This window comes from Parus major, chromosome Z (genome assembly GCF_001522545.3).
Source record: "Parus major isolate Abel chromosome Z, Parus_major1.1, whole genome shotgun sequence".
Taxonomy (NCBI): domain Eukaryota; kingdom Metazoa; phylum Chordata; class Aves; order Passeriformes; family Paridae; genus Parus; species Parus major.
The window spans coordinates 25,863,696-25,935,784 of NC_031799.1; the positions used below are offsets into that span (position 1 = coordinate 25,863,696).

A 72,089-nucleotide genomic window follows, 5' to 3' on the forward strand; every position below is an offset into this window, starting at 1 on the left:
TTGCTTTCTTCCCTGAACTGATTCTCTTCTTCAGTTCTCCCTGGCCCACACCTCTGTGAATTAAGACCTTACAGTTTTCTGAAAAAGGAATGAGTTATGTCACTGAACGGACTGTCTCCTCGCCAGGAGACATTCTTGAGGCACTTGACTCTATCCCAGCTGCTTTACCCCCGTGTTAACAAAAGCAGGGATGGATAAAGGCCCTGCTCAGCTCAGCTACTTGACTGTGGAGGAGCTTACTTGTCTTATACATGTCTTCTAAACATACACTAGGGTCTGTAAGTGTCTGAAGGTGGTGACAAGTCCAGGTCTTCTGTGGCATGACACTCAGCATGAAATAATACTAATACAGTAATACTTGCATGAAATAATAGGCCATAGCACACCTATGAAAGGGGCTGTATTAACTGAGGCTGGTTTTACAGAGCTGTATAGCTCTGTAAAATGTGTAAAATTCAATTTTTTTGATTCTAAAATCAACAAATGGACATATTTTTTTATGGAAAACCTTGTCCTAGAAGCAGGTGATTTCACAGGAAATCAAGATGTGGTGCTGCAGTGTTCTCTTCAGCAGAAACCATGTGTGGAAGGCAATTCCTAAGATTTGATATAGAACATCATTGAGTTTGGATAAAAACTGTAATTAAGAACACCATAGTTAATGCTAGTAAAATAATGAGTGAAGAAGTGGATTATAATCTTTATACGTGGGGCTGAGTGACACTGTCTAAACTAGCATCTGAAATTTTTTAACTTGGCTGTAAAAAAAGTCTAATTAAAAAATTAAAATTAAGAAATCTAAATGCCAGAAAGGATCAGAATTATATTGCTGATGTTTTCATAAAATCATATACTACTCTACAGGTTCAGTGGATAAGGCAAATTACTTTACCTGGACTTCAATTCTTGTTCTTTTTCAGCATCTGTCTGGATACTTTGCTGTAAGAGTCAAAAAATCTGATCACTTCGTATTGTTGTCAATGCAACTGAGTGAAATGCATGGTTCATCTTTAATTTATTAGCAAACATAGCCCTAATTTTGAATCAGTTTAATTTTCAAGTAAAAATGCTTTGTAGTCATGTCTGTTCAACTTCCTCTGAGCTGATATCAAACTATTGTTACTTCAAACTAGTTCTGGTTTTGTGCTCGCTTTTTGTACTTTAGACCATCATCTACTTTTTTGTCTATGTTGGAAATTTCAAGGGGCTCTCCTGTTTTGATCTTAGTATGTTATCTGACACTGCATTGCACAATCTGCTCTCTGAGGCAAAAAAATCCCCTTGTTTACTTTTCTAGAAGTGTTTTCAATCTTATATGGATAATCAGATGACCTCCCTGACTTTTTCCAGTGCTCTAAATAATATGTCATAGTATAATGAAAGAATAAATATTCTTTACAGTTTTTTTTATTTGCTGTACTGGTTTAATTGATGAAGCAGGGTGGATGTCTGCTTCTACATTGAATTTGTGCAGCCTTTACTGTCTCAAACCATAATGTGGATAATGTGGGACAATGCCATATTTTAAGTAATTTTCCAGATGCCTACATGGACTGAGATGTAATTCAGATGAATCCTCTGCTATTATATCCCTCCATATATGTGTTTTATGAAAGATCTTTAGTACATTATCAGTAGATAAAACAATTCAGAAATTTTCAATAGGATTCATATTTAGTGTCACAAATAATTTCTTTTTTTTTTCTTTTGTCTCACGAGTTAATGATTTTATTATCCTCTCAGTTAAATGCCAAAATACCCCCCAGAAACAAGCCAGTTTAGCTTCCTTATGCAAATGTGTTCAAACCTCCTTAAATCTGGAAAAAAGCTCCAAGATCTGATATAAGTGAGGTCTTTGGTTCATTTTTTGAGACATAATTCAGGAGGTTCACAGATGCACAATGCTGGGAAAAAAGAATACTCAAAGAGCAAGACTATTTCATTTTGGGGCAGAGGTTCAGGTCAGAGCCCATTCCAACCAAAGTACTTCACCTCTGGCCTATGCACAAATAGGAGTGGTTTTGGGAGAAATTATTACCTCTCTCACTGACGATGTGCTGGGGCAGGAGGAAACCCAGGTGCATGTGACTGATGATACTTATGGCTTGTTTTCAGTGATGTCACTGCTTGCTCTGTGCACGAGTAGCAGGATTCTGTTGTGCAGATGTACTGAGTGTTCTCTTACTGCAAGGGAAACCAAACAGCCCCTTTACCTGCTGCTGCATGCTACTGTCCCTTTGCAGTCCTGGGCTAGTTTTGGCTCTGTATTAGAAATTCCTAATGACCAAAATTTCATGCTGGTTCAAGAACATGTTTGCATACATTTTTGCCTCTGTCTACCATATTGTAGGAGCTGATTTAGCACAAAGGTAGTCCTGAAAAGATCTGTTTTACTGCTGGCTGAACTGTGTATCTGCTTTTTATCTTTAGGACTTGGGACATGTGGAAGTTCTGCTTTGTGCCTCCATTTCCCAAAGCATATTCTGTCCAGGTGTGTGTAGAGTACAACATTCTCATAGCAGAGTAAGATTCTTACAGTATTGTTGAATGTGGTCACAGAAAATAGAACTCCAGTCTTACTTAAAGGGCTGCTATATAAGCTTTAATACTAATAATAATCCCTTCCATTTTCAGACATGGTAATATTAGTTATGGGGTTCTGAGGACAGCCTTTTCATTACTGTGCAAAAAGAATGGTGGCAGTAATGGATGGGAAAGGTAGGGTAGGGTAGCCCACACTGTGCAAAATAATTCAGATGAAAAACATCTGAGCGCTTCCCTACCGCCAGGAAGGATGCAACCTGAGATAGGAACATATGTGCGCTGATTTAGAATAACATTTCCTTCCTATGTTAGTCTCTATGAAAATGCAAACAGGTGTTACTAAGCTAGTGTTACATTCTGACAAAATCCCTTTCAACAGCAGGCCTGGGCTTGCCCCAGCTCAGACGAAGGAGCCAGGAGAGATGGAAAATAACAAGTAAGCTCCTCCTAGAGGTGCAGTGCAGCTCACTCGGGTTTTAGGGATCCTTGTCCTCCCCTGCTTCGCTCCTCTCCCCTCCATCCCTTGGGTAATGCTACATGTCAGCAACATCTGATCACAGGGAATGGAATGAGGCTTTGGGGTGTGTCAAGGGCTGGAAGCATGTGTGGTGGTGAAGCAGAGACAACAGGCTGGGGCTGTCAGCCTGACCCTGCTGCCAAGAAGAGATGCCAGGGAGTTCTCCCTTGGTTCATTTACCACCCACAGGGCCCAACCTTGAGAGTTTGGGGCTGCCTTTTGTAATGCTCTTGCATCAGCCATTGAAGGAGAGAGGAAGAGAAGAGGGGCAGCTCTTTGGGCTTGTCCAGCTGTGCATGGCCAAGAAGGAGAGGCAGCAGCTCAGCAGATGTTTGGCCTGTCAGGCTGGTTTTGCCTTGCATCAGGGTGGACCTCTGTGCTCCATGGGGAACAGGCATGTGTGGCTCCAGACTTTCAGGTGTACGTATTTTTCAGGAGAACATGCTGTCAAGAAGTAGAATATAATCCACCTGCCTGCTTTCCTAAGTCTTATTTATGTAGAACAACAATACACAGCCACAAATGCATGATAAATACCCAAAATTTAGCCTGTAAGTCTAGTTTTTAAAATTTTTGCCTTTTGTTGCATGTTAGTTGGCTCTCAACTACAACAAGGAAAATTCTGTCTGTAGGATTCTGGTCTTCATCTTCACAAAATCAGTGTGGACACAGCCCCAAAAACTGGAATTACTCAACCCAGTAACAACCTGCATCCACAAATTCAATTGGTGAGGATTAAAAATTGGTAAAGGGTGGAAAACATGTTGCCTTGTGCACAAGGGTGGTGGCTGGTCACATAACTACTCTACACCTAGACCACTTGAAATGTTCAAGGCAGCTTAAAGACATCTGCTTCTGAAAAAATATTTCCACTGGAAAATTCTTATTGAGGTTTTTTAATTCTTATTGAGGTATTTTAGGGAAGGAAGAAATAGCATTACTATGCCAGATCTAAGAGTGTAAAAGGACCAAAAAGAGGGCCCCAGTACTGGTGAACATCAGATCCAATGGACTTAATACAGGTCTTTATTTACATAATTCAGCTGAGAACAGAATTTAGCCTTGTTATTACATAAAAACTGACTGGAGTCTTGTATGAATGTCTGAACACTCAAGCCAATTTTCTTCTCATTATCTATGGCAAAATGAAAAGTTAATTAGTGCTTTAACAATTTGATTTGTTTTACTCTAATTGAAACTTTTTTCCTTGTAAGTGGAGAGAGAACAGCTGCCTAATTAGAGTCCACAATAATTCTCACACAGGTGTAATAAAGCAGGAAGATCAATAAAAATCTCTTCTTGCTAAACAGTTGCCACTTTGGAGATAGATTTAAGTGTGCAGAAATAAATCCTTTCCTTGGGAGCACATGATATCACACTCTTGAGAAAAAAACTTACTTATTTAGCTTTTCAGTGGCCATGGTACTAATGAAGAGTATAGGCCAGCTTGTTAGAAAAGAGTTCTGCTGTTACTGGAAGATTGTATGAGTATATACTGAAGGTTTTATTTAAAAGTACATGCTGTAGGAAATTGTTACTTTTCCAAGATCTTCCAGATCTTGGAATCTGTGGAATCTTCCAGATCCACTTTTTATGAAGTGTGTTAAAGAAATTTTATTTTTAATATAGCCATGGAACAACCAGAAATACCTTAAATGTGTCAGACTGTTTGGCCCTGTCCTGAGCAGATGCTGGCTGCTCTGTGAATTTGGCAATTCTTGATGTGCATGGGTAGTGCAATGAGAGACACAGAATTATACCAAATTTGGAGGACCCATGGACTCCCTTGAAGACAGAGAAACCCTTCAAAAAGACCTTGACAAATTAAAGGGCTGAATTTAATTAATCAACAACTGAAAGAAGTGTAGCAATGACAAATACCCAATTCTGCACTGGGGATGGGGCAGCCCTGGATGTGCAGACAGGCTGGGGAATGAGATGCTGGAAAGCAGTGTCACAGAGAGGAACCTGGGGGTCCTCGTTTGGGGCAAGCTGAACATGAGTCAGCAGTGCCCTGGCAGCCAGGAGGGCCACCCATGTCCTGGGGACATCAGGCATAGCATCAGCCAGGCAAGGGAGGGGATTGTCCTGTTCTGCTCTGCTCTGGGGCAGCCTCACCTCCAGTGCTGGGGACAGCTCTGGGTGCCACAATAGCCTAATGTAAAGCTATAGAGTGCCCAAAGGAGGGCCACAAGGATGGTGAGGGGCCTCAAGGGGAAGCCGTGTGAGGAGCAGCTGAGGTCACATAGTCAGTTCAGCCCGGAGGACACTGAGGGAAGACCTCATTGCTGTTACAGCCTCCTTGTGAGGGGAAGAGCAGGGGCAGGCACTGATTTCTTCTGTGGTGACAGTGACAGCACCTGAGGGAATGGTCTGGAGTTGTGTCAGGGCAGGCTTAGGCTGGATATCTGGAAAAGGTTCTTCACCCAGATGGTGGCTGAGCACTGGTAGAGGCTCACCAGAGAAGTGGCCACAGCACTGAGCCTGACAGAGTTCAAGCAGCGTTTAGCCAATGCTCTCAGGCACATGGTGTGATTCTGCACAGGGTATCCTTCCAGGGCCAAGAGCTGGACTTAGTGATTCTTGTGGGTTCCTTCTAATTCAGGATATTCTATCATTATCACAGAATCAAATAATTATTTTGATGGACTATCATCCTTCAGTAATTAACTCAATAAAAAGAGAAGACTCAATTGTATCATCACTTACTGTGCTGGACACCTCAACTGGAGGGCACAGTTAACACAAAAAGATGGCATAGATAATCTCTCAAAGGAGCATAACCGTTACATGTCCTTTCCTTTTAGTATTCTCAGCATGGATCCTTCATTTTTCTACAACAGTAAGGGGAAGAAAGCATAGAAGAAGCAAGTTTAATGAAAGAAAATGTTTGATTAAAAAACAAAGATTAATTTTCATTGGGCCACAGTCTCAGAGGTGGAGGCACTTCTTTTTACAGCCAGTTTTGGTGCCCTACCTACAACAGTGTGTCTTGGATGACATCAGCATAAACACACAGTTCACCATCTGCCAAATCCCTCCATTCCTCATATATCTTCTGAAAGTATCTTCTTTGGAAAGAGCTATAGTATTTCTGGTAATGGCACTACAGTGTCTGAAAATGCAGTTTACCATAATGTTCCAGGTAATAAAGGCTGAGTTATAGTGAAAATCATGGAGAAATGCTATGAAATCCTCTACTCATGGCAAATGTGTTCTTCCTGCTTAATGCACTTACAATAAAGCACCATGATAATTGGGCCTGGAAAATTCCTAATTTTCTCAAAATTTGAAAAGTCCTAAAGTCAAATCCCAGATGATGTTTTGTGGTACCATTTGTTAACATCTTTTCTTCTCTGAAAAGACAACCACAAAAGTGGCAGCAGATTTGAGCTAAGAGGTTAGTATTTCATTAATAAAAACAAACATAATACTGTACATCAAATCCAGAAGTATATTATTATTGAAATTACTTCATGCTATAAATAAGATTCACCCTGCATACAGTGCTGGTATACTTAACATTCTTATATGTCTCATCCAGAAATCCTTATTAACTGCTTCTGTGTCTTTTTGCTTACTATTAGTTATCAACTGGAAAACCATTTAATGCTGCTTTGTTGCTAAAATGAAAGTTGTGGAAACTTCACAGAGGAGGTAATTATCAACCAGATTAAGTTACCTTAAAAGAAAGGAACAGGGAAAAAAAAGAAAGAGGATTCTGGTAGTCTGTACTTCAAGACAAATGAAAGACACATTCTGCAGCTCTGCTTTTTAATGCTTCACTGAAATCCCTAAGCAGTATGCTACTGGCCCTTTTGATGTTTGCTTGTAGATCACAGCAAATAGAAAATGCATGCATAATGAGAATGATCAAGCCTCATTAGAACATTTAAGACTGTTGTAGACAGAGACTGTGGAATACCAGCTTTTGTCTTTGACTACAAGTGTCTCATAAATACTTGAAGAACTGAGTTGCATTGCTAGCACAGAAAAAAAAACCAAGTGCCTGCATTTGGTCCCTTCTTTGCCTTTTTTTCTTTTTCTAGTTATTGCTGCTAGTAATTATTTGTCTGAGAAGGAACATGTGGAGAAGCCAGTGTAAAGGAATTAATGTTTAGGTAATGTCTGTTGTGAGGCAGATGGACTCTTAATCCTTACAATTTATCACCCTTTTTCAGCCAGGCCAGAGACTGTGGAATAATCTGCTCTAATGCTACTGGGTTCTTGGGTTGGTTGGTTGGTTGGTTGGTTTTTTCCATGCTGGATCAGAAGCAGTGGAAACACTGCTGGATCCCCAGCATTGCAAACCCAGTACAATTCACATTGACAAGAATATGAAAAGGTGCTTGCTGCCTTTGTGCTGATGCTAGTTATCTTGTGAGTTCAGCTGGACTTCCACAGAATGAAAAGACAGAAGTAAGCTGTACTTTTTCCTGATGAATCCTATACACGCATTCTAGTCCCGAAATAAAGTGCTCATGTGTTTTGGGAAAGGAGGCCCAAACATCATTTTTCTACCATCACTTGTTAGAACATAATGAAAATGTGCTCATCTTGAGGGGAAATCTCAGAAATTAAAACAACGTAAAGTTTTAGGTGAAGCATTCCAGTTGTAGCCCTATGGCAGAAGAATTTACAGGGATGAATCCTGGTCAACACAGAGTGTTTCTTCCTATTTACAAAGTTTAAGTTTTGAGAATTAACTGTTCAAAGTTAAGGAGAATTTAGGAGTTAAACAGTAGGACTAAAAGGACTTTTTTTTGTACCTCATATTATCTATCTTAATTTTAGTAAAGATTTTTAAGATTCATGTGTTTTATAATATTAGACATGAATAGAAAATGTGATGAGGCTCCATGAACAAAACCCTAGAGAAGAAGGGGTCCTTCTCCAACCTGTGACTTGATTGCTCTGGGTAATGCAAATTAAAGTTGACTGTGAACAGAAATATATCTTATCTGATCTTCTGAGTACTGTGAGGTTGGTTCCTCATTTCTCTTGCAGATGTAAGTGGGTTTGCACTTAAAATTCTGCCTTTCCAGGACAAGCTGCAGTTATCTTCATAGTGAATGTTGTCACTCCAGGTCTGCTGCACCTGGTAGGGATCGGAAAATCCCTTTGAATCCTGCCTAAAGGACAGTCAGTGGACACAGAAAAATGACCTTCTATTGCTGCCCCCTAAGAACTGAGGGGAGAAAACAAGGCCATGTGGCTGAGCTGAAAATATGAAGTTTCTGCAACTTCCCTTTCTCATCTACTACAAACCAGAGTGTCCCCATCCACAGCCCACTGCAACCAGCTCATGTCTGCAAACTCTCTTCAGGTGAGCTCCTTGACCACACCAGCTTTCCTCACTCTCATTTGGCTTATTCTTCTTCACTTCTTTTGATGCCATCCCCAGGTAACCTTGTGGTTTTCAGGAGGTATAGTGTAACACATTTTTTAATTCACTTGGACGAATGCAGAAGAAACGTGCCATTGATGAACCTTTACATGTAGTTAAGTCTGAAAGAACAGTTGATTTGGATCAATATCGCCCATGCAAGTTTGCTGACCACACAAGCCTGTTCGGTGTGGCTGATGCACAAGAGGGCAGGGATGCCACCCCAAGGGGCCTGGACAGCCTGGAGAGGTAGGCCTGTGCAAACTGTTCAGCAAGGCCAAATGGAAGGTCCTGCACCTGGGTCAGGGCAATCCCAGACATGGATACAGGCTGGTCAAAGAATAGATTGAGAGCCATCTGGGTGAGGAGGACTTGGTGTAAAGCTGCACAAGAAGCTCATCATGACCCAGCCATGGGCACTCACAGCTCAGAGAGCCAAACGTGTCCTGGGCTGCATCCAGAGCAGCGTGGGCAGCAGGCCAGGGAGGGGATTCTGCCCCTCTGCTCTGCATCTGCAGTGCTCCATCCAGCTTTGGGGTCACCAAAATAAGAAGGATGTGCTTGATTTGGTCAACAGGAACATCACAAAGATGATCAGTGGGCTGGAGCACCTCCCCAGTGAAGAAGGGCTGAAAGTGTTGTGTTTGTTTAGCCTGAGGAGGCAAAAACTGTGGGAAGACCTTATAGTACTTTCCAGTACCCAAAGGAAGCTACAAGAGAGTTGAAGAAGGACTTTATATATGGGCATGTAGTGACAGGATGAGGGGAAATGGCTTTAAACTGAGAGTAGGTTCAGATTATATATTAGGAAGAAATTCTTTGCTAAGAAGGTGATTAGGAACTGGAACAGGTTGCCCAGAGAAGTTGCTGCCCCATTCCCGGAAGTGTTCACGGCCAGGCTGGATGGAAATTTGAGCAACCAGGTCAAGTGAAAGGTGTCCCCACCCATGGCAGAGGGCTTTGCGCTGGATGTAAAGTCTCTTCCAACTCAAACCATATGATTCTATGATTCCATGATTATTAAACTGATGAACTTGCAGGGAAAACTGCAGTCAAAGCACCATGAGGATAATAGGCTGAACAGAATTTCATTAATGGAATCTGGTATAAGAACTTTCAGTCATATTTTCTTAGACCTTTCCATGTAGGCAGATGCATTATTATTACATGGAACACTACTTAATGTAATGTAATGCCAGTTTGCTGGGTTGTCACCTGTGTACACATAGAGCTCTGTCAGTCAGAGAAGCTGATGTAGTCTCTAGAAATACATGAAGAATTAAGATCAGGTACATGCTTCTTGAGATAAAGGTGAGAGAGAAACATGCTGAGAACAATGGGAACAAAGCCAATACCTTGTGTGATTGTTTTTGCCCTGCTCAGATGAAAAACAAATGGGAAGAATCAGCGAGGAGAAGGTGATACCAGTACTGAAAGGTACATTCAGCTTAGTTGTATTTTATCTGTAGGAAGATAACTAAAACAATTCAGAAACATTCCTAATGCAGGGGCCAGAGTCTGTCTGGCTCTATCACTTGGGCCTGCGACAGGAGTGGGTCACACCCCAGGAGCAGGATGACCCAAGGTGTGACTAGAGCACTTGCTCTACGGCTTTTTGGCTGTCAGTCTGCACTCTGAGGAGACAAGGACGAGAGGGAGGTCTTTTGCATGGGATAACAGAGGATTTATTGCTCTGGGGAATCTTGGGGGCAAAAGACAGAAAATGTGAACGTGCAATAGCTGAAATAGGGAGATGGTTCAAAGGGAGGGTAGAAAGCATCAGCTCATCAGAGATATCCTGGGAAGGGAGAAAGGCAGGGTTCACAAAATCATCATCCAATGAGGGAGGTAGGGGGGAAACTGGGTCACTAATGAAATATTGGGATTTAGGGGATTTCCAACGTGGAATTCCAAGCATGTGGAGGGGATAAGATAGGATTGACAGGGAACTCAGGGTAGATTGACAACATGGGGTGGGAGGGTCTGGGCAGGGCAATCATTTGGACCAAGCCATCAGCTTGGGCAATAACAGAACATTAACAAGAAACACATGCAACACATTCCTTCTCAGGAAAAAAGTGGATCAGGAGAGACTCTTGTCAGAAAGAAGAAACTATGAACTCTTGGGTGCAGGCACCCAAATGCACAACTTGCACTCATAACAAGGCTCAAACATATGGGCTGCCTTTCCTCTGCCTTGGAAGTTAACAAGCTTATAGCATAAACAATCAGCCTCGGCAGAATATATGTTTAAAAGGCTGAAAATTAATAACTTAAATGGTAACACCATAATCTCAGGATTTACCAGAACACCATAAATTAGTGGGATAATTTCACTGCAAAAATTGCAGAATCATTAATGGCACACTTTACTCAGCAAACCAGATGAACAAAAAGTATTAGCCTCAGCTTCTGAAGGAAAAGCCTAAATGATCACTTTTTCAATCACCTTCACTTTGATAGTTTGAGAATGGACTAAAAAAAATTTTATAGAGACAGGCTTCTCAAAAATACTCGGGTATATAGAAGCCTTGTAGGAAACTGAAAATTTGCTTTAGGAGAATTTTTAACTGGTTTCTCCACTAACAGCAGAGAAAAAGTGAACCTCAACCACAACCTTTTTGGCTGTCTAACCATGAGGTGTCATCATCTAGGTAACCTCAAACCACATAGTGTTATTTTGATAGTAGAGAGAGTGAAGTAGGTGTTTCAGGGATGCAGAATGTTCTAGGTAAAGAGTAGAGGGAAAGTAAGTTAATATTGTTAATACATTGCAGAGGTATAGAGCACAAGTCCATACCAAATCAGGTTTATTTCTTTGTTCTACTGAATTTCTTTTAAATGCTATATACTAGGTATCAGAAGCAAAATAACAGTTCCTCAGATGGTGCTCCAGTTGTAAGGCACTATATATAATGTGGAATGTCTGTAGCTTTTAGGCTTTACCAGCACAGGTTTTTCTCACATTGTTATGTGTGAGCAGAAGTTACTATTTCACAATATACTGCCAAGTGTTAACCTTTCTCAGAGTAGAAAAAGCAGTTTTAGGGAAGAATAATTTCTACGGGAAGCTGGGCATGTATCTTTGAGAAAAAAACAACTAATACATGTTTTGTTACACTTATCCAGCTGAGGGGCACAGTTAACCTTGAATACAGGTGATCAAAGGCAAGATATTTCTTGTGGCAATGGTGTTCTCTTTCTCCAGAGGACTGAGTGCTACAGATCCCCATCTCCCAGATCTTTGGAGAAAGAACCCAGCTACAGCCTCTAGTCACTGCTGTCTGCCCTTGCTCTGAAGGAAGCCTGGCAGCCTAAACAGACTCTGAAAAAAAACCTGAACAGCCTGCTAGGTTTATAATTGAGCAGGAATGGTTGGAGGCTTAAGCTTCTGTCTCTCCAAAAATGTCACATGCTTCACGTCATTCTTGTGGAGTGAATAAATCTTTTATTGTCAAGAATTCTGTGTAAGATTTGGATATTCTGACATTCTTTCCTGTTAATTTTCAAGAGCTTTAACATGGTTTGACCATTTCCAACACACAGACAAGCTTCTATATGAGTAACTAGGCTACTTTGCTGAGGCAACAGAGCAATGGCTAACACTTAATACTTCTGGCTGGGCAACCTGGTAGCAAAGAGCTGCACAGATCTAGATGTTCTTTATTTTTGCCAGTTTTATGATGCTCTTGTCATGAAATATCAAACTGCTTTTATTCATGCTTGTAAGATTTAATTTTCAGATACAACTTGCCTGGCTGGGTTAGGTGGTCCAGCTATGGACTTAGATTTGAAGCAGGCTTGGATTAGAGTTTTGAAACTTAACCCAAACTGTGTCTTGAGAGTGACAGGTGGGGACTGGCATTCAGATTCAGTGCTATTTACCAAAGCTACACAAATGTAAGTTCTTCTTTATATCAGGACTAAATACCAATGGTTTTCATATTTTTTTAAGGAGATGGCTTTCTGAAAAGAAATGGTGATGTCAGTACTCTGTTGATATGTGAGGAAACTCAGCACTACATCTTGTGCTCACATCTGGCCTTTCAAGTGTGTACATGCACTATATTCACCCATCTTCATTGATTATTCCAGCCTTTAACATTCCAGCCCCAAAAGAATTCTCAGTCTTTGTTGTGGTGTGTTTTTAATTTAATGGTTTATCTATTATACCCTATGTTAATAGTGTAGTCCCAGTTGTCAATCCACCCTGATACATGTCCCTTGTTCCGGAATGTTCCCTGTCCCTCCTCCCCTCAGATGTCAATCCTCCCTTGTGCCAACCCCCCGCTTGGACAACCTCGTGGGAAATCCCCTAAACCTCCCCGCCCCATTGGTCCATGTGACCTATTCTCCTCCCCATGTCTTCCCCATTGGTTGACATGTGAAACCCCGCCTTATACCCCTCCCCAGGATGACCCTCATTGGTTGAAGAGTTGCATCACCCTTTGAACCTCCCTTTTATATAAGTTGCTGTACCCCCTCTGTCTTTTGTCTTCTGTCCCTGGACCCTCCCTGGAATAAAACCTTCTTTGGAACCCGTACAAAAGGCCTTCTCCTCGTCCTTACCTCCACTTGCACCTGATGACCAAACTGTGCCGTAGAGCATCTAAGGTCACCCTGCTTCTGAGGTGTGTCCCACTCCTGGCATGGTGCTGTGGAAGAGCTAGCTGGCTCCAGCACCACATCAAGTCTTCACTATTTCTGCAAGAAAAAACTGAGTCTGTCCTACCAGTTTTAGAAAGTGCTGTCCCACCTGGCTCTTGAGCCAGAACACCTGAGAATTCAAATTCCTTTAATCTCTTTGCTGTAAATCCCACCCTTTCACTTACAGCTCTGCTCTGCAAAACTCAGGCATGTATACCACTTACAAAATAAGACACAGGAAATAATCTGTCCTAACTTCACTCTTTCTGTCTAGGCAATCAGCACCTGCTAGTAGCTTCCACCATGTCCAACAGAGCCTGTCTCTGATGGCTCTGAAGATGGACATGCTGCTGGCCCAGTTAGAGAGGCTGGTAACACCTCTGTGATGGCATATTTAAGAAGAAAATAAAAATAGTGCAGGCACAGTTTTTTTCTGGGCTGGCGATGAGCCATGGCCACGACATCCCAGTGTGTCCTGCAGTGAGCCTTGCCTGCCTGGCTGCCCCTGGCCAGCCACACCACAGGTGATAAGGGCAGGGCTGGCCCTGGTGGCTTCTCCTTCCTGGCACCCCACATGAAGAGAGGTGTGAAATAGCACCGCCACAGCCACCACTGCCTGTGCAATGGCAAACATGACAGATGGGTCCCCAACGTGGAGATCAACCTCCTGGTACTGCAGGATCATGCAGGAATCTGAATTCATGGACTTTGTAGACAGTGGTACCTACAAGCAGCAGATTTTTCTTCTAATCAGAGAAGAGAAGGAATTGAGGACATGTGAGAGAAAGCAACATGGTGGCATCAGGGTCAGCAGAAAAAAAGAGTGGGAGGAAGTGCTCCAAGCATCAGAGCTGAGATGAGGATTGTGGTGAAACAAACTGTCCCCTGTAATGCATGAAGTCCACAGGGGATGCAGAGATCCACTCGCAGTCCGTGGGAAAAGTGCTCACATCAGAGCGAGTGGATGCTGGAGGGGCTGTGATCCATGGGAGACCTGAACAGAGAGAGAGGACCCCTGCTGCTAGAGAGGGAGAGGGCTCCTGCTTCCAAACTAGAGCAGCCTATCCTTAGAGGACTGCAGTCTCTGGGACCCAAGCAAGCAGTTTTGGGAAGACTGTTTGCCTGTGGGAGAGACCCTAGAGAAAAGATTCCTCTTCCTGAGTGAACAGAAGATCTCGAGTGATGAACTGACCAAAACCCCCGTGCCCTGTTTTCCTGTGCTGTTAGGAAGGAGGGAGGGGCTGGGGGGTGGAAAAAGTGTTTTAAAGGCTTATTTTACTTCTCATTATCTTCCTCTTGAGTCTGATAATAATAAATCCACTTTTTACCTTTAAATTTGAACCTGTTTTTCTCTTGGAGTATTTTTTTTTCTCCCAAGCCTTATCCCAACTCATGAGCCCTTCATTAATGTTTTTTTTTCCCCACCCTCTCCTCCACCCAAATATAACAGAAGAGGGAGAATAAATTACTTTTGTGGCTGTCTGGCATTTGGCCACAACACTAATTCTGAATGGCAGCACTCACCAACTGACAACAGAAAAGCCCTCACGTCTTGCTCATGTGCATTCTTTGTATCCTTAAAAAATGCAGTATCTCCTGAACTTTTAAATAAGAAATGACCTAATTCCTTTTAATGGGGTCATTAAAAACTCTGATGTTCCAGGTATAAATTCCTGTTACTACTGTGCACCTTAATTTACTATTCATATGTGAATCCCTTTGGGTTCCCAATTACTATCCAGCATCAGAACTGACTCCTGAAATTATTCCCACAGGTCTGACTTTGCAAAGGACACTACAGTTTACACCTTAGTTCCCTAATTAAAGACACAATGCTCAATAAACCTTTAACAACTAGTAATTGGAAGTTAAGTTAGTCTCACCAAATCCCTGTTGGGATGGGTTTTGTTGCCTAATACCTGACCACAAGAGGGTAATGTGAGGTGTGCAGAATGAGTATTGAGGTCACATGCTAGTGAGGATGAACCAGCAGGAACTGACTGAAAAACACCCTTGTGTCGACAGTGCCATGACAAACAATTTGTTGCAACCCAGTGCACAACATCTGAAACACTACAGGTTACTGTAATTCCAGCTGCCAGCTGGGACATGAAATATCAGGTGAGATTGGCGGGGGAAGGAGAGATGGGTTTCAAGCAACTTGTCACCCATCTCCCTGTGCTTCTCTACTCCCTGCAAATGCAAATTAGCCATAAAAGAGCTTCTGTCATTTTAATCAAACTCCTGGCCATGATGGTATTCCAAGAGCAGAAATTTGGTTCTAGTTGTTTGGGTTTTTTTCCCTGCAGATTAAGGCTCTTAAAAGAAAAAAGAGCATAACCAGGTTTATAATTTCTTTTATTACAGCAAAGCAAAATGTTTTTATAACAACGCTCATTCTGCCCTGAATTTGTATCATTCTGTTATCAAAGTGTGGGTCTCTGAAAAAAAGATAAAGAGTTTCACAGATGTCCCAGCCAATGACACAAGCACTGTAAGAGTGACAGTAAGAATGGCTGCAGTTAAAAAGCGGTATTGAGCAAAAGTCTCATTTAAGGTTATTGTGCTTTGATGAAATGTGCTCTTCATTCTGTCAAGTAGGAAAAAAAATTCTGTGCAACTGTATCAGAACTGCTATCTTACTTTTACTACTTTGAGCAAGAGTTTTCAAAAACTATTTAATTATTTAATTAGCATTATTAAATTATTAATTTATTAATATTATTTAATTATTTAATTAGCATTGAATGTCAAGGTCAAGGTAAAACAATACTAATTATAAGCCACCTGTAATGTTGATGTTTCACCTATTTTGCATCAATCCCTTTACCTCCCACGGTTGTGTTTGTCATGATAAAAAGACAACCTAAGAAAGGCTGTGCTGTCTCAAAAGGAGGATGCATTGAGCCATCAGCTCATTTCCACTACTTGCCATTAGCAGTTGTCCAGGAAATAATAAGAGCAATACAAGCATATCTCACTGCCATGTCTCCAAGACTCTCCCATCCTTCACTTATTTTCAGATGTGATTTTCTGAGTGACCTTCTGTCTTCTCCACATCAATACCATCTTCCTCTGATGGAACACAATGGGGTTTTTATTCACAGTTTCCCTTGGAAAGCAGCTTTACACACCAAATTCCTACTGATCAAAAGAATCTCCTTTTGCTTGTTTTAAACTTGATTCCTTTGGTAGTCTGTGGTTTCTGTACTGAAATAATTTTGTCCTTATTTCCAAGGGAGTCTGTATAGTGGGTCGAGGCAAGATTTTCCTTAGAAGAGCTCCCACAGTGCTCTGCTTTGCACTGGTAGCTACAAGGGTGTTGATAAAGCAGTGTTTTGGCCTCTGCTGAGCAGCACTGGCACAGCATCAGCGCTGTCTCTCCAAGATTCTGTTTCCTATCAGGAGTTTGGGAGTGGGCAGGATTCTGGGAGGGTATGTAACTAGGACAGCTGACTGAAACTGGTCAAAGGGACATTCCATACCATATGACATCAGCTCAGATATAAAAGCTAAGTAAAGGAGGAGGAAGAGGGAGGCAAGGAGGAATATTTGCCTTCTGGAGCTTGCTGAAGCCCTGCTTCCCAGGAAGTGGCCAGACATGGCTTGCTGTTGGGAAGTAAAGAATGCTTTTTTTCTCTTCACTTGTGTATTTTAGTAAACTGTCTTATCTCAACCTACAAGTTGTTTTCCATCTTATTTTATCTCTCCTGTCCAGCTGAAAAGGAGGAGGGATAGATCAGCTTGGTGGCCACCTGGCATTCAGCCAAAGCCAACCCACCACAGTCTAATAATGTGTTTGTCAAGGGTCTGACATAACATTTTCTGGTTCTTGTACAAGATCTTGTATCCCTTTTATAAAGGCTTTCACACCAATAGTGTATGTCCCAGCTGCTACAAGCATGGCATTGCTACACCTGGAACTAAGACTAACAGCAGGGCAGCAGAAGGTAACACCAAACCGAAAATTCTAGCCTTGACACCTGCTAGAATTCCAACAGATACTGATAGGTTTCAGAGAGAGGGCATGGTTTGTCTCTTCATTCCCCTGTGTCCCAGACTGATCACAAGGACTGCAGAGCACTGGCATCATCCTCCCCTGACACCAAAAACCTGCACACATCCAGCAGGGAGAGGTCTGCTATTAGGCAGATTAACTCACTAGCTTCAATCTTAAACACTCTCATCAAATGCCAGAGGTGACTTATTTCAGCACCTAATCACTGCAAAGAGAAGTACAGCACTACAGCATGTAAAACACCAAAATGCTTTTTATTCTTTAAACCCTAGGAATGAGGCTCTGTAATGAAATTCAGAGGTAAAATGACAAACAGAAATGAAAATACTACATCTCCAGATGGCAGTCAAGTTCATTCGATCTGAGCACCTTAGGCTCAAAATGAAAAAGCAAAGATGGATAAATCAAAAGATCACTGCAATTCTCTCTTTACCTCAGAGAGGCTATTCATTAAAAAGTGAAAAAATACATCTTTAAGAGCAGAAATAACAAAATAGTCACAAGCACGACAGGCATGAGCCAAGTAAGGAATAAATGCAAGAGAATTATGCCAAAAGATCTACTTTGTGTCATTGTGTGTTGTGAATTTGCACAAGATTAATTGGAAGAACACTCACAGAAGCATTGCAGTAAGTCTTAGGCTGAGCTGAGTGATAGTGGCCACCAAAGTCTGTGCACCTGCAGTGTTTTTGCTCCTTACATTTTTTCCTATCTGTGCTTGGTGGATTGAAAACCTGTTTTATATACAGACCTTCAAATACAAACACCAGAGGACACAATAGAAATACGGACAGCAAAGTCAGTAGCTAGTGTATGAAATATGCAAGGACTGCGTCTCTGAAACACTGAACTGCTTGCAGGAGTACCAGGTACTGGGAACTGATATAAGTAGAAAGTCATTGTGTGGTACTGGAAAAAGAGAAGGAGAAAACATTTTATACATAATCAGCCCTAGGTCTACAGGTCCAGGGAGACCTGGAAAGACCTTGTAGTGTCCTGTTGTAGTGGGGTTCTATTACCCAATTCTGTTTGACAAGCTGATGGGGGGCAACTTCCCAGACAGAAAACAGAAGCGGAAAACATAATTATTCTTCTTCTGGGCACAGTGTGGATGCAACTTCTCACATGTCTGCATGATCCAGCTGAACAAGCACATCAGGGTATTGGTAGGGACTGAGGTTGTCCTGACATCCTTGGAGGAACACTGCTCTTGCAGACTCAAGAGACCACCACTGAGCTGGGCTCCGGGAGCAGTGGAGGGCTGCTGTCAGATGCTGTGTGCCAATGAACCACCACAACTACACTCACAGGCATCCTGCAGCTCCAGCCTATCTGGAGTGCCACAGTGCACTGCCAGGAGCCTCCCTCCTCCCAGAGCTCAGAGCCTGGGCTAGGCTATGCCTCACTGCTCTGGGTCCTCTGCCTGCCTTGGTCCTGACCCTCAGCCAGGAAGAAAAGGCATAATTGACAACTCACAGTGCCTTGTTCCGGTGTGCAGCCAGCAGTACAGAGTCACAGGCGCTGCAGTGTTCCTCATATCCCAGGCAGGAGAAGAGAGACTGCAGTCCCTGTATGCAGAAATAGGCTTATCCTTGTTGAAAAGGCCAAACACAAAACAGTTCCTAGGGACTAACAAGGAGTCACCTATCTGCTGGCCACCCAAGACAGTAAATGATGTCACTTTTTCTTTAGAAGCCAGAAGAAATCTATTGTCTGAGGAGCCCTGCGAAATGAGCATTTATGTGTTACTGACTGAAGTAAAGTTGGCTGTGCACACTACTTTGCTGAGGGGTTGGGCAATCTGAATAATCTGTTGTGTTATTCAGAATCAAGGTCATAACTGCACATGGTTTGACAATTAATCTGTGGTTCATCCTGTCAATGCTGTTCTGCAGCAGCTGAATGGAGATCCTAGACAAGAGTTTGCTAACTGCCCACCAGAAATTGTTGAGTGATAACACATGCAGTTCCCCACATTTACGCAGATACTCAGATTTATCTGACAGTTTTATACCTAGAAGCTCGATACACAGTAATTAAAACTAAAAATGTTTTGACAGTCAAAACCAACGGCTATATAAATTAGAATGCTGTAAAAAGCAATGTTTTCAAAAAAATACAGATCTATAGATAAATCAGAATGTTCCAACAGAGAATAATTTAATTCAAGACTGTTAATGTAAAAATGCTCTTAAATACAGGCTCAGATTCTGACTTGGAGAAGAGTAATCTTCAGAACTACAGCCAAGGGAAACTGTGAGAGATTAAAGAGGAAAAAAAATCTTCTTGCTAAAGGAGTGAAAGAAATTGCCAACCAAGGTCTTAGATTCCCACCCAGGGCCATGCAGCTCTGTGGTATGTCTGTGTGGGCACAATCCAAAGTTACTTGTTTTTGATGAGGCTCTTTGACCCAGAGATGAAACACCTCACTTGGTCCCACATCCTGTTGCACACATGCTACTGATCAAAATGTCAGGGATCATGCCTAAAGGTATGGAAGAGGATGCTGCAATTCAATTTTACTCTGCCTTTCTTCAAGATAAATCAAGTAGTTGTTGATAGCATGCGTGATTCCTGAGAAATAAAACCACACAGCAATGCCAGATTGTGCCTAGTTTGTGCCACGTGGTGTTTTCTCCAATATACCTCATGATGATGAAGTAACACTGTTCAGTAGTAATGACAGTCATGGGATACCTTTTATATAATAACAATATGAACAATGTATTTAGACAGTCCTCACAATTCTTCCTTGTACTCTGAAGGACAAAAATCATTCTACTTCACTCCCCAGCAACACATCCTCCTAGAAGCTGGATCTGCAGCTGAAACATCTGCAAGTTTTACATGTGGGCTCAAACCTGCCATTGGTTTTGTATATTGAAATACTAAGTAGGGGCTAAAGTGAGTGTGGAAAAGACTAGAATGCAAGAAAACCCTCTTACTGGGTCTTGATTGTGCCACGAAGACCTAAAAGCTACATCTACAAGTCTGCACGTTCTTACCTCTAGGGACAGGAATGAACATTGTTGGTCACCAGATCTGTGAAAAATTTCAGACACACATAATACACATAACACTGTGGCTTTTAAAAAAAGTCTCTGTCAAATACCCACTTGTCCTTAATTTCAAAGGAAAATCACATGAAGTGTAATAGATCTTTACCACTAAGATCAAATGCCACTAAATCACCTGTAGCAATTTCAGAGTCATTGTTTAAACCACTGTTCAAATAATTTAAAGATTAAATTTCAAATGGAGCACCATTAAGCTACAAGACCCCCACCTGCATAATGTTCTTCCAGAAATGCTTCTTCCCATTTACAAAGTACTTCTATTTAGGAAAAAGTTAAAAAAAACCCCAACAAACCAACAACAACCCCCCCAAAAAAAACCCCAAAATAAACAACCTAGTTTTTAATTCTGTAGATATGGTTTACACACACCCCAGAAAGTGAGAATATGCACACATCCCAGAAAGAGAGAGACTGCCATTTCAGGCTGCATAAAGTTAATAATGGGCTGTTAATTCACTTGGCGTTGAAAAATGTGTATTTATAAGCAACCCAAACAACTGAAAATAAAAGAGTGTTGAGTAGCAAAGTATGTGAAATAGGCATAATGATAAGAGAAATGAAATTACACCTCCTACAATGAAAAAAATAAATCAGTGTTTTTCGTTAATGGATGGGTGATTGCTGCAATGTTGCCATGGAAGATTTTCCTTTAACCTGGCAAGATAAATGGAAAAAAATTATTCCATGTATCTGACATCTGACTTTTTTTTTTTTTAGTGCAGTTTTCTAAAGCATTTTAAATACATTTAAGAGTCTCTAAATGCAAAGAGATTTCCAGAATAGATTCTGAAAAATTCTGCTAGAAGGAGAAGCCATTTTTATGCAAGTAACCAGCCCTGAGGCTGAAGTAACAACAAACTAGAAGACAAACCCCAGAGCAGATTGTTTGATGAAGAGTTCACTTGTAGGTATGCGATGCACTAGTTGTATCAGTGAGAATAAAGGGATTTTAAAAGGTCTTTAAAAGGAGCCTCTGCAAATCTCATGGGAACTGGTAAAAAAGTGTGTGTTTAGCATTTCTGAAAACTGGGTCATTTCTACTTAACCATAATGACTGTGGAAGGTTTACTTTTACTTACTACAGGACACATTAAACCCTGAAACCTGTGCCTATTGCAGACTGATCTGCATGTTCATGGTACATAAATTTTATTACATATCTGTGAAACAGAGTTTCATCTTAAACCTTAGCTTAGAGTTCAAATTCACTGCCTTTGAACTCATACAATTTAACTGTGAACAGAATAACTGCTTGGACTAGTCCTGGTCTACTGAGAAATGTAAATTGTGCCACTTCTTCCTTTGACCTCATACTGGCCCAGAGGCTGAGTGCTCACATCTAGAGCGTTAAATTAGACACAAGACTTCCTTGTGTGGAAGATTTTCCTTCTGGGCAACAGATAGAAAGCAGAGGTTTCTGCCATAACTAGGATCTTTTATTTGCCTTGCCTTAACATTCCTTTCCTTGCCTTTCCTCACCTTGCCTTGCCTTTGTCTTGCCCCACTAAATTTTGGTTCCCTTCTGCAAACATCATATATAGCACCCCTGAGGTTACTGTTAGGATAGATTGGTACCTTTCCTCTGTCTGCATCTCCAATGCAGCAGAAAATAGTGACTGGACTTCAGCTGGACTTGTTGTAGCTCCACTGACTTAGCAGGGAAAGGTAAGTGCTGATGCTGGCTCAGTAAGAGGGACCTTGCAACATTCAAGAGTAAGCTTCCCTACCAAGTGAGCTACTGAAGAGTCCTATTTCAAGTTTTTCTGTTTTCTCCTTGGAAGCTAAGAGGGGAAGTTTGACAGGACGCATTAACTATGTCTGCAGCTCCCTGTGGTGGCTGAGTCCTCCAGAGCAACACGGGTCACTCCAGGAGGCTGGTTCTGACAAGGCACAGCAGTGCCTTCAGATGGTCCTGGTACCAAGCAGTGGGTCCAATTCTGGCTGTCACACAGGTGAAAGCAGGTGACTGAGCAAATGGCAGGGCCATCACCAGCACACAGGGGCCAGCAGGGACCAAAGCCTTATGGTACCTAAAGGGCTCTGAAGCACTTTGAATGAGGACACCACATGGCCCAAAGTTTGTCACCTTGGCTCCACCTGTGGAGCTACATGTGCCTACTGTGTGTCACAGAGTGTTCTTCAGTTCCTAAGCCACATCTTGCCATTAGCGTGCAAATATTGTGAGGGGGGAATGTTTGCAAAATGCACTCTATAGTTTCCATATGTTATTGAAAGAATTGAAATTGAGGTGGCATGGGTGGGGGGAAGTTAATTATATTGTTAGTGAATAGCTACTAATGTTTTCATTATAGTCATTTAAACTCAGTACTTATGTGTCTTTTCTACCTCCCGCATCTGTTCTGATTTTCTCTATTTCATTGTAAATGTATACAACACTCTGAGACAAGGCAGTTTTTTCATCTTTGACAGGAAGACATTAGAAAGATTGTTGGTATTTTAGAGTGTCATTTTGTTTTTATTAACATAAAATAAAAATTGGTTTGCTGCATGGAGTTTTCAGATCTTGCCAGTATTAAATAAGGATTCTGCATGTGGACTGCTGCAACTTTTCAAGTGTCTTCCATTTCACAATCAGTACTCAGAGACCACATCTTTTCAAACTTGGAGAGTAGGGGAGGCTATATTGTAACTGCACATGCAAGCTTCATTTTGCAACAATGCACTTATGCATAATACTGAAAATTGAGAGAGAAAAAAAGACAGTCTTTGTAGCAGAGAACTTAAAACCTCTTGCCATAGTGATGGCAGAAAGACAGCAGGAGCAATGAGATACTAGACAGCCTGAAGAAGCAATGCCAGGGAGCCTGGCAATTTATTCCAGTTCTTTTTTTATGTGTTTTCTAGAACATAATTTGTTTGCTCACCAAAAATAAAAACAACAACAACAAAAACAAACAAACCCAAGACCCCAAAGATGACTTATTGTTGTGCTTCAAAGAACTTCTTCAGAACTTTGCAGGCAAGTTGGTCAGGAGAAATCAGCCTTTGGCTTTTTATGAAGGATTAAACAAGCAGGGATGTCTGGAAACATTTTTCTGTTCACTGAAAGAAAAAGAGAAGAGTAAGATGAAAGTAAAATGAAGAGGAGAGTAAGATACTATTGAATAGTTGCCGTTCAAACCATAAACCCTTGAAATAAACCTCTTTCTGCTTTCCACTCTGGCAAAGCGTGAGTAGGGAATAGTCTCCAGGGAATGAGGCTTTCTGCTCTGTGATACTGAGTGGAAAGAGAAGATTGGTCACAGCTCTCAGCAACCCATTGTCTGTGGCTCTGGATGACACTGGTGGCGACCCACAGATGGCCTTGGAGGGTACCATGAAATCAGCCCCAAGCATGTGTCCTCCAGGGAGCTTCCAGTGCCTCCCCACAGCTGCTGCTTTGAGGTGTGGCCAGACCCATTGCCCACACTTTTACTGGTCTGGGGAATATGGGTTTGGACCAAACTAGCAGGATTACTAATATTGCAATACTCAGCTCAGATGATACTTTATAATAAGTATCATCTAAGTGCTCATCCGCAGAAATCAGGCCTCTGGGGATGCTTCAGACTGAGCAAGACAGAAATACAAGTTATTTCAGAACGCTTTTGCCACAGCAAAAGTCCTGGCCAGGCACTTCAAAATGCTAACTCTTCATCCTCACTGGTAACTTTTCCATTAAATCAAAAATCTTGAAGATTTCCACTTTTTGCTAGTTAAAAGCAGTGTGACGGGGAAAATTTGTGTGTGTGTATTTAGAAACCATGTGAGCTTTTACACCTGCATGCAAAACAAAATAAATATATTTTGCTACTACTTTGAACTATCTAGCCACTTCTATTAAAAGTGGCATGCAAATAGCTATCTCTTGTGTGCCATAGATTAGTCATACGTTTTTCCAAGGAAGATTATAAATAGTGTTTAGGAGGGAAACAGAGAGTATTTTGCAAATGAGTCCAGATGGAAAACCAACAGATGGCCTAGTGCTGTATTTTGTATGCTCAGCTCTATATTTAAATAAAAAATTTTCATAATTAAGATGAAGGTCTGTAACAACAATAGCTACTTTTCCTGTGGCAGCATCATGCATCATGTATCACAGGTCACTGCAGGCTTTTCATTACATAGTGGTAAAATATATATACAAATCTCTCTACTCAATTTATTTAAAATGGAGGGCAATAAAATGTAATTCATGGAAGTTAAAGAATAAGAAAAATAAAAAAAGAAAAATAAAAACCTTTTATACAGACATAGTAAAGATGTCTACCACTATCTGCCTTTTTTCCTCTGCAAACTGAATGACCCACCTTACTTGGAAGGGAAAGGAAAATTATCACATTTGTTATATGTCTTCAGCCAAGAACCTAATGCCAGTAGGATTTTCCTATTTCATTACATGAATTAAATGGGGTTCTTGAATTTCAATAATTAGAAGATCTGGAGAAGATAAACTGTGGTCTTGCCGACATATTTTTGATCTGAGAACCAAATCAAGAGAAGTGACTTACATGCTGGCAAGTTAGATGTACATGCTAGTAAGTTAGATGTAAGAAGACTTACATCTTCCATAAAGTGCCATGTGTATGTATGTAGATGTTACTGCCAGAGAGTGCTGCTAAACCAAGGGCTGTACCTTGCCGTGGTCAGGGGAGACAGCAGACAGAGCAAGGGCTCCCTTCTCATCATGCAGCCCCAGCCTGTGCTGCCTACCACCCACAGCGTTGATGCAGCCTGACAGACCTGCCACAACTGCATTCACGCCAAACAGCCTCTCTACATCTTCAGCATTCTTTTCATGGCACCTGGGAGGAGGTAAGAGATGCTCACTGTACAGCAGTCTGCAAGCAGGGTCCATTGAAGTCAGCAGCAAGTCACACTTACTTCTGGGCCGAGAGTTCAGGAAGAGAAAAAATGGCTAAGAAGACCTCCTGTCTTTCTCCTGTGCTCCCTGAGATTTTCCTCAGTTGTCTCAAGCCAAAAGCCAACTTTAATTTTGTGACTGCCTCTGTATGACACAGAAATGCTACACAAATCTACCTGCTGGGAAATCTTTAGTACCAACAGGGTTCAATAAAGATGACTCTACTAGGAGACATTCGGCTGCAAGTCAGCAATCACTGGGCTTACAAATCATTCACAGTGGTAGAAAATATGTGCTTTGTTATCAGATAGCTTCTTCTATTGCTCTCACAGTCATAACATTCAAGTGCCTTACCATAGCACATTAAACACTGTGACTCATAACTATCATCTGCCTCATTTTCCAGTTTATCTTTCCCTCATGGAGGGAATTTGATGTACAGCAGGGTGTCTTGTTCTGGTAGGGTAAATATTATTTTTTCACATGTTTCAGTGTGTAGGTTAGCAAAGGGAAGCCTGAAGCTGCATGCCCTGAGTTGGAGCAGAGCAAGGGATGTTTGTGGCAGTCATTTTCACCTCTGGGAGGACAAGAAGTACAGGTACAGGTTAGCTCCACAGATGGCAAGCTTCCCCTTTATGAGAACAAAACCTTTTTGAGGCAAAGACACCAAATTTAGAAACTTCTTATTCTTGATAAAACACTCTGAAAACAGAACGTACTAAGGCATTCATATTGGTATTTGTAAAACCAAGTAAGATGCTGCTTCCTTCCTAGGGAGTGCTGCTATAATACTGTCAGTCTCTGCTCTTCTGGAATTTGCTGTGTACGTTTGACATTTCTGGAAGTAGTCTTAAAGTGAAGGCTCACTCATTAAATTCTTCCTCCCTGCTTTTCCTCACGTTTGCGGCACTGACCAGTGGCTGCAGAGACATCTGCTGGTTGGTTTAATCTTTGAATATGTTTTAATCATAAGGAAGACAGAAAATTTCTCAAATAACATTTAAATTCTTTCATAACTTTTTTAATTTCCTGAAATTTGTTGGATTCAGATTGAGCTGATTTATGTAAAGGAGGAGCAAAGAACTGGAATAATCAGTTTCAGTGATGAGATTTAGTAAGCCTTCAGAGGTGAAGGAAGTCTTGTTTGAATGATGTCTCTGATTTTAGGGATTGAGGTTTCGGCATTAGCAAACAGAGTTAGGTTTGTTCAGACTTTTTTGAGAAGTCCCACATTCTACATGACATCCCCAAACATCTTACCTATGTACCAAAGAGTGTTCTGTTTTTACCTCTCCATTGCAAGACCAAATTCTTGTAAGTAAAGAATATTCTTTATCTATTGGTGCACTATTTGGAAAAGACACACTGCCATGAACGTAGATACTACCTCTTACTTAAATAATTTCCGTGGCTTGCAGTGCTTTGTGTTTGAGAAGATGGACTTCCAGTTCTTGCAATAGGCACTACCCACATGCTGTCCTGCCCACCTGCTCTCCTCCACCCCCCCCAGCACTGTCAGAGTTTAAACCAATTTCCCCTTATTTCCAAAGTTATCACCTAATTTACATCATCATGAAGATCTGGTAATTCAAGTCACTGAAATGCCAATTTGATAATACAGCAACATGCAATGTAATCTGGATTTTTAAAGGTTGATGAATTTGACTGTGAATCAGTTCTGCGCAGAGGTTTGCCTCTTCCATGCTTAATTACACCTGTGCAAACATCCATTTGTTTATCATTGCCAAAAAACCTGTGTGAGCTATTTGCATTCCCAGAAATCATATTTCCATATTGAGCACTTCTCTGAGATAGAAAATATCTCAGCTATTAATTCAAATGTGACACACAAAATAGTTTAATATTCTCTTAGTTGAACTTACCTGAAGTTTCACCCCATAGTTCTAAAGAAACTATGTGATTGTTAAGTGTAGCAGACTTAAAAATCCAACTACTTCTGAAGGATGAAACAAAATTAATTTATTTTCATTTGACTTAGCTTTGTAAATATTTACTGTTCTTTGTTATTTTATGAGTTCCAGAAACCTTTAAGACCCTGCTATGCACATTAGCCACTGACTTTATCCCCACAAGGAGAAGACCATGGGACATTTCCTCATGCACACTTCCTCATCTGGGAAAGGACACACAACACAGACACTTGTAGACTTGCCCTACAAGTGCACAGTAGGGCTTTGATACAAGCTTTATTGTTTGTTGTCGTTTTATAGAGATGGAGTTCATTTTCCCACAGGTGCCCTCACAGTGCTGTGCTTTGCAGTGGTACCTACAAAGGTGTTGGTGACACACGGGTGTTTTGGCTGCTGCTGAGCAGCTCTGCACAGTATCAGCGCTGTCTCTCCATCATTCCACCCTCCCACCAGCAGACTGGGGGTGGGCAAAATCTTGGCAGAGAACAAAACCAGGACAGCTGACCCAAACTGACCAAAGGGATATGCCATAACATATGATGTCAGCTCAGATATAAAAACTAAGTAAAGGAGGAGGAAGGGAGAGCATTGGTTATTTACAGTGTTTGCCTTCCAGAGTAACTGTGACACGTGCTGCGTCCCTGCTTCCCGGAAAGTGGTCCACTGTAAATGGGAAGTGCAGAATAAAATCACTGTGTTTTTTCCTTTGTTTGAGTAAGCACCATTTTACTTTTTTCCTTACCTTGACCCATGAATCATTTTCCATTTTATTTTGTCCCTCTTCGGTGCCCAGCTGACAAAGGCAGTGCTGGGGCAGTTTGGTGGGCACCTGGCGTCCAGCCCAGATCGACTCTCCACAGTCACATTTCATGGAAAGCTTGTAAATAAAAGGTTGGAGTTCAGTGCTGTAACTTGTGCATGTGGAAAAGCCCCAGAACAAGCCCAAGGGCTCCACAAGTGGTGCAGTACCCCTGTGGCTGCAGAGCAGCACCAGGCAGGCATGGCAGAGTCCGGCTGCCTGAGCCATGCGCAGCCCTGCTCTCCTCCCTGCTCTCAACAGTGTGTTTCACTGTGACAAGCCCAGCTGGCATGGGGGCTTGGTGCTGTGATTTTAGTTCTCAGAGGTACAATCTTTGGATTCAAGGGATCAAACGTGAGGGCACTCTGCTGAAAGCTACCAACATATCACGTAATCACTGATAGCAGAGAAAAAAGAAAGGAAATGCAAAAATCTCCCAGTAATAAGGCATATAAGGAATTTGTGAAGTGATTTACAATTAGCTCTCATTAAACTGAAGAAGACAATATGATTGGCTGGATTAGATTAATCTCCTGCCCCAGAGCAGGGCTTTTTTCCAACCTAGATGATTCTATGATTCAATATAAGCACAAGGTCTCTCAACAGGTCTGCAGATAAAATGCACCTTGTAAATTGCCCAGGTGACCAATCCAGGAGACAGGCTATGCCTATCAGGTAAAAACAACAGATTTATCTTTTTCCCTGCCCTAGTTTTTTTTTTTTTTTTTTATAAGTATATCCTCTTCATAGCTGCAGAAGGACAGCTTTTCTGTGACTGCTGTTGTGAATAAAATTACTCAACACTTTTAATAAGACTCCATTTCAAAGGAAGCTGAGTGGTATCACTGTTAAGATCCAGGGGAATCTTTACCCTTGGCTGATATTTCTGTAACTTGTATGGTCCTGGACTGGGTCTCCCAGAGCAGGCTGAAGCAGAGGTTAATAGCCATGGGGATATCTGTGCTATAGGAACTTGGGCACCTTAGTCTACAGAGCAGACTTCTGTGATAGAGCTTTTTTTCCTCAAGTACTGCTCAGACCAGGAGCTAAATTTAGATGCTTACCACATTAGATGAAAAACAGTGTTTTGGGAAATGTGCTGGGGCACTCTAAGTCCCCATCACTGATTAATAGAGGGGAGGAATTACCAGTTAATGGCTTTTCCCCAGCTAAATTCAGAAATGGCTGTTTTAGGGCAGGTGTTCAAATACTCTCTGCCAACAGATCCTTCAGGTAGAAACTATTGGTGTGACAAATGAATATGCAAAGGAAGGGTTGAGGAAAGCTGCAGATTTTAGAATAGTGACCCCAACACAACTGCATAGATGGAAGCAGCCACAGAGAAGCTGAGATCCCAGATATTGCAAGTTTAATCATGGGAGAGATGTAAGGCTCAATGGCAGGTGAAGAACCACTTTCTTCTTTTTAACCTTGGGACATCCTTTCTCAAAGCACTTCTCAGCTGCTTCAGTTCACAAATAATGAAATGGTCATTTCCAGGCATGATCTTATTCATGGAATTCTTCAACGGAAAAAAAAATTCAGTTGCTACTAAACCTGAAATTGTGGCCTTTATCTGGAAAGACAATGAAAATGAGGATAAGAGGGGAATTTTGTGACTTGAAGCAAACTGCAGAGCTTTGAAGGATGTGCCTCACTCCATTTTCCTTAAGCTCGTATGCCCTGACCAAGTCTCATTGTCCATTTAAGATAGCAAATCTGTCATGATGGTCATCATATTTTCTTGTGAGGAGAATTTTGTTTACACACACAGCCTGCTTGCTGGTTCTCTTCCCTAAAGTCTTTGTTTGGTTCTGTTTCATCTTGAGCATGTCCAGAGTTCAATCTGGATTTATGATCTGAATCATCTGTTTGATGATTTGTTCAATCATCAAATTTTGGATGAGTGGTTCATACCTTCTCAAAAGCACTTTCACTACTGACAGATGAGGAGTAAAGTATAAGTGGATTGTTTCACAGTACAACATAGAACACAGATGCTAGGGGAACGATGAGTCTACTTCCTTTTGTTAGTATACCTAAGAAAAAGTGTGATTATTTACAACATCTGTTCTCTATTTAATGTGATGTCTTTTAGCTAATGGGGGAGTTTCTGCTGCTTGTGGAAAATGGAACAAGTTTTTTAATAGGTTGGGGGTTTTTTTGTTCGATTGTTTTTTAACTTTCTTTAAAGTATGGCTCTACCTGGGTAATTTTGTTTCAGAAACTGAAGTCAACTGCCTGTCTCCATCAGGAATTTATATGAGAATACATGATAATGAGCATTTGTCAAGGTTAGCTAAGTGAGGTGAAGGCATCCTATCCTGGCCTGTGGGGAGGGTTGTACTTTTGCAGTGGGCAGGACTGCCTGCAATCTTGCAGCTGACCTAAAACTCACCGGGGCCACCTGTTTATGCCTGCTGCAGCTACCTCCAGCTCAATATAATGAAATGTGTTGGTTGGTGTTGGAGGCACAGCCCACTGTAGCAAGCAGGTTTGAAAAACATTCCCTCTCCTGGCGCACTGTTTTGGGAGCCTGCAAAACCAGGTGAGGTCTAGGTAGAGGGAAAGACACACGTGGAAGCAGCAAACTGTGTGACTGCTGAGTGATTATCCTGTCCTGCTCCTAGGCTTTGCCTGTGGGCTGGAGTCTGTTCACAGTGTTCATGGTCAGCGCAGGCATTTGAGCAGAACTTGATGTACAAGCCTGTTCTTTGCAGAAAGCTGAATGCTGTTTAGTGAGAGAAAATTTTCTGTTGTCCCTTAGATACTGTGGGCATTGCTTACAATGGAAACTCAGTGTCATATCCTTAGCAAGCAAGTCACTGAGACTGAAACTGCCACAGCTGTGAGGATAAATGCTGGCTAAGTCCAGCATTTCTAAATGCTCTACAAAGATATGACATGCAAAATTAAGCACAGGGTAATTTATGCATCAAGCATTCCCCCTAGTTTAACATGGATGCAGTGAATATCCAAGACAGTGCTGTTAGGAGTCTTATAACAGGCTGTGATACAAATGGAGCAACCTTCAGCAGAGGGACTGAGAGCTGTTTTGTTTCCTGAAGCTGAACAATGAATCAGTGGAAATGTGACAGGCATACTGCAGCCAGGAAATGAGGGTTCCAGAGGAAACTTCTTTCATGGGTGTACTTTACAAATCTTTTTTTCAGATTCTTAGAGCAGAACAAACATTCTCTCCTGTTGTGATGGGAGAAAATAAATTCCCTGAGTTAGATCCTGAAGTCCATTTTGCTTAGTGTTTGGGAATCCACCCGAGAAAGGCTAAGTAAAAATGGGCTAAAAGAACAGCAAAATTTTAATCCAGTTTCAACAAGGCAAGGTTGAGGATTGTCGTACCTATCTGAATAAATTCTTGCCTATCTTGATCTGGGGCAGACAGCTAAATGAATGGCACTGGTACCAGAAGTCATGTCCTCTTTCCAAGGTCCTCAGGGAATGCACACACACGGGCACTTTGTGAGAAAGTGGCTCCTGGGCTGCTGACTTAAGGCCCCCTGAAGAGCCCCAGGCTCTCCCCAGAACTCACCTGGTGTGATGCAGGCTGCCCACTTGACTGCAGTTGCTATTGCCCCCTCTGCCTGCAGAGCTGTGCTCCCCCAGCCTGGCTGGGCAGGGTAGCCTCAGAGGGCAAATCCATGCCTGTTCTCTGCTAGCCCAACCCCTCCTCTCCTATTTTGTGGCGAGTTGGCTGGCTATTCAGCAAGAGTAGTTAGACAAGGCAGTATTTCTGTGAAATAGCACTGCTCTAAAGGTACAGATTTTATACTTGCTTCAAGCCACATTTTCAGTATTGTGTTTGATGCACACAGCTCCACCACATGCCTGAAGGAACCCCTGTCCTAACCTCCTTTGTAGTGCAAGGCTGTGGGCAACAGGCACGGAGCATGAATAAAGCTCCTGACAGCTAACACCTTGGCAAGGTTACTGGACCCCCCAACTTTCTGCAGTTTTAGAAATGCAAAGACCTGTGCAGTTTGTTGTGGTTGTTGTGGGTTTTTTTGGCTCTGCTTCTGCAGTAGATATGTAATTGAATCATATTCCTGGTGTATTAGATATCTACAGCTCCCTGTCATAAAGGTGTCAAAAGGTTTTCCAGGTATCTGAGATAGACATCTTAGATAATCTTTCCAAGACAGCTCTTAAATCAGATCTGCAGAGGCAGTTTTCTAAGTCCTGTGACATAGGAGGGTAGTGGAGTTTATAATAGGTAGAGACAAAACAGACAGGAGCAAACTGTTACCATGATTTTGTTGGAATATTTTCATACAGCTGAGATGCACATTTTTTAAAACCTGCCATTTTTTGCTTTTCTTAGAATTGATCTTCCAGTCTGCAATAAAGAAAAAGGAGATGGTGCTTATTCCTGCCTTGGGCAGCATTGCCTCTCTCTGGGGCCATGTGCTACCAGAGAGGAAGCTGAGCACCAGCTCTGTGTTCCTTAATTTTCCCTTGCTCCCACACAGTGCGTTAGCAAGGAGCACAACTGCCTGCAAAGCCACTATTATTACCATGCTTCAATCAACAAGGTAGTTGGAAGCTAGAAAAAATCCGTCACCACTGGCTTGCCATTGTTCCTTGGGCCTTGTGCTTTGCCCGTGGGTTACTTTGTGATTCTGCAGTGTTCCTTGACAAAATATCCTAAACACCTTAATAAGGAACAGCCAGGCCATCCTTTTCTGAAGGCTTTTATTCCTGCTCTTGCAGTAGAGGCCTCACAGTTATTAAAGGGTTGTTCTTCCTGCTGTCCCTGAAAGTTAGTGCACTGTAGCATCATTACAATGTGGTCTGTATTTTAGGGCAGGACATGCTGACAAGAACATCAGCTACAGGGAAGCAATGAAAGGACAATATCCTGTTCAAAATTAGGCTTGTTTGTACAACACAAGGGAAAAAAAAAACATTAAAAACACAGTAAGCACAGCTGGCACTAAATCAGTTTGGTGTGTGTCTTTTTCTTGTGGAAACTGCCCTTTTTAGTGAGGCACAGTGCAATCACACTGCTCTGCCCTTCTCCTTGTGCAGACACACATGTGCGCCAAGCCCTCCCTGTGCAGAAGAACAGACAGACCTGACCTCCTTCTGTCTTCCTGCAGTGCTTTGACTTTCCTTGACTTTGAGACTTTTTCCCACTTTTTTTCCCACTCTTCTTATACTTCCAGCACTGAACTTTCTCTTAGATTGCTACATTTCAGTTCCTCAGCTGATTGCTCCTTTTAACATTATTTTCTATGCAGAAAGGGTTGAATTCTGTTTTTCTTTTTTTCAAGACTTCTGCCATTTTGTCTTGTCCCAAGGCTCAGAGAGCTCTTCTCTGCTCATCCTCCCACTTTGTTCTCTTTCAACATTATTCCACTGAAGAAGAGTGGCTCTCACCTTCTCTCCATTTCTCTATCTCACCACTTTTATTCCCTTCCTGGCATCAGCTCTAAAACATACTGACTGAAGCAAGTGTCTCTGTTTTTTAAAATCAAATCACCTCTACAGAGAAATCCAACAAACAGTTAAAATAATTCTGGTTGTTTTCTTTTCTTTCTCCTCTTATTTTTCCTGAGTTAGGTTAAAAACTATTTATATAACATCCTGCCACAACTGAAAATGGCTTTTATTCTGAAGGAGAGAAGGCATGGATGCCTTTGCAACAGGCAGAGCCAAGAGATATCAAGATATCAAGTCCTTAAGGACATAAAATGTTTGAGCCAATCTGATTGTAGCTTTTGATTTCTGTGCCTTTTCTTTGTCTTTCTTGTTTTTTGGTTTTTTTTTAATTTAGGGTTTTTTATGTGTATGTGTTTTTTTTTTTGGGGGGGGGAGCTGTTTGATTTTGGTGTTGTGGTGTTTTTTTGTTTTGTTTTTGGGGTGCTGTTGTAGGGTTTTTTGTTTGGATTAGTTTGGGTTTCTTGGGTTTTTTTTGTTTTGTTGGCAGGTGTTTTGTCTTTATTCTTAAGTAATAAAGAAATATTGATAATCTACCTTTATAGGGAAAGGAAAATGCTGATCACATCTATGTTAGCTCTCAAAAGCAAAGTAGCAATAGTGAAACAAAATTAGTTTTATCACCATCTTTTCTCAGCATTTATTAATCAGCAGATATGTAAATAAGGTATTGGGCATTGAGAGAGGCATTTCAAAATTGTTTTCCTCACTACTTTATCACGTACTTGGAAGCTGAGCAAATTATAATGAGCAAACTTCTCTGTGAGTTTGAAGCAGTCTTTTCTTCAGTTTGTAAGTGATGACTGCACTAGTTTACATTTTGACAGATTGTTTTGTTCATAAGGTTTTGAAATACACTTTGTAGCCATATATAAATCATAAATATATAATATATATATAAAAATCATAAATTCATGATTTGCCCATGAAGAATTTGCTTCAACTGCCTGTTGGTTGATTATTCCTTATTAGTGGATTAGCAGCAAAAAGTACAGGAAAATAATTAATTCTCTTACTCAGAAAGCAAGAAAGAATATCAAACAATTCTCAGAACTGCTAAATATCCAGGTATTAATGAATACAGGCCCAAAAGGCCACTTCCAAAAAAAATGTAATCTGTGTAGGAAAGTGAATTTAACAGAATCACTGGGCAATTTAAGAACATGCTCAACAATAATTACGCCTTCTTTTATTTTTCACTCTGCTTCAGTCTACATGACATTCCCTTTCCTCTGATCTGCTGCCCATCTCTGCTGGACCTCCCTTGTTTATTATAAAACAAACTTTGCAGGATGGTGTTCTTGGACAGAACACAGAAAAAGTCTTCTTTGTATAATGAAAACACTGTGAGGGAGTAATTTATTGGATTGGCATGTTGTTGTTTTTGCTGCCTGAATGGCAGATTTACAGGCCTTTTCTGCGTAGGTATTTACTGCTGAGATAGGGAGGAAACTGAATCATAAACATCTCTGTGACTTTGAATAAAAGCAAAAGGGGTGCTCAGGTCATTCTAGCAGCTTGTGTTTGCAGAGTGCAACAGAAGGTGTTCAGCATAAGACAAATACATTCCTTGGCCAGTTGCCCTAGAATCTGCTCAATTAATGTTATTAACTGTTATTTCTTTGAATGAGGGAGATACAGAAAAACAGTGCTCTTAGTAAGTTACTTTGTCTGCAATTTATCCTTCACAGAAAGATTCTTGTGATTACAATATTGAAAATATGTGGTGGCCAAAGTGTAATTAAGACCCTGTCCCAATGCTCAGCCGAAAACATTATTGTGTACAATTAACTCTCTTTCTGAGAGGCACAAAAATCCCCTTATAAACTTGTTTACCCACTACAAGTTTGCAAGATGGGATTAGGAGAAAGTAACAAGAGTCAAAGCCAGTAGCTGCTCTAGACTTCATGCTTGTGTGCCTTCTTGAGGCACACTCTTTACTCAACAAGAGGCGTCTCCTGAGAAACCCTTGCTGCACAGAAAGTAGAGCAAGCCCTTTCTTCCAGCAGGCTGAATGAGGAGAGGGGAGAAGGCTAAGGGTTCTGATGTGGCATTAGCCCTACATAGTCACAGCTGCTTAGCACATATTTTAAAACCTACAAGTAGCTAATACATCTACATGTAGGAAACTAGATATTTTGTCAGCAAACATAAACACCTCCAAATATTGCCCTGTGTTTCTACCAGCAAGATGCCAAAATTCATGGCTACATGTTACATTTTGATTCTTAAAGCCTGAATACTAGAACTCTGTTGGAGTCTGAGATACAGATTGTGTGCCCTTGTTTTTAGTACTTAGTTTTAGAATTCAAAGAAACACTGAATTTCATATAATATGAAATTCATGGGCATGTTTTCATGGTGATACATGAGAACAAATGCTAAAGTTAAATAAGAAAGTGTAAATGTGTAGATTAGAAAGTTTCTTGAATCACTGGGTGAATGGGTTGAGGTTTAGAGTTTAAGGTAGTTTAGAGAGCAGGGGACAAGATGGAGGATTTAGGGTGTTGTCTCTTGTCCTTCTTCTTTCTTCTTCATGTTCTTCTCCTGGGGGTTTTTGAGTAGTAGTAGGTGATTGAGTAGAAAATGCCGCAGTGCAGCACAAAGGTGTTGGGTCATTGGGTCACTAAGAAAAATAACTTAGTTGGCATCTGTTAATTGGGTAAATGGACATATAAAAGACCTTGAAGAAGATCTTTGTTAGCCATTTTACCCCTTTACTATCATAGTGCACATAGCTCCTTGTACCTTGTAATGCTGATAAGAAAAAATAAACAACTGAGGCTGAACGAGAGAAAAAACTTGCCTCCCGTCTCATCAATCTTCAGTTCAAAGGGAAAAGAACCCAAATCCAAAAGTCCATAAAGAGACAGAACTCATTATTATCTTATGACAGCAGATATTACCACCAAAGAAAAAAAATATTAAACTAAACAATGTTCATTTTTGCTTAATTTTTAAAATTGTGATGTATCTCCATACAGGCATCTCAGCTAGTGTTGGTAAGTGCTTTAGAACAAATACACAAATGCTGATAAATTGATATGTGCCCATCACTGAACCTTGTGTTATACTATAAGGAGAATAGCCCTCCCTGCAAATACAGGTCAGCAAGATGTTTTGGCTGTCTTAAAAAATTGTTCAAGCTTCTATGTGTTTATTCAGAAGTTTGTGTACAGTATGTTTATTTTGTATTTACTGTCTGGCCAAAGTTCACCTTCAGCCATTATTTGTCTTGATATAATCCTGATGCATTCCTAGGAATTATAATTTATGTACATCCAGTAGGTTTACTTTGCCATAACTCCACTGCAGTAATGATAACTTATTCAATTTATGCAGAAGACTAAAGTTTTATATACAAAATCCATTGCTGCAGAACCTAATCTTATACTGTTTTTGTTTGAAAGTTCTGTATCCCAGATTTTCCCACACTAATATCAGAGAAGAAATACACTTTTTAAATACTGGGGTTTTTTGCCCCTAATACTGAAAGTATGCTCTACTTTGTTTCTTTCCTCTCTGATGTTGCAAAAATAACCTATTCATACTGATTTCACCAGGACATGGCTTTGCTGTCCAAATCACATCACCAGGGTAAGAGTCACATGCCAGAAGCCAAGATTCCACAAAAGTGGTATTTTAAGGTTCCACACCTACTTTCAAATTCAACTCCAGTACTTGTGCAGCCTTGACAGCTTGTAAAGTCACAGTTGAAATGTGATCTGTGAAGCTCATGTCCTCTCTTGGTGTCTAAGCCTGGACATTTGTGAACTGTCTCCTCAGACAACCTCTCCTCAGATGACCTCTGGAATATCCTTGCAATAGCCCAGATTTGTGCAAGATGTATCAGATGGCTTTCAAAGGTGTATTCCAGAATCTGCATAGCAGTCCAAGGAAAATACCACATTGCTGTGGCAGGCAGGATTACGGTATCACACTACTCTTCTCCCACCTGTGTGTCACCAAGGTAACCTAAAATGACAAAGCCATCCTGAAATAAGCAGCAGTTTTAAGTGTGTAACTGTAGTGCCTTCTGTTCACTTTGGGAACTTTATTTAGTTTATTTATTGACTTTATTTAGTTCAGTTCTCCTTTCAAGCAGCACTTCATGCTGTGGGAGGAAAAACACGTAATCTGCTACCGATTGAACAGCAATGGCATCTATGGCTTCCCTGAAACCAGTATATCATTAAATAATACCAGTCAAAATTTGCAGCAACTGTCTGTTGTGTATGAAATGTAATCTGCATTTACCATAATGACTTTGAGGAAGCCTATTCATCATCTGTTGTGTGACAGTCATCTAAAAGAGAAGGAGAGCACAAGGAGAGAATTTTCCCCATTGCTCCTGTCTCAAATAATTCCTCTCAAATCTCCAACAGACTAAAACAAGAGAGTCAACATGAGTTGCTTTCAGAACCCTAGGGATGTGAGTTTTCCTGCTGGAGTGATAATTTGTTTTCCTTCAGGCAGAGTGTATCATTTGCAATTCCCAGTACAAGTGTGTTTTCTAATTCTTTTCTTAAGGGAAAAATACAACAATTAGCTCAGTTTGTGGTTTGCTGCGTCTTAATTCATTAATGGAGACAGGTGGCTCCATGCCTGTAAAACCTGACTTGTTATGTAAAAAAGGTGGATGCTGGACTTAGAATAACATTATCTCTAGACTTAGAATAACTTTTTCTCTACCCACAGGTCTTCTGCTGTGCTCCAAGAAACATCTCTTGTCCCTACCAGTGGCATAAAAATAATCCCCGCATTGCTTTCTGAGTTATCGCTGAGATTTAAGGCATGACTTTGTATAGAAGTGCCTCTCTTGACCATAAAGCTGGATGTGCTCAGCCCAAGCTCTTGGAAGCAGAAGGGTGGTGTAGCAACGCCAATGAAAAGCACAAGAGCACCAATGCTATCTCATGTGCCCATCAGGATTGTTTCCAAGAGCAGACAGGTGCTCATACTACTGCAAACGTGTGTCCTGAGCTAAATCCAGCCTATCACTCCCACTCCCACCCCACAGCAGCTGTATTCCAGCACATAGTGCATGCTATTGTGCTGCCTATAGGGGTTGAGTCTATGGACCTGTCCACAAAGGGATCCCAATCCTTTCCGTAAGTCCACCTGACTCAACCTGAGAATGTCTGAGGGACAGACAGACTATTCGCCTTTTTGCTTTTGTAGAGTTTGTTGTGTTTTACTTGATGCTGGCTTGACATCCTTTCTCTCTAGTCTATGGAAAGCATTAGGTTTTTCATCTCAACTCTGCAAGACTCCCGCTTGTTTTCAAAAGGCCACTCCTGAGCATCTGAAGTTTTGCCAAGCAATTTGATGGGGAGATAAATAAGGCAGCACTCGGTCATTCTTAGACTACAAAAAAAACTGACAATAGACAAGGACTTATACTACTTGTTGCTGTGGGTTTTTGGCTTCTTCAGGGCTGAGCCCCTCTGAGATACTTCTTCAAAAGGGAGTTTCCTTTATCTCAGTTCTGTTTCAGGAACGATTCTCTAAAGGCTCATTTGCTTTTTGTTTCTCGTGTTTATTAATATATATCATCAAAGGACTTGGCAGGTCTTCTCTAGACTTTCTGCACAAGTTCAGCTCCTCATAGCTTAGCTCAAGTTGGCTTTAATAGCACAGAATAGTCCTGAAATATGCAGTTCTTTTATCTTTATACTTATTCTTACCCAATTAACTATAGACATGTAAATTATTTTCTTAGTGACCCAATGACCCATCACCTGTGTGCTGCATTGTGGCATTCTCTATCCAATCACCTATTATTACCCGAAAACCTCTAGAAGAAGATGAAGAAGAAAGAAGAAGGAAAAGAGACAACATTCTAAATCCTCCATCTTGTCTTCTGTTTTCTAAACTAGCTTAAACTCCAAACTTCAACTTTTTCACCCAGTGACTTAAAATAACTTTCTAATCTACACACTTACACCTTTAGCTTTTCTATTTAACTTAAACAGTTGTTTTCATGGTGTTATATGGAATTTGGTGTTTTCTTGGATGTCAGAGCCTGGTATCAGAGACAAGGGTACACTCTGTGCCTCAGACTCTAACAGGACTGACCAAAGCAAGCTCATTCTGATATTTCTTGGCCCACTGCAAGTGGAAGCTCACCCTTGTCCTGCCTATCCCTTTTCTCAAACACACTTGGAGTGGCTGCCAGAAATGCCAACCCAGAACTCTTCAATGCAAATTTTTCTCATGGGAACTTATCTGTGCAGAAAGTCAATGTGCATGTAGTGCTATGCTGTTTCTGTACTGTTGATCTCTTGAAAAAAAATAAAATTTAAAAAGAGGAAGTAAAGAGGAACACTGGAGGAGTTGTTTAAGCTTGACTGAAAGGATTCAAATGGTCTGTGTCAGGTATTCCCTTTGGATGGCAGATGTCTACATGGTGATGAAGTCACTGCAAAAATTTGGTTTAGAGGCTCTGGCCTTCATCTGGAATACAGAAGGCCATATTCAACTCCTCAGTCTACTGAAATGGACTTGAAAGAGGTTGGTATGAAGTGTGTGGGTGTATGCTTTTGTTAAAGTTTGGCCTTTGAGAACAGTTGTCTCCATTAAGAGAGAGTAGATGGCAAAAGGTAGGAAAATCATGGACTTCAGACTTAATGCCAAGAAAAAACTAAATGAGGGAGTTGCAGGCAGATGATTAAAACTGATGAACAAAATCATAGATTGTTCAAGATATATCAGGTATCTACATGCATATCTATTTTGAAGGATGCAGTCAAGGGAGGTGTAGTTATTCAGTGGTCTATTTAGCAGCATTGCTGCACCTCAGCTATGCCCATTTGCAGCAGTTCATCCATGGAAAGAACCTATGCCATGCTTTCTGAAAACTAACTCAGAGTACCCAGGAGCAGCTGCAGAAAGACAGAATGAGAAAGGCACTGAGATAAGACTTGCTGCATGCCACAGCTTGGCAGAGTGGGACACACTGGCAAGGCTGGCTCATCCCCTGCCCAGACACCTGCTACCCACTGATGTGATGTCCTTCAAATGCCCTCTAGTGGCTGTGGCTCTGCCTGAGGGCCACATCCCCGTGGTGCAGCTGGAGGAAAAGAGCACTTTGCGTGCACATGTAAAGCATAACCTGAAAGCACATGTGTGGAAAATCACTGGTAGCCCCCAGCTGCCTTGCTTCTGGTGCTGCTGCACAAAAGTAGCGTCCAATAGCGCAGCTTTCTGCTCCACAAGAGCTAGGCTGGGAAGGAACTGGCATTCCAGCATGGATGGAGGCTCAGTGGGCCCTCCATGTGTTCACACAAGGTACATTGCTGTTTTAAAGACCACTGTCTGAAGGGAAATTTTCTCTTCTGAATCTCTGCTTGAAAGGAGACATAGCAATCCAGGCACCAGGGAAGGAGATGAGGCTCCCTGAGACAACATAGTCAGAATCCAGTAAGTGAAGGATCCTAATGTAAACATCTGTGGGGTCTGCCACAGACTGAAAGAAGTCTTTGGACAATGATCTATTGCTGAAGGTCCTAAACAGTAATTGGGGATCTTCTGCGAGAAGTACAGCTTGGTGAAGAAATTCAAGGAATTCAAGACACACTATGAGCTGCTTATTTTCTTAGGTGAGTCAGATGGAACAACAACAAGCCCCCTTCTCTGCCATCAGGGAGCACATGCCTTGTTTCTGAGGTGTCTAATATGCCTGTGCAGTTTGCACTTTCAGGTGAGGGCTTTGTCTGACCTGCATCTTTAGGTTTTAAGGAGCATACTGGCTTGGCTTCTGCTGCAGAATATCACAAGTCAAATGACTGTGACAGTGAGAATCAACACGATTGACAGGGAGGCCAGCTCCATATCAGAGGAAATCCCTCTGATATTCCCTCTAGATTTCTTTTTATTTTTCCCCAACATTTTGTCTTCTTATTATTACACACCTGATACTTTTTCTTTTCAGCTGCTATTTTTGCTTTCCAAACCGGTATTCACTGACTGCTCCATGGTTTCCCCCTGCTCAGATAATCTTTGGGAGCAACACAGCTTCTGCTTGGTGTGTCTGTGACTGCAGAGTGTTTTTGTAATGCTGGGTTTGGCACTGCTAACTTCTCACACCTGCTGCAGACCTACCTAAATTATTTCTCAATTTCAGACTTGTGTGTGAAGCAAGAGAGTTCCAGAAATACTACTTCACATCCTGGTTCTCTGCAACTATATTAAGAGTGTAAGCTATTTGGGGCAGGGATCACTTCATAGGGCATTTTTTCGGCCTGTGCTGCAATGACGTGCAGGAGACCTAATATTTTACTGCCCAGAAAAGAAGAGAGGGAAAAAAGGCACTGCATCCTTATGGGAAGACTGCCCTGATCCATTCTGTGTGTGGATGTGCAAATTACAACAGATGATGCACTTAGCAATTATGTTCTTTGCATACATAAGCAGGAACAACAGCTCCCAAACTGCCAATATCTCTCTCAATTCTCACCAAACGGCTGCGTGTCACATGGTCACACAGCAAGGGGGATCAAGGAATTGAGAGGAAAGAATGACAGAGGAGGAAGCTTCAAATGGGTAGATACATGCCTCTCAAATGAATAACATTTTTTTTTAAAAAAAAAAAAGACTGAAATTCACCTGCTCTTCAAGTCTTTTCTTCTTTGAAGTACTTTGTTTTGAGCATTTTAAACTCACTCTGAAAGGAGAAAAGAGTCTTCAACTACTCATGCCTAAGAGTGCTCAGCCTGAGCCTGTCTATATGATGGGCTGCTTCTTTAATCAAGTCAATTTTCTCCCCTTCCCTCTCTGTCTCCTGGATCTTTACATCAAAGAACAGCCCCCCATCCCAAAAAAAACCCAAAAGAACCCAAAACCCCACCCAAACCAAATAATCAAACAAAACCCCTCCAAACCCAACACAAACAAATAAAGCCTCAACACAAACAACTGAAATAAAAGGAAACTCTGGTTCTTCTTGCAGACCACCTTCTGAGAATTTCTGTGATTCATTCCATGTTCTGAATTACACCTCTCTGCTTACACAAAAACCATGCAGACAGTAGGCACTGGGGCAGAAGATGTTATGCTTTCCCATGTTGTCTGTATATTGAGCACTTCCTACAAGCTCACAGAAAGTTTGAGAGAAGGTGTAAGAGCTGTGTGTGGTTTAGGACCTCTGAGTCTGGCTTCTCCTAGCAAAGGGTTACTCCTGCCCTTAGAAAGCTTCACACTGACATGCTGATGGAAGGAAGACGGCAATTTCTACAAGTGTTGATAACCAGATAATGTTTTATATCACCTGCCACACAGTCTTCCCTGAATCATGGAGTCTGTTGTCTTTTCTGCTTTTCTGCAGACTTCAGGAGAAAGAAACTCTCAACTTCATCTGCATATGAAAATAGGTTGAGACCTCCAAACTCAGACATTTGGAAGATGACATAATTTGACGTGAGTCAGCATGATTGGCAGGTTGAAGCATAATGCTGGCTCTTGCAGCTCAAAAGTGCCTGGTAAATTGGCAGAACTGTGAAGCTCACCATGTTGTAGTCTGTGAGGTGCATTTCTTGATATTCCCTCTTTGTACAATACCCAGAACAGATATTTGATAGTTCAGATTATTCAGACCTCATTGGGGCTCAGGAAAAGTGGAAGAAGACAGAAATGGAGGTGGCCTGATCCTCTGACAGGTAGCCAATGAAACGACACCAGGTGTGAAGTCACTTAGGGCAAGCTTTTTAAATAACACAGCCTGTTGGATGGTGCTGAGCTCTGTTTAAAAACTGGGACAGAATTTTTGCAATGGAAACAGCTGGATACTGAGTGCTTTTAAAAATCTGGCTCTTGTTTAGCTGCCTCCATGGGAACTGAGCTTAACTGAAAACCTGGCCCTGACTGGGCATGCTGAGCACTTTAAAATGGGCCCTTCTGGTCTTTAGAAATTTCAGCTGATGCCATTCTGCAAATAGCTGAGATTTCCCTTCTGAAGTACTACTGTTCTGTGCTCCATGTTTTTTGTTGTGGCTTTCTTTTTCAGCTGACACAAACATCAGTGCCTGCCAGTCAGTTCCAGGCTCTACAAGCTTGTGCAGTTACAGCCTGCTAATTCCTTTGCTTACATGCCAAAAGCCAGAAGTAGCTATCCATAACCTTGCTATTTGTTGCTTTTGAATCCCAGCCTGAGTGAGTGTATGCATCCTTCAGCCTCAGAGTAATGCTAAAATTCAAGCCTCATCTACAGGAGGAACACTGACCATCAGAAGTCTCAGCCAGTTCTTGGGGCTCTGTTGTACTCATGGTTGTGCAAATAAAGCCTGTATGTTCCCTGCAGAATAAACAGACAATACTGGCATGCAGCAGTGACAGAAACAGAAGGTATGAAGTGTTGAAGCCACTTAGATAAGGGTGCACAAAACATGGATACCCAAGGTGGGAAGAATATTAGATCAAATTTCTATCAATGTACTTCAAAAACACAGCTGGACAAGTGCTTGGTGCATATCACCAACTATCAGGAACCAGTGAAGGGCTATTAATAATTCCCAAAACAGTGAGATGGGGATTTCAAATGTAGGCAGAGAAGCATATATTAGAAGTCTTTTATGGGGCTCCACCCAGTTATTTACCATGGGTGGCTGCTAGTTGACAAGTGAGATGTTTTCATAGCTTGCTGTGATGCTCTCACAGGAATGCAAGAGGTGTCTGGACAGAATATCTCCAATGCTCACGTTGGCTACACCCTGTTGGGAAGTGGTGATCAGTGCCATGTAGTACATTAGTGTACTTGGATGCTCTTTCATGTAGCATGGGGACATGTAGGCACCAACAGTGCCTACATGATTATGGTGTGACTTTAGGGCATAGTATAAAATCTGTGGAAACAAGCTGTTAAGTGTTTTTAGCAGTCTCCTTCCAAAGGGCCAAGGCAATGCAGCAGGCAGAAGGCTAAATCTGTCTTCCCATGAAACCCTGTTTTTTGTACAGGCAAGGAGTCATTTACGGTTTCTCTGAAGCTGAAGAGTGATGGTAAACAGAGACTCAATGCCAGCTGGAGTATATGCAGATAATTCTGCTTTCATATGAAAGGTATGAGGCTGGTCTGAACCACTTGACTTTCTGGGTAGAGGACAAATCTTCCTGCTGCTAACTTCCTGTGGGCTTCCTGCATCTGGAAATGTCTCATTCTGGGCAGTAAAGTAAAAGCTAAGTGGCAAAAAACAGCAGAGACACTCCTCCTGCTCTCCCTTGAATCTGTGCATTTCTTGCTGCACCACTTGGGTCTCTTCAGAAGAGAGCAGACAGCCTCTGGTCACCCCCATACTTAAACAGACTTCATTCCTGTGGTAACACTTTCTTCACATTTGCATGCAAAGCATGATTTACACTGCACTGTTTAGATTGGCTGTTATGTGATAAAATCATTCTGTCAGGGTGGAGGAGTAAGGGTGGGAAATCCTATCTTGTTTTGTTTCTGAGCACTGAACAGGTTTCTTAAAAAAAAAAATAGAGGGAAAAAAAAAGTTTGTAACAGAAATAGGAAAGGGAGGACCAGCATTGATGGTTGCTAGGGAAAAGAGCCTTTTGTTGGCTAAACTTCATAAAGAATTATACACTCTTCTTCCCACATTAAAGACCATACTGTCTTTTGATGTTATGCCTGTGACCACAAACTCGAGTACAGATGTCTCTCCTTCTCTTCCCTCTGAGTGATGTCAAGGACAGGCTGCACCCTCCACAGCTGCAGATAGTGTCTGAGTAGCTTTTTGGGGTCTGCACTAGGCCCACTGTCAGGAGTAAGTGCTAATATTTTTAAAATTGAGATCTTTCTGTATGAGACACTAAAATAACTATCTCTTTAATATATCCTTGAGATAGTCCTACCAAATACCGTATTTCTGAGTGAATCCTAACAAAAGCCTGACTCAGATTAGAAGCTAGGGTCTAAAACTGGGCATTTGCTGATGAAAGTTTTGCTGTGGGTGTTTTGGTTCCAATTTGAAGGTGATTTCCCCTTCTGTTTCTTCAGCATCTCTAGGGTAAGGCGAAGAACATGCTCCCTGATGTGCATTCTTTCCTGCTGCTATTTCTGACTGTGCATAGCCTGCTTCTTCACAGTGACCAGGACAGGGTGTTTAGTCAGTGAATACTCCGTTATGGGAGATTAAACAGATTTTTGCAGTGAGAGAACAATAAACTTGTGATCATTCAGTGACTGTTTGGTTTTTTGGGTTTTTTTTTTGTCCTAAACAGTTTCATGATACTGGAGTTTCATGTATCTTAAACACAGATCCATAAAGTTCAAAACAAGGATCTGTCTTTGTGCAACTTACTGATACGGCCAGAGGTCCTCTTGTGGAGAAGAAAACACAGAGATTTACTGCATATATTGTGGAGAAATACAGCAGTGTGACATGAAACTCAGCATCAAAGTTAGGGGAGGAAATCTCAGGCAGAAACATCAGCCTCATGCTTCATCTTCATGCCTTCCTTAGGTAGTAGCCATTAAATATTGACACATGTGATCTGAGAGCTCACTCTGTCATGTGTTTTTGGGGGTAGATGCAAGGATGAGCCTTAGGGACTAAGAGGGAGCAAAGCTCCTCCAATGATAGGAAGCCATGGAATAAAGGATGGAAAAATGAATCCCTTCATCTTGAGGAAACTTACCACTCCTATGCTTGGGAAATTTTGACTTGTCCTCCTGACTATGAAATTTTGCTTGTCCACCTACAGTTTTGTGCATGTGGGAAAAAATGGCCATCTGAAAGCCCTCAGAAGCACAGCTCTTTGCACTGCTCCGTGTTCAGCACGGCATCTGCACCGCACACATCCACCAATGGATTACACATGGTACTCTCTGCTCTCAGAGGGATGCATGCAGGACAAGAGAGGGGTCAGAGCCTGCACACCTCCTCAGCCTGCAAGCTGCTGCTGGAGGATGCTGTTGAACACCACATGAGCTGACAGTGTGAGGAGAAGGTCTGTCCCACTAAAGCCCCAGAAGCTATCTGTGTGCTTTCCTCCCTGGGCTGTCCTTGTGCACAAACACATTGCTGCTGTTTCATCCAAGATAACACTGTTACACGTCTGGGCTCAAACTAGACCCAGCAGTATCCCACAGACAGTGAGGATTGTGCATGCATAATGGTAGGTCTGCAATTTCACAGCTCCATTTAAAAAAGGTTAAGACTTTAAGACAAAGTGCTTAAGTAGCTGCTGGAACATCCTTATGAGGACTGTGGCAATTAGGAATTAATCTTTGTTTGAAACAGGAAAATATTTTCCGCCAAAGCATCAAATCCTGAACATAAACTAGTCAATAGGTGGAGAAATTTATTTTGGAGATCCCATTCCTGTTTGCCCTTCTCAGGATATAGTTAGTGCAGAAGAAAATCGTGGATCCAGGAATCATCCAAGTACCTCCTCTTACAGAAATTTAAATTTCTGTCCCTTAAGTGTAAAAAATGTGAGAGGAGGAAGAACATAATCTTGGGTCTTCACTCAAATCATGTGGGGATATTAAGAATTATACTGTAAAATCATTGGGACTAGAAACAAATGAACATTCTCTGCAGTAGACCTGACTAATAATCTTTCTTTACCTGAGATGCAATATAACATTAATAATATAGCTTTGTTGATAAATGAAAGGATAACAAATATGTCCATGCACTGAAATAACAGGGAGAATTATGCTTGTACATATAAAGTAGAGATATGTAGCAATTGATTTCTCTACACTGTTACTGCCCAGAGAAATGTACTTATATTTAATCCAGGTCTGGTGCACGTGATAGGCATTCTGCAGCTGCCAGTGATGTTATGTACTGTAAACTCCAAACATCCATTGTAAAACTGTGCTCATCATAAGAAGTAAAATATGGTACTTGAATCTTAACTGAAGTATTAATAATAAAAATGTATTACATGCATTCTGTTTGCTGAGCAATTATTCCAGGGAGGAAACTGATTTCAGATTTTGCCTCACTGACTAAATGGCAGAACAGGTATTTGCACGCAGTGTCTCTGACCTGAGAGAAAATGTCAGAAACTTTTTAAGTTTTATAAGGAGAAATAAAAGGTTCTTTGTTCTTTTTGCTTTAACTATAAAGTAAAACTCTATTGTCATTTTTATTTCTTAGAAAAAGAAGAAACTCAGAAAAATTAAATATAATTTATTGAATTAGAAGTCTGTATAATCATAAATTTCTCTAAATTTAAGCATGATCCATTTTTCTAATTGTATCATTGAGGCTTTGTTGATAGGACTGTTGATGAAAACCCTGACTCTGTGTAATGGGCATACATTTAGATGATGCAGTAGTGTTTAATTTTATAGCAAACTTCAGATGTAGGCTGCTTGAACTGATTAGCTTTTATATGTGTAAAAAATGTATGAAACATTTCGCTTTTCCCTGTCTGGAATTCTGGGCCTCTGTCTACATCTTAGCCACTGGCAATGTGTACCAGACAAGCTCTGTGCACATCCCAGTGCTGGTAGCCTGATTTCATAAAATCAAGGAATTATTTGGGGTGGCAGATCCAAAGAAAGATTAAAGATCATCTAGTTCCAGTTCCCCCACCATAGGCAGGGACACCTTCTACCAGATCAGCTTTGTCAGGGTCCCATCCAACACTGTCTTGAACATTTCCAGGGATGGGGCACCTGCAGCCTCTCTGGACAACTTCTTCCAGTGCATCAGCACTCTCACACTAAGAAATTTTTTCCTAATAAACTAATCAACACCTACCCTCTTTCAGCTTAAAGCCTTTTTCCTACCACTACATGCCTTTGTAAAAAGTTCCTCTCCAGCTTTCTTATACATCCTTTTCTTCAACCTCTTCTTTGAAGAGCCCTCTTGTCTAGGCAAAAGCATTGAAACAGTGTGTTCTACCCAAGAATCAGGACAAAGAGCATCTTAACTGTACAGTTTCAAGGGGAATATACTCTGAATCCCTGAAAGTTACCTTGGCAAAGCTTCAAAAGCTAGAAAGAATATAAACCCCCAAAACTGGCATAACAACAGCTGATTTAAAGGATTCCCTATTACTCTCCATGAGATCTAAATTCTACTGAATTCATTAGCGACTTTTCTTGTTTCTTGTTTCAGAGTTGTTGTAAACTTAACCCTGTACATGGTTCAAATCAGGACCATTTTAAAGAAGGTCAGGCAATGTGTGATGACTTTCCTTCTGCTCCTTGAAAAGAACTGTTCACTCTGAAGGAGAAAAACCATTGAAAGCAGGAGGGAAAAGCATATTTCCAGTGTTCACTGCCTCCCAAACAAGTGAGATGGAGCTGGCAGATTTATGGTGGGACCGTTCATCTTGTGGCCAGTGCCTCATAAGCCATCTGCACACTGGCTGCTGTATCCATGGCAATGGGCAGCTCAGCTTCTAACTTTTCAAAATGCAGAAAAGGAAATTAGATTATTTCATACTTGATGTAATAGCTGTCTGGTTGGACATTCATAGCTAATAAAGAGTAAGCTTTAGGTCAGGTGTTTCCTGGCAGCTAACGGCCACCTGTGCTAAAAGCAGTAACTAATTCATTAAATGATAGAAAATGGTTTTTATGTCAGTCATTATGGCATCAGTGCAAAAGTTTTGTTTCAAGTGTAATCAGCTTTGCGACACTAATGCATGCCACTAAGTGAAAACGGGAGTTGCCTGGTAAGTAGAGAAATGCAGAGTACACAGCCAAACTGGTACTTGCAGAGAAAAGACTCAACTTGTGTGAGCTGCCAAACACCAGTGAAAGGAAGAAATAGCATTATCTTTCTGACAGAATGTACTACATCCTTTACAACTTGGACTTTTTCTGAGGAGCCAGGGGAAGAAGGAAGCACCGGTCCCTACTTCAAAACTTAACACATTGATTCCACTTCTACAAAACTATGGATAAAGTATGTTTCCTACCAGGATGTGAGAAGCCATAAAAAGGCAAAAGCCTTCCCTACAGATGGTGTATGATGTTGGTATAAGCACATGAAGGAATTTCTACTCAGAAGACATTAAGATGACAAGGGTCATGTAAGTATTCACAGTTGCCTGAGCCACATGTTCCTGGGTGTACCATTTGTAGTGATACCATCTCATAAAATCCCCGAGCCGAGTAAAGACCAAAAGGAATCTATTTTCAAGTTTTACTTTGTGCCTAATCTTTGCTCTCCCACACAATCTATAAATGGCAATTGATTTGTACACAGATGAGAATTTGTAATAAAGAAGTGCAGGAAGATGTCCTTTCTTCTTCACTTTTCTTCTGCCTTGGTGAGGAAAATGTTGCACTTAAATTGAGCTATATACTTAACAGAGGCACGGTGGTGTAACTTCTAAGCTCCAACTAACCAGAAGGTTAGAACAGAGGATCATAACCACCTCTCCAGAAATTTTTATATCTGTGTGTTGACTGTTTCTATTAAATTCAGAAGCTTCTTGTGCCTCCAAAGCCCTGCAATGTGGATTAGATACTGGAAAAAAAGTCCTTCCTGTGACCTCTATAGCTGTTTGACAATTAGTGGTTGCACAGCTGGCAGAAAAGCTGGAAGTAGCCACTGGGTCTGGCATGTGTCTATGTTACCTGAGCTGAGTGCTGCAGGAGACTTCATCCATTATGACAGCCAATGATTTTCATGTGCATCTTCCAAAGACAGCCAGGCTTACCTGTTCTTGTCTCCCCAGGAGGAGGCAGCAGCAAAGCAGGGCACAGCTGGGCAGATGTGCTGTACAAGGAAATAAGCAATTCTCATTTCCCTGGTTCTGCTTCTCCTCAAAAAAAAGTCCACAGAGATTCTTTTCCACTAATAGAGATAGTGCTGATTATTTACATTAATAAGTAGCTAGCATTCTCAGGCAACCACTGAAGGGCACATGGAATTCAACAGGAATTTTATCCCTAACACCATCCATCAGCTTAGGATGCTACCAATGGTAGCCTACCTACCAGTAGGTCTGCATAGCATAATATTATCATTTATGTGCACATGTGGAAGGAAGAAGGAGGACCAGCTGGGGTAAGAGTCATGAAGGATGGAGAAGAAAATCATATTGGCACTACTAATTGACCTGAGGCCTCTTCTCTAGTCCCAGTAACTTTTTTATCATTTGAATAAATGCATGAGCTTTCACTTGCATTTTAGCCAAAGGTGACTTAGTAGGGAAAACTCTCCTTCCCTGAGAGTTTTGGAGAAGCAAAGGAGGGGTCTTTACTTTTGTATACTGAATGGCAGGTTTGAAAAAAAAGAGGGATGGTCATGGGAGAAAAAAAGGAGCAGAATAATGAGGTAGCCACACTGGCTGAAGGAAAACTGCAGGTAATTTGAGAAGAATTTCATTATACAGGACAAATTAAAAGATTGAACTTGCAAATGGAAGCCAATAAAATGACAGTGACAAAAGAAATAGAAAATAAATAAATTAAAATGCAGAGGTAGATGGAAGTGAAATATTGCTTTCACCACCTAGTGCAAAATATGCATTGATGTTTCAATAAAAGGGCAAAGGGTGAAAGAACTACATCATAACCTAATTTTAAATGAATCAAGGATCTCTTGCAGTAAATTCATATACAGATATATATATATATATATATAATGTGTGTGTGTGTAGCAAATACATGGAAATTCACTCCCACTGCAGAAATTCCTGTCAGATTTACCCAGTTCTGCAGAATTGCATCAGTCTGTCCTGTCTGTACTAACAATGCCTCTAATGCTCATTTTCTGAGGTGAAAATGGAAAGGTGAACAGCATGTGAATCATTAATGTCTTTCAAAGTCTGTTGACGGCCTGAAGAAACACTAGAAAGGTGCAAACTAGCTGAATTCTGACATCTGAAGTTAATAGCCTGCCTCTTATTAGAAATAAGTACAATATAAAATTAAATATAATACCCCATTATTATGAGATTTACTGAATGCATAATTAAACTACTAAAGAATTTCTCTATCTGCCACAGTGCTTTGCAAACTCCGGAAGACTCTTTATAAAGACAGAACAAGCTGCAAGTGGAATGGATTTGATACCTGGCTACTTAACCAGACAAAGGCTGGTGATTTTTGTCATTGTGCAATGTAGTGCCTTAGTGTAGGTATAGCCACTGAAAACTGTGATCTTGAGAAGATAGGGTCATGCATTTCTGCAAACTCTTGCTCCCTGTGTCCTTTAGGGTGATGAACCAGATACTTTTGCAGGGAGACTTTAAAATACAGACAAAACCTACTCAGACATGACATCTAGTTTTGTTTCCCTCACAAAAACAGGGATTTTAAAGGTCATCTAATGGAGGTATATGTCATCCCACTGACAAAGAAAATGATTGAAGCAAATTATAACAGTTATTATGAAAGTATGAGTTGAATAAATGCCAATGTTGTGTAAAAGAATTATGTGCAAATTATTCAAAGGGGAAATTTTGACTGAAAAAGGAACTACAGAAGGAACATAAATTCTCTGAAGTGCTTAGTGGTAACTAGACTTTATGTACCTCTGAATTAAAGAAAGCTCAGAGCATGCAAAAGTTCTTCTCTTGAACATCCTACAAATGAACCAATCCAAGGAGAAGGAAAGGAGTGCACCTGCAAAAAAATTCTTGCAGTTGAGACATTTGCTTTTACTCTATGTAAAGACAGAGGTAGTTGGGCCATCTGTGCTGTACAAATAAAAATCAATCCTAAAGTGCATGAATCCTACAGCACCTTTAAAATAGAAAGATTTTTTATTCTTTGGAGACCAAAACTAACCTCAAGCTGTATTACCTAATGAGCATCACGCACTACCTAATAGGCAAAAATGTGAATGAAAGCCTGAAAATCCTTCAAGTCATTGTGCAGTGTTTTTAGTTGCAAGAACATCCTTCTTCTCTCATATCACTGATAGCATCAATTTCACAAAGAAAAGTAAGTAATGAGTCATTTTGAACAGCAAGTAATGATAGTACTGGCCTTTATTCTTACTTGTGCCAAAACCCCTTTCACACCAACCTGGGAGACTAGAGAGTCCTAAAAGCAGCATTTCACCAGGTGTTGAGCAACCTTAATGAACATGAAAATCAAACCCATTACTTGTGAGAGAGTATAATAAAGTGTCTGGATGCCAATAACCCTCATACAGGTGCCTCGCTCACTGGGAGACAGAAAGAGACTCATCAAAGTAACTAGGAAGGTAAATTATTCCATTAGCTGCAGAAATCAAGGAAAACCACTTCCAAGAAAGGTGGCACTGTACTTGGAAGAAAGCAGAGTCTCTCTCCCTCTCTGCAGCTGGTTTTGCAGAAGGCTGTGGGGGATAAAAAAGAAAGAATAAAGGAAAGAATAGGTCTTTCTAAAGCTTGAGCACTGGTCATCTGAAGTATCTCCTAACTCTGCAAGACAATGCATTGAGCAGACAAGTACAGCTAAAGATGACTGGAGAGAGAGGAGAGAAGAAGGTAAAAGAGAAGCAAAGAAGACAAAAGCTGAGAAAATATTACTAGAATAAAGTTAGAGGGAAGAAAGAATCAAAAGTAACAGGCAGAAAATTGAAAATTAAGAAAACTAAACCCATAAACAAATAACCCCACAGACTTAAACAAGATGTCTCTAATAGGAGTTTGGGCTACAGTGCAGTATAAATATGAGCCTAAGAGAAAACAAAAACAAGACACATAGGAATACTTTCTCTTTCAATTTGCCCTTGTTTGTTACATGTCCTGATTTTACTTCTAAAAAGGGAAACTCTCTGGCTGAGAAAAAGTCTTAAACATTCCTTGATGTTACCGTTCACTTTCTCATCTCACATTCCCATTACTGGAATGTTTTCACTTTGACTATCAATGTTTTCTCTATCATCAGGCAGCTGCACTGAGTGCATCATCTGGGTACAGTGGGATTTGGAGCCTGGCACTGGGGAGAAAAGGGTGGTAGTGACACCCCAAATCCACAGGAATCTGAAAAGAATATCTCCCATAATAATGGCACATACGCATCACGCACCTCTTGCACTGAAACATTTTGGTTATGCCTTAAACCCAGAGCATAGGGGCAGTAATCTTGGGTAACTTCAAGAATGCTTTACTAACCTGAAGCTCTGCTGTTCCTTGCAGTCTCCACTGGACCAAGACTGGTCCTGTTGATGCTTCAACACCCTGCTCCACTGCTTGGCTCTACCTACAGTGGGGAAGGTTGGTTCAGTCCTGCAGGTTCCTCCAGGATGAGTGTTCCCAGCCTCTGTCTGGGAAACAGTCATGTCTGACCTTGGAAAGGCAGTGCTCCTCTACCATGCAGATTTACCTAGCTATGGGGGTGGCCCAAGGCCATGGTTTTTATTCTGTGAGTGATATTCCCCACCCTTGCAAAGGACAAGCATTTAACAGACCATCTGCCTATGGTCTTCTCACTGTCTACCACGCTCCTGGCAATACCATACCTCCTGTTACATTTTAGCTCCTTTTCCTTCAGATTCAGTAAAGCACTCATGTGCGTGATGTCAAAATCTTGGTACAATATGAAGGGATAGAAAAGGCTGCAAGCTAAAGGGGAATTCTACATATTTCTGAAATGGCAGAAGCTATTGTTTTGCATAATGCCTACCCAACCCCAAATTGATGCAGCAGATGGAGGAAGGGAGAACAGGTTACATGCCTGCAGTGTAAGTGTACTGACAGGCTTTGCTCTGCCAACTACCTAAATGACTTGCCATGCCTCTGTTAGAGTGGTTTCTGAGAGGATGTGAAATTGCAGTTTAAATTGTGATTTATGAGTGCTTTTCATGTCAGAAGAGTGTGCTGAAGCAAAAGTTTATCTACAGATACCAGCCCTTGAGTGATAAAATAATTATTTTGTAAAAGGCAAAATATTTATCATTTTGATATTGAAAACAAAGAGTAAGCCTTGATTGGAATCCCCTAGTAATAAACACCTTGAAAAATCACATTATTTGTATAATCATGTTATTTGCCACTCTGTGACTTTAAACCAAAGAAAATTCAAATAAATTTTTTTCTGCTTTATTTGCTTCCAAAATAATTTCTCCTGTTGTTATTTTATGACTTCATATTCTCAGCTTTTACACCAGTACTTATGAGACTGGGGTACCTTAATTTTGTTGATGCAGACTTAAGATCAGATCTAGGAACTTGGGAAACTAGGTGTCGAGTTTCCCCCAAACATGTGCCTCTTAAGGACAGTCCTGGGAGCGCTGAATCTGGGTAGTCAGAAGTCAATCCTGCTTTCAGTTCCACTAGAAATCCTGGGCTGGATTTGAAGAAATAACATTTTGGAAACCAGAATTTACTACCAAAGCCAAATTTTTCTGTAAAGCATGCATGATCCATGGATTTGTACCTGTTTCACTGCAGACCACACATAAAAAAAATTCTACAGTATTTCCCACTACAAATCAATAATTACTTCAGCAAACTTTTTAATTTCAAAGAGAGATAAAAGATTAGTGAGGATCAAAACAGTGTCAAACAGGCTGAGATTCAGAGTTTACAGTATAGTGACCTAACATACACTAATCTACTAATACACTGTTGGTTTATACTAACAGAGTTTGTAGCTATGCATATAAAACAAACCAAATTTGAAGCTGTGAAGCTCTAACTAGCCAAGAGCCAAGCTGTTTTACAATTGTCTTGCTAAATATTTTCTAAAAAACACCCCACTCATTTCAAATCTAGACAAGTCTATGAATGGCTAACTTGGGCAAGAAGAGAATGGTTTTATCCCACCTTGAATTTCTGCTTCACAGGAACCCAGGTCCTTTCCAGTATCCTGTACCATAATCAAACCGACTCTTTCCCATCCCTAGGCTGTGATCACTGTCCTTGCTGACCACCACAGTGCACTAACAGGTAGGGGAGTCCCATCCCCATCCAAGTGGTGGTAGTGCAAGCACAGGGATGCAGCTGCAGGAACTTAGCTCCAATCTCTGTTGTCACCCCTGCTCATTATGGCCCAGAACAAGGACTTGCAAACTCCATGATAAGGCTCCTTGTCTGGGTTAAGATGTTTGTCCTTCCCATAGTGAAAACAGCTTAATAGGTAAACGGGTTTGTCATCTTATCCCAAAACATTCACATCAGCATGTTCATACAGGATTTGTGTGAAGGAGCAAGGAGATGACGGTTGCTTCCAGTTCTCTCAGTAAGTTTTAGTTGTTCTGGTCAATTTTGGATGTCTTAAAAACACTTGTACCTCTTTCACCTGCACTTAAAGTAATTTGCGATTAATTTCAATTATACAGTCCTTTTGTGAGATTATTTGAACAATTGTAAAGAAATCTGTGCTTTCCTGGAGCTTAAATCACCTGCTAGCACCAAAATGGGGGTTTGGTAGATACCAGTGCCTGCTTCCTCACTGTATGCCCACAACAGCCTCCCCATAGCAGCATGACTGCAGGACTCAGTGTCTTCCTGCCTGCTTGTGCATAACCACCATTTCCTCCTCTGTTTCTGGATCTCTGCTGCCAATCCAGATTACCTGACAGCAAACATGACAAATTGCCACCATGGGACAAGGGGCTCAGGCATTTCATCAAGGGTGGTAATATAATATGGCCTCTCTCCTGTCTTTTGTATTTCCTTCACATTACCATTGCCTTCATTGATCCTTTCCATGTCTGCCCTTTCATGTGCGCTACTGTCAGCCTTGGTTGACATGGTACCAGCCACATCCCTCGTGAAGCCAGTGCACCAGGTGACTAACCTTTCCTCTCAAGATGTCCTTGTCAGGAATTTTAAATTCTGATTAAGTATAGCTTCACAGGTGAAGCTATACTTACAGGTGGTTTTTCCCACCTGTGAGGGAATGCTATCAAGTGCTTTGGCACCAGGAGATAGGTAGACAATTATAGGGAAGAAACTCATCCTAATTCTGATCTCTAGAAAACACTGCTCTTATTTTCACTGTGTGTCACATTTAGCTTCTTTGTGTGTGTTTTAAAGATGTTCTCTTAAAAAAACCAGAACAAAACAAAACAAAACCTCTGGAATTAAACCGTCCTGCTTTTGCAATCCTTCAGCTGCTGTACTGCTATTGCAAATCAGTAGGTCACACTTCTTTATTCCCACATAGCAACTCAGCAGCAACAATAGAACCAAATGAAACTTTTCTACTCATTTGTTTTCTGTGGTCTAATACCTGCCAAGCGTTTGACCACAGATCTTTGGCTTGAGTCTAAAGCCTTTGGGACCCTGAGTTGGCTTGCCTCCAGTTACTAGCTGAGACTGCAGAAGCTTAGCTGGCATGGGCAGCACAGGCAGTGTGCACTCACTTCATGAGGCCATAGGCACATTAAATTCATGTTGGATCTCCAGCTCTTTATAGGTCTTGGGGGAAAAGGGAATCAATCCACTGAGCAACTGTTTCTTTTTGCAGAAATATGTACCAGTTCTCTTTTCCATTTTTGTTGCTTTTCCTACATAATGATGTTTCCATTTAGGGACATCTATAGAAACACTGACTTATTGAAGGTGTTTCTGGAAAGCAGGAGACCTAGATGAGACAAAAGAGACAAAAGAGACAAAAGTGCCTTTTGAAAGACACACCAGCCCACCAAATGTAAGAAAATTAATTGTAAAAGAGTAAACATTTTTAAACTGATTTAAAGTAGTTTTGAAGTCAGTGGAGCATACTGCAAAAATCAGCTGCCTAGTTTTACAAGTGTGCAGTTCTCCATCACCTCTACCCTGGTTTACACAGAGCATGGATCAGTCTTTCTTTGAATGAAGTCAAATTAGAAGTTTCACACCAAGTGCAGCTAAGGCACTTCTGCCCCAAATCAGTCCAGGAGATCAGAGGAGAGAAAGTCCAAAAACTCCATGATCCTGAAATGTACATACTACACGTATGGGTCCTTGGCACCAGCTGTTTCATTTCCTCCCTTGGAGCAGTAGGAGCAGTCTACAGCATCATACAATTCAAACATAGTTTACTGAAACCTATTCCATTATTCTGGAAGTTGAGAGTATAAGCTGAGCAGTGCATGAGCAACCCTTAGCATCTGCTTTCCATGTGGGAAGACACAGATAGCTCCCCATCTGATATTACTACTACCATTTACTAGAGTAGCACCTAGAGGCCGTTGATTGGGATTAGGCCATTATTATAGGTACTGCTTAATAAAATATCCCCTACCTTAAATAAAAAAGGAAAAAATGTATACTGAAGTACAGCCTATTTGTAAAAGGAGCAAGACAGAGGTTACTGCTGTGGTTATATACTTTTACATAAATGGCATCGCAAGTGAAAAATTCCTTTGGTCTTATTCTCACCCAGATTCATGTTTACCACTCAACAGCAAATCTGGCAGAGCTAGCTGATCACAGCTGAAGCCAGCCCTGAGAATGCAAAAATGCTGGAGGTCAGGAGCCAGGTGGGATGGAAAACTGGGCAGGGAATCTTCCTCCAGCCTCCTTCTGCCAGCTGCTGTTTCTGAAAGCCTCTGCCAGAAGACCTCTGCCTTTACTAGCTCTAAATCCACCCCTGACAGCAACGGAATGTCTTTGATTTGTATGAATAAATTTCAAAATGTCCTGTGATTACAGCTTCATAATATTCCGGAAGCAGATGGCAGGCACAGATGACACTGACAGTCGTTGTAAGTGCAAATGGGAGGTGGCAGAGAGGAGTGAGGAAAGACAGAGTTAGTTTAAGAAAACTATGAAAGAAAAAGAGATATTACTTTGAAGATTCAACCAAATAATGAAAGCAGGTAGAGAGGATTCAGTTGCCACTAGGAGAGAAATACAAGGCTCTGCTTCTTGAACTAGTACAATGTGTGCTTAAATGCCTTACTAAGCAGAAAAGAGAGGGACAGAGAGAGAGAAAGACATTGATATATTCAACTGCCCTTAACAATTAAGACCAATACTGTGCTCTCCCAGGAAATAAACAGCAGTATACCTTTTAGAAACTAGCACTCATCACCCGCACACATACTATTAACCCCAGCTCCTCCTTTACTTCTGGACCAGAGGATAGAGTTCACTAGTCTGAGATAAAGTTTTTTTCTAAATCATCTTAGGAAACAAAGTATTTATCTGCCACGCCCACAAAAGTTTAAGAAACATTATACCCTCGCTGCAAACTTTGAGGTGATGTTTCCTTTCATTAAAGTGCAAATGGGAATGAGAAACCATCCATGCTACTAAATGATATTCTTACAATGTCTCTTCAGAATACTTTTCCTCTTACTCCAGGCAGCAAGGAGAGATTATTTTGTTCCTTCTACAGCCCAAAGAATTAAGAAATAGAGAGGAAATCTCCTGGAAGATAATCAGTGCATCTTTTTTCCTCTCCTCATCACCTTCCCTTCCTAGATTTTTCTTTAAACATAGCATATATCAAAGTAAAAATTGACATGATGTTCTCCTGAAGCTCTGCTACAGTTTTTTGATTTTGGAATTTTCATTTTCTACTTTATGATGATCACATGAGTGAGGATAAAATACTTGCTTTTAGGCAGAGATGTAACAAGCATTGTAAGTTTCCACTGCAATGAAACAAGTTCTTTTGTAGATGGGCAGGAAAGGATTGTGTGCACTAAATCGTATCTGAACACTTGAACATTGATAAAGATGCTATGTGGGGAGTATATGGAAGAGTGGAAAGGGGGAGAAAGACAAGAAAAGAGACACTGGTGGATTAGCCAGTGAAGTCCTCACTTTTGCTCTAAATGCTGTCCACCCTAGTTTCTCAGTCCCACTGAGCTGCAGCTGTCCATGTGCATGCACACACACATGCACACACACATAAAATCCCAATTATTAACAAATAATTAATCAGATTTTGCAGTTTTTCCTCAGCTAATTGCCAAGTGTGAGTCAGCACAAAGACTGAATTGCACCTGCCTTGTACAAAAAAGTTTGTTCTTCCAGCTGCACAAAACAAGACAGAGATGATTTCAACCATGCCATGCTGTGCTGGATTACTTGTTTGCCTTTTCTCTTTGTGGGATGCTATTGTTCAGAAGGGATACCACTGAGGCTGATAAATTCACCTTACTTCCAGCTGCTAAGTAGGAAAAAATAGCTTTGTGTTGCCCTGATTTTCCTTTCATGAAGTTTATAAAACACCAAAGTGCATCTATTCCTAAAAAGGAGAAGGCCATCTGCTCAACATCTCTGTCTTAGACACTTATCTTTCATACCAGGATTGCACACCAATCTTGCACACCAGGTTTGCACACCAATCCCTGAAAAATCCTGTTCAAGTTTGTCTATCAACAACATCCAGTGCTTTGTCTGTCTTTTAAAAACATCTTTTTAATTATTCTAGTGTCTTGGCATGCAGGTCTATTCTCAGTGTATGATTTGCCTTCCTCTGCCTCATCAGAGTGAGAAGGAATTAATCCCAGAGATGCTTTGGCAGAGCCTGGTGGAGAGCACGGTGAGGTCTCGGAAATGGCTGTCTCGGATACTCCTCTCCTGGCATGGGCTGTGGCTGGGACCAGGACACTCCTTTCCTGTGCAGAGTCACTCATCATCCTCCATCATGCTCTTTGTTTGCTCTGTCTGGCCCAGTTAGCCCAGATAGATAACAAAAACTTCAGTGGGCCATTGACAGTACAGGCAGCAGACATCTGGAGTACGGTTCCTCTGTACTCCGGATGTGCAGATCATGCTGATAAGCCCCTGAGAGCAAAGGGCAAACTTTAGGACAGGGTAGAGCAAGGCTAGGCAGGATAGTATCATGGAAAAGTAAGCTTGGTAAAGCTCTCTTTCAAGGCTATATGCACTAGGATTCACGACAGGCTCATTCTCAGTAGCAGGAGCTGGCGTTGCTGCTGAGCTCTGATGTGTGCACTCAGCCAGATACACTGCCATAGGTGTGATGGGCATCTATGTATGTATTTACTAGGTAACATGGGGACAATTATGGGTTTGCTTCCCACCTTGTCCATTCCACACGACTCATGATCTTTAGGGAATTTAGTGACACTACCTGAGCACCTCTGTAGGAGATACATGACACTTGCATGGTATAGGCTTGTTGGTCTGCAAGATGTGCTGTTTCACTTGGCTGATGGCCACTGCAACCTGTACTTTGGCACTGTGGGTGACCCATCTTGGCATTTTGCCTGTATCTTTGAAGGATTTAGGTTATGGTGGATTGATTTTATTTCTGTAGTTTACACCCAGGCATTGACCTTTGGCTGTTGGCAGATTGATCCCTTCCCAACAGCTTTGTTCATCCAGCATTTAGACTTACATCATGACAGTAAAGGTTGAAGGACCTTTCTTACAGCTATGCCTACAAATAAATAGCAATATTGTAAGAAGGCAAGGGCACACTGAAAAAAACTTGAATCAACCTCAAATGTAGGCAAGTCTTTCACACAGCAAAACCTACTTCCATCAGAGATGACGACAGCCCTGCCTGGTGAAAAAGTTCTTTGTTTCACTTACACCAGCTTTTCCAGCATACTCAGTCACATCTTGAAGTGGTGGGAAGGAAGAGATAAAGCCCATTACAAAATGGATATATTTGTATGATTTTAGCAGCTAGAGAAGGCAAATTTAAAGAAGTGTCACATGTGACCCTGCTAAAATGTCAGGAAAATACTCTCCAGACTGTTAGGGTGTATTTGAATGTGAATCATCCCCTTAATCAACCCCCCTGGGAATACAGTATCACCTTGCAAAACCTGGCAATGTCACCCTTGCTGATTATTTCAGGGTATTGGCACTGGGGTTTCTACTTGGACAGTAGAAACACAGAGAAACTGAAACACAGAGAAAAAGATTATTTCTGGGTGTCACAAGAGTTGTTCAATGCATTTTAGAAAAAGCATTGAGCTTAATGGACCTTTGACACAGAGGCTTAGGTTGCTTCTGAAACACCACAGTGCAGTTCAATTTGTCTTGGAAATAAAAGGTTATAATTTTACTTCAAAATAATTGAATTATTTGGGCTGCCACTGCTAGTGATTCAGGAGCTGTTTTACAAACAGCTCAGTGGTGTTTGGCACAGCTAAGCTGTCCATGGGAAAAGCATGGGATGGTTAGTTACAGAAAGCCATCTTATTAGCCCTCACATCAATAAATTCTACTGATACAAATTATTCTTTTCCTTATTTTAGTTAGGAGTATTATTTTCCTACAGTACAAACACTATGTAAATGTATTTTCCATAGCAAATAGCCTGATAGCTAACTGGGCTGAAGTAGCTTAATAAAGTTTTAAGTAGAAGTGCTGGCTTTTTGTGGCCTAACAAAGCCTTGTGAATAGAAAAACTCTCCAAGCACAAACATGGCCTTAGACCATGCAGTCCTGAGGGGCAGTGTCAGCCTAACACTTAAGGGAATCCAGACCTCAGTCTAATTATTGTTTTAAAAATGTATATCTCTGTTTCCTGTTAAACTGACTTCTGCATCACTTTCAAGGTGTGGAAAGACTTTCAAGAGTTTATAATTCAGCCACCAAGAATGTTGTAATGTCCTCAGCTGCCTATTTCTTTGCTCTCAATGACAACTTCATCTCTGATCTCTAAAGCTCTTACTTTGCTTTTCAGAATTACATCTGTGCTCTTTCCCAAAGATTTTATTTACAGGTTGTTAGGACTAAACTTGGGGAGAAGAAGAGAAATAAACTGCGGAAGTTAATCTTCTGGTTTTTTCCAGCCTCAGTGTGTCTCCTCTACCTACACACAGCAGCCTGGATTTCTCACAGTTTACTTCAGGTGTGTATGCTGGCCTTCTATTCATACATAAATCAACTTCATTGATGTAGTGTTAGAACTTACATGTTCGGTTTATTAGGAGAGTTTAGTTCTAAAAACTTCAATTTTAAAATCCCACAGTACACTGCCTGACAGGCAAAAATTTCATGCTGATTAGTCTAATTGTCCACTAATAACAGACATATCCCTTTTACTATAACATACTATTAGAGTTATGATGGGAATTGTCTAAAAAACCTCTTCCTCTCCATTTTCTCTCTTAGCCACTCCAGAACAGCAGTACCACTATCTTTTTTTTCATGTACAGTCTATACATTGTGTAAGACAATGGTAGACTAAGAGAAAGGAAGTAATGACTAGTTATTTTGTGTTTCATTCATTAGAAGAGTACTGCATTGAAAGTAGAATGGAAGCTCTTATTTAAAGTTTTATCTTTGTCAGGAATAAATGAATAAACAAGACAACTTTTTAATGAGAAGATGGCAGGTGGTTCACCATATACAAATTTTGCTGTCTATAAAACTGCATCCAGAGTCTTTATACAAAGTTATGAAGTATTAGGGCTCCATTTGATGACTCATCCAATGTGTCTTCCTACTCTCAAGCACATTATATGCTCCCATACACATATGAGTACACACCCTTGTGTGCTTTGGACTGATTGGTTTAGATTAATGTCTTAATTTTCCAATTTGTAACAGAATGCCATCAAATTAGACTAATTTACCATGTTTCCTGGTGGCACCATGTATCATATAATTTTATGGTGGAAGGAGTCCTTACGCATAATAATGCACTTGTGAGCTTTTCAGCTGCCCTTCCTATGTAGTGCTCCTGTGTTTAACACTCTGAATTAATTCACAAGGTTTTACATCAAGACAAGAAAACCACAAAGATCTGGTCTAAGCTGAGTAGAGTCAAGTTCACCCATTTTAGCAAGTTCCTAGAGAGACCAGACCTTAGCTTTGAAATAAATCACTTGAATGGCATAAATATATTCTGAAAAACAGGTTGATAAAATGAGTATATTAACATATTCTGCATAAAGATATGTGATTTTTGTGTTCTGTTATTTTGAGCCCCATGAAGCAAAAACTACATTAAAAAACATATTGGATGGAAATTATGTAAATGCAAATCAATAGCAGAGCGCTGATCTATTTATATAGAAATCCAAGCTGATTTTTAAAAAGAGGGGGAATCGATCATTAAGGATATTTTGCAGTATCGCTTTCTATCTTGTAACAAGCTCTTAGTGAAGTCACTGCTAACAAATGTCCTAAAACACACCTTCTATACCCAAGAAGCCATGCCAACAGATTAACAGCCCTGAAGTATGGTCCTTTCAGGAACTCTCTTTGGACTGTGCAGCTGCCCGTAATTATCAACATGGACCATGTGAAAATAGAGAATGCTCTCAGCTTCTTAATTTGAAAGTGAGCTGTACTCTGAAAAACCAAAAAACTAACACTTCACTCAGACATCTGTCTGTGAAGAGAAATTTAGTGTCAGCATCTCAAAATGTCTGATTGAAGCAGTGTTAAAACTGGTCCTGAAGAAAAAACAGTAGTTTAAAAAAAAAAAAAAAAATGGACAAAATATGTAATTTTCTTGTTCCTTCCATGATAGGAACTTCCATGACCTTTTATTTCTAATTCAGAAGAAATCATATCTTGGGCTACAGGTTATTTATTCCCTCTGCCACACTCCTCCTAAAATGCCATGGACTCTCAGCGACAATCACACTTTGTAGAAGTTTTCAAATCTTCCACCACTTTCACGATTGTGGGTCCCTCCCAACTAACCATAACCTCTGATTAACACCCAGACAAGATGGTTTCATCCACACATGGTTCCTGCAATAAGTAAATAATCACCCGAGGTGTTCATTGCTAAAATGTTCTGTATGAATTCCTTGTGACTGTGAATGTCATTGTGAGTGTGAATGATACTGTTTACAGTGATGAAAGAGAAAGAATCCCTTATCCCAAACACTTTTGCCCTCTGACCCTCATTTACCTGCAACATTAGCAAAATCTCAATAGCTCACCCAGGTAGCTGGCATAGGGAAGGGCATTCAGCATACTGATTGCTATGCAAAGCATGATGAACAGTGATGGTCATCACCCGTTTGGCAATTATTTCTCCATTTTGTCATTTCAATATGCCTCTGAGGTTGCACAGAAAGCTCTGTGTCTCAACCATATTTATGGGTATTCTCAGCTGTTTGCAGTTATTGTGTAGTTCTGATTAATACTTCTTCCTCTGTGACACAGAAGGAGCTGCATTCTAATACCATCTTTATTTTTTCTAACAGATTCCATATGTTTGCATTGAAAAACCACAACTTATAAATCAAGGAAGTAATGTTGGAGGTCCATAAAATGTGAGACCATGAAAATGTCATCACTATACATTTTATTTTCCTGTCTTCTCTTCCTGAATCTTCCAAATGTTGTTAGCTTATTTATGGCTGCATTGTTCATTTGGGATACCTTATTCTTAAGAGGTATTCTGGCCAGGACCTCCAGCTCTACTTTCATGGTTTAGGTTGTGTTTGGAATGGTTATTTCAGCTTCCCTCTTCATAGCTTATGTCCAACCCTTAGTGCCTGTGGTAATCTTAGAGCATGCACTGTGCATAATTTGTTAATCACATTTTTCCCATGACTGGCAAAATTATTACATGTCAGTCACACTACTTCTATGCATTTTATTTTCTTCAATGACCTATGCTATTTTTTCTTTGACCAGAGTAGGCATTAATAGGCTTCATATAAGATTTTGCCAACAAAGATCACATTGTACAATTGATATCAATCTAGTCCTGTGTGAATGGGACTAAATTCCATGGATCAGCTTGCCCTGCAAAAAGCTGGAGCACTTATCACCTGTGTCTTTATTTTCTTTTATAATAAAACTTGTATCATTTAATTACAGCAAATGAATTTTAGTCTCCCCTTACTGGCAAGTTAGGCCAGTCCTACATAAGCTCTCTCCTTTAGAATTAGAGCCTGCAATCCATACAAGCATAATTTGTATTGATATGACCTGTATTGATATAGCATATTAAACCTAGCTGAATGCTTGCTTCAGCCTGCAAAAAATCATGACATTTATAACTATGCATTTCAGTAATGAAATCATTTCTTTTTCTCTTGTTCTATGGTACTCACCGCAATGATAGCCTACAGGACATCTGCATGTCCTTTATAGGTTAAGTCCAGATCAGTTCCAACAGTTCTATGATATCTCCATGGCTAAGACAATCTTTCTAGATGTATGCTATTGTGTAGTTCAGTGTAGTAAAACTCACCTTCTCTAACAGGAGTTGCCATGCGTTTATTATTTATTATTATTTATCTGAAGGGTATAAAGTGATGAAGTGTTCTTTGTCCAGCAGTTGAGGAGCATGTCTGTGTAATATATGTCTTTTTCTAAACTTCTGTAACAACTGTTCATGGAGGGGAGAATGAAGGGAACAACTGAATCAGACTGAAGGCCTCTGTCCACCTCTGGAAGAGCATTGCCCAAGCATTCTGAGTGACTCTTCCAAATTGTGATAGCCAGATAAATATCCCAGCTTACATCTAACTTCTGAAGTGCTGGGGCAAATAAAATGATGGATATGTAAGGCCATGGACACAACAGTAGAAAAAACCTGAAATATAATGATGCCAGAGCATCATTATGTTACAGGTTGCAGAAAATCAAGCCACATTGGAAATAAGAAAAGTTCAAAGACTCCCCAAGTGGGGAAAAAAAAAAAAATTCATCTTGATATTTAGTGTAAGTATAAGTGTTCTTTGTTTACACATGCAGTGCTACCTAAGGTATTACCTTTAGACAATTTAAGCTTTTATTTGTTATCTGTACTATAACTTGTATTTTGGGATAACTCATGAAACAACAAACAATTTATTATGCACAACTATAACTAAAGTACTCAGCATGCATGTATTTTCTTTCCTCATTGTGGATATGATAAAGTTAATCCAGTCCTTCCTTCATGAACTGTTGTAATGCTCAAAGCAAAAGTACATTCTCAAGCAGAAGTGTGCTGATAGAAAAGGTACCATTTCAGAGTTCGTTCAACAGAATATGTCACCTGGTGAGGGGTGTAAATGTATAAGAAACCATGGCAAAGGTATTTGTCACATCATCAGAGTCACGTTTGATCCAGAACATGATATTCTGAAATGCGAGGAGTTCACTGTAACAACAAATCCCTCTGTGTAATATATAATGGAAAAGATACCATAAGAAAATACTTATATTATTAACATGCAAAATAAAAAGTATCTTATTATGCATACAGTGACTTCCAATCCTATCAACATTTCACAATGTATGGTGCAATAACAATTAAGGAGGAAAAAGCAGTGATTAAAACAAAAATCACAATACAGTAGCCAGGCAACATTCAAATGCAAAAGATGGGAAAAGAATGTGCAGATAGAATGGGCTTCACCCACCTTGGAAGGAGATGGACATGAGGAGGTCTGGCTCACAGCAAACATCCTCTTTCCAGGAAAAATACTGTTGGGCAACCTGAAAAAAATCAAGACTGCATAACACACAACGTTTTCTGAAAAACTAAAGCTTTGTACAGCTCTGTGTGACTTACCCTTGGTATGAACACATCCAGCCCTTCCAGAACATGTAAAGGAAACAGCTCACCTAAGTTAATTCATGATTCAGGCTCACATTTTTTCCTTCCAGTATTGTTGAGGTCAGCCTAATACAGCATCTTTGTACTGCCTTACTAAAGAAGTGCATTTGCTGAACATGCCTGGGCGAAAAGCACAATGAAGTCTATGCTTAATTCATAGCATGGATGTAATTTTGTTTAAACTGCATGATGCTACATGCTTTTCAGTCACAGCCTTCACTGCCTGAAACCAGTTATTCTTCAATTCCACCTGAAGTAATGATGAGTACAAGAGCATTTCATCTTGTTCTTTCAGTGCTACCTCTACAGGGAGAAGCACCCTCTTCATACTGGTGCAATAGTCAAAAGTATACAACATTGCTTGGAAGCTCTGAAGAAATCTGACAGACGCTGATCCCCTTTTCTAGTGATTCAAATTCCTTCCCTAGACTTCCTTATACTCTTAAAAAAATCAGTCATCAGGCTAACCTTGTCCATAAACACCTGCTGAAATACCAAAAACCCATGGAAAATATTGTGATTATCCATACCTGCTTCATGAATCCTAACAATAAACAAACAAACAATAAAATAACAATAACAAAAAAATAAATAACCTGGAAAGCCATGTTCTCTTCTGTCATGGCATTTACAAGCACAGCAAGGGGAAAACTATCTGTTTTATAAGATGACACACACATAATTGCTGCCATCTCAGCTCCTATTGCATCATCAGTTTAGCAGCTTTCTTTACCATTATTGGAACCCACAATAGAATCTTCAGCTCAAATGAACACACACTTTAAGCCTGAGAGTGCTTGGAAATTTAAGCACATACTTACAGTTAAACACATGCTTATGTCTTGTCTCATTGCCACATTCATCACTTCTGTAAGCAGATGTGCCTTCATTAAAAGAAAATGGATTTGCTCTCAACAGAGTGAATTTGAAGCTGGTCTTATGAGTTTTCATATCAGCATTGATTTCTAGCTCAAGCTGTTTTATTAAGAGTGGCTGGTAAAAGCATATGTCAGCTGGTGGGTGTGGACAGTAAGTATAAGCAAGTAAACAGAAAGATGTGATTTTATAGATGTACAAGCCACTGTGACAGGGGAACAAGACCAAAGCTGAAAAGACCTTGCTAACACCTCCATATCTTCTAGATACTGGAGTAGATTGAACCCAAGTTTGTCAGCTGAGCTCAGCTGACACAGGAACAGATAGAAGAAGATGCATCTTTCAGGCTAGAGGCCATTGATAATTTTTGATTTTCAAAAAGAAAAATCTCTGCCACAAGTTTGGAATGTTCAAGATGTTCAATTCCAAACCTATGATTAAAAACCAGAGCAGGATCTGCTGAATAATATTCAGCTTGGTTCTGATTGCTTTTGCATATTTTGATCTTGAATCCAATCAAAAATTCATGCAGCATCACTTGTTTATGCTGTAATTCATTTACATGTCATGTAACTATCCCAAGGTTATATTTAACAGTGTCTGGTAAGTGTCCAGGTAACCCTAATTCATTATACAAAGGTAATCATTCATATTAACAGATTTGTGTTTGTTGCTCCAAAACTGTATACTCACTATCTGCAGTCTTTGGTAAACTTCTTATTCTATCTCTTCTCAATAGTATCAGAATGCACATTTTATGTACATATATATACACCAGTGTTATATGCATTCAAATGTCATTAAATCGAGTTGAAAAAAACTAAGGTGATGTCTCAGCTTTCCCAAGTGGGAAGGAGTCATGTTTCAGTATTTTTTGGGATAGTGCACCCCAGGTAATGTGTTAATGGCTTTGTAACACTAATGCTATCAATAACTGAGACATGCTTATTATACAGTGCTATACTAAGGCAATATTGCAATGTAGATATCACTGGCTTCTCCACAGAACTGGAAAAAAACAGGTAAGTTACAGCATTTGCTAAAGTTCAACATTAAAGTTTTCTATTAAGTTATAAAGAATTTTTTTTCTTTAAGTCCAAGCTAGTTTTTTTCCATTGTTATTGACACATGATCCTTCTGTCCAAGAGGAAAAAAAATATTGAAAGCTTTTAACAATGTAAATGTCTTGGTGCCTTTTGAAATGTATGTCCTTTTTCATATACTCGTGTTATGGATCAAGTAAGAGCTTTGAACAAACCCTGCCTTAGGCTCAGATTTTTCACAGCAGCTCTGCTTAGGTGACCTGCACCTAAATTGCTCTGGCTCACATGTTCTCAAGAATGGTAGCTCATAAAATGGTTTATCAGAAAATGGGTTATTAAATAGACTGTCATTAACAGTAGATTAACAGAAAAAAGTCCTACACAGAGTTTCTTACTATACAGGATAAAACAAAAGAACTACTAATGGATTACATAAAACAATGCATGACATCAAGGTACCTATATAACAGCTAGCAAAGAAATAGTATAGATTAGGAGTCAATGTAACTTACCACCAAATTGATGATGGGGTACACAGAGACTTTTCACGCAACCCTCCAGAGACTAACTCAAGACAGGCATCTCAAACCTTGAGGAAAGATCCCCACAAATTTCCAAGGAATGTGTAGAAGATGTCTGCTTTGTGAAGGTATGGTGTAGCTTTTATAGTTTGTAAAGTTAAGTGCCTGTCAGTCAGAAATTCAAGCTTTTCTTCCTACAATCTTGCTTTCAAGGCAAGATGTTTATTGTTAGCTGGGCATGTCACCTCCATGGTGCCAAAATAACTTGCTACAAGACAATCTGTCCTGATAGAGTTATTTCAGCAATTAGCAAATCCTTGTGAGGGGGAAGATGCCCTGAGCTACTGCATCAGCTGATAGGTAACAGGCCCTCCTAGGGCAGGAGGGCATCCTGCCACAACTTTTTCAAAATGTTGTCGTTGTGGAGATACTAGTCACAATTCAATAGGCAAGCTTTCAAATGAGACTCTTTCCTGGGGTGAACAGATTGATGGCTGCATGCCAACTGGATCAGGAAGCACCTGCATAAAAGCAGTTCTATAGATATACAATATAATATTTGCCAGATATCAAAAAATTATTTTACCTAAATATTATAGGATCCATCTGTGTCATTCTCCTTCTCAGAAGCCTCAATGCCTCTTTTCTGTTTTGAGGCCTTACACAACAAACATTTAAGCCATTAGTATCTTCATGCATATGAGTGAAAATCAGGTCCTGTGTGAGTTTTGCCTGGCAGGTGCCACAGGTGACTATTATTTTAGGATGTGTTGTGGGTTAACATTGGTCAGCATGTCAGCCCCACACAGCCACTTTATCCACCATTGTCAGACAAGGAGAGAATAGGAAGAACAAAAGCAATGAAATTCAAGGGGTTGAGCTAAAAATAGTTTAAAATGGGAAGGAACAAGGAAGAAGAAAGAGAACAACAATAAACAAGAATAAAACAAAAGCAAATGATGCAAAGAAGCGAGTCACCTCCCACAAGCACACCGATACAGACATCTGGTTAGTCTCCAAGCAATGTCTACATTCAAAAAAACCCCCAAACCCTCCACACCCATGATATTCTATGGCATAGGATATTCCTTTAATCATTTTGGGTCAACTGTCCTGGTTACATCCTCTCCCAATATCTCATGCTGCCCCAACCTTCTGCTGAGGCAGAGTTGGGAAAAGAGAAAGCCCCAATGCCATACAAGCCATGCCACAGCACTGTGTCAACACCACTGCTTTAGTCACAAATCCAAAACAGAGAAGCAGCTGGAAGAAAATTAACTCCATCCCAGCCAGGCCCTGCATAATATTTGTGTCTGTGCTCCCTATATTCAATCCTTAGCAAGTATAGGACTTGACTCTGCATTCTGATAATTCAAAGCAGAGATGCACTGGCTGTAAGGACACTAGTGCAGCTTCTTATTGGAGGATCAATGGGGAGTGAACGTATAAATTTTCTACTTCCTTAATCAGTTTTTTGTGGGCATGGAATTACTGAGAATTACTTTTCTGGCAGCTAAACCAGGCAAATATTTTCACTATTTGATATTCAAAATCACGGTTTTGCAGTTTTCCTCACATTTCCGGCTTTCTCTTAGGACAAAGGAAGGCCAGCCTTCCATGAAACATGAAATCCACAAATTGGCAGTAAAACTTTCAAGCCTGGTCAATGCTTCCTGCTTCCATGGACTTTAGAACACAAAACTCTTCTACAGAAAGCTTCAATTCCATTAATTCATGGGTTTTAAACATACAGCTAGAGAGTTGTTCTGAAAACTCATATTTATATGAGTTAAGCTAAGCTATTGCGGTCACCAAAGCACCACACAGACAGTTGCTCCCTTCCCCACCCCCAAAGACAGTTTTATGGGGAAAGATAAAATAAAAGAGCAAACCCCAGAAAATTCATGGGTCCAGGTGAGAACAGTTTAACAGGCAATGGAAAAGTGGAAGAAGATATAAAGAAAAAAAACCCAAAAAACAGAGCTCATAATACAAGGACAACCACTAACCACCTTCCATGCTAGACTGATGCCACATCAGTTCCCAAGCTATAGATACTTAACTCCTTAAAACTTAACACTTTTTTATCACTGAACATGACACTGTAGGCCGTGGAAAATCTCTTTGGTCTATTTGGGCCATATGCCTAGTTGTGTCCTCTCCCTACCTCTGACACACTCCATTCACTGGGGATAAGAGTGAGCAGACAGTGCTTTCATGCTGCACAAACACTGTTCAGCAGTATCTGAAATGCTGGTCTGTTATCAGCACCACAGGAGTTGTTATGGTGAAAATTACCTTCATCCCAGTGAGACCAAGTACAAAGGCTTCAGGTCAGTAACTGGCAGACAATCTTAGCTCTGACCTATCTGGCAAACCCATGATCACTTCAGTCTGGCCTTTGGCCCTTGCTTTTCACTGTTATGTTACATTTTCAGAACAAAGACAAATGCTTCTCTATCTCAATGTAGTGGCTGCAAGACAAATTGCTTTTGCAATGAACAGATGGAAAGTGCTTGAAATTAATTTTTCTAATATAGCTGGTTCTGCTTCCCTGGACAGTATTTTGTGTTTGTGATGGAGGTTCTATATAGGAATTTACCTGTAGTGTAGCCATGTCCAACTTTTACATCTTAATAATATATTGCCTTGCTATCTTCAGTTCACTGATCATAGCTATGACAAATAGGTTTAACTTGTATGGTTGAGTTCTATCCAAAAGCTTCTAAGTAATTTTTACTTGATGGGAATTATTTCACTGACACTTTAATAGTAATTTCAGCGAGGGTAACAGTGGGAAAAATGCCTTTGAAGTCACTGAAGTTGCACTTCATCACATCAGGCTTAGTGCAACTTCTAATGTTTACTGGAACTAGGAAAGCTCAGTAGCTTTAGGCAATGGGATGGCTCAGGGGCTTGGGTTGCTACCTGTCTGCTTATGAAGTGTCAGTTGCCATGGTATCAGAGCACCTCTGGAAAGACAGCTTTTTCCTGCAGGCCTACAAACAGCATCCAGCCTAACTTAGCTCTTAAAAGTACTATCATGCCAGGGCTGATCAACAGCATGTATGCATTGGCTTAAAAAGAAAATTAGTAAATTTGAACTTG

At 40.6% G+C, this 72,089-nt stretch overlaps 1 protein-coding gene and 1 long non-coding RNA gene across 2 annotated transcripts in view; both read right to left on the bottom strand.

The window, feature by feature from the left end:
- Nucleotides 1-22,992: 22,992 nt before the first annotated feature.
- Nucleotides 22,993-41,938, bottom strand: LOC117245621. Its single transcript, XR_004500496.1, has 3 exons — nt 41,848-41,938; nt 27,727-27,861; nt 22,993-23,252 (listed from the first exon to the last, which is right to left on the bottom strand). It is a non-coding gene; the product is annotated as an uncharacterized LOC117245621 (long non-coding RNA).
- Nucleotides 41,939-52,134: 10,196 nt separating this feature from the next.
- The window catches only part of LOC107215844, a 47,894-nt gene continuing 27,939 nt past the window's right edge, over nt 52,135-72,089 (bottom strand). Inside the window, exons 5-7 of the mRNA XM_033520510.1 lie at nt 66,345-66,420; nt 53,266-53,353; nt 52,135-52,484 (exon numbers count right to left, since the gene is read on the bottom strand). Coding sequence (XP_033376401.1) covers nt 52,397-52,484; nt 53,266-53,353; nt 66,345-66,420 — 252 coding nt within the window. The 3' untranslated portion in view covers nt 52,135-52,396. The remainder of the gene's footprint in view (nt 52,485-53,265; nt 53,354-66,344; nt 66,421-72,089) is intronic.